General features: G+C 43.5%; 1 protein-coding gene across 1 annotated transcript; it reads right to left on the bottom strand.

Moving 5' to 3' along the window:
• Positions 1–14,012: 14,012 nt before the first annotated feature.
• On the bottom strand, positions 14,013–40,212 carry nkx3-1 (NK3 homeobox 1). Its single transcript, XM_034169554.1, has 3 exons — positions 39,964–40,212; positions 17,605–17,860; positions 14,013–15,366 (listed from the first exon to the last, which is right to left on the bottom strand). The coding sequence occupies exons 1-3, from the start codon at positions 40,210–40,212 to the stop codon at positions 14,966–14,968; spliced, it is 906 nt and encodes a 301-aa protein (XP_034025445.1). The 3' UTR covers positions 14,013–14,965.
• Between the last annotated feature and the right edge of the window lie 31,877 nt (positions 40,213–72,089).

Below are 72,089 nucleotides of genomic sequence, written 5' to 3'. Positions count from 1 at the left end.
ATTCACGTCGGCATTAATGACACTCGGTTACGCCAATCGGAGGTCACTAAAATTAACATTGAATCGGTGTGTAACTTTGCAAAAACAATGTCGGACTCTGTTGTTTTCTCTGGGCCCCTCCCCAATCAGACCGGGAGTGACATGTTTAGCCGCATGTTCTCCTTGAATTGCTGGCTGTCTGAGTGGTGTCCAAAAAATGAGGTGGGCTTCATTGATAATTGGCAAAGCTTCTGGGGAAAACCTGGTCTTGTTAGGAGAGACGGCATCCATCCCACTTTAGAGGGAGCAGCTCTCATTTCTAGAAATCTGGCCAATTTTTTGGGATCCTCCAAACTGTGACTGTCTAGCGTTGGGACCAGGAGGCAGAGCTGTGGTCTTATACACCTCTCTGCAGCTTCTCTCCCCCTGCCATCCCCTTATTACCCCATCCCCGTAGAGACGGTGCCTGCTCCCAGACCACCAATAACTAGCAAAAATCTATTTAAGCATAAAAATTCAAAAAGAAAAAATAATATAGCACCTTCAATTGCACCACAGACTAAAACAGTTAAATGTGGTCTATTAAACATTAGGTCTCTTTCTTCTAAGTCCCTGTTGGTAAATGATATAATAATTGATCAACGTATTGATTTATTCTGCCTAACAGAAACTTGGTTACAGCAGGATGAATATGTTAGTTTAAATGAGTCAACACCCCCGAGTCACACTAACTGTCAGAATGCTCGTAGCACGGGCCGGGGCGGAGGATTAGCAGCAATCTTCCATTCCAGCTTATTAATTAATCAAAAACCTAGACAGAGCTTTAATTCATTTGAAAGCTTGTCTCTTAGTCTTGTCCATCCAAATTGGAAGTCCCAAAAACCAGTTTTATTTGTTATTATCTATCATCCACCTGGTCGTTACTGTGAGTTTCTCTGTGAATTTTCAGACCTTTTGTCTGACTTAGTGCTTAGCTCAGATAAGATAATTATAGTGGGCGATTTTAACATCCACACAGATGCTGAGAATGACAGCCTCAACACTGCATTTAATCTATTATTAGACTCTATCGGCTTTGCTCAAAAAGTAAATGAGTCCACCCACCACTTTAATCATATTTTAGATCTTGTTCTGACTTATGGTATGGAAATAGAAGACTTAACAGTATTCCCTGAAAACTCCCTTTTGTCTGATCATTTTTTAATAACATTTACATTTACCCTGATGGACTACCCTGCAGTGGGGAATAAGTTTCATTACACTAGAAGTCTTTCAGAAAGCGCTGTAACTAGGTTTAAGGATATGATTCCTTCTTTATGTTCTCTAATGTCATATACCAACACAGAGCAGAGTAGCTACCTAAACTCTGTAAGGGAGTTAGAGTATCTTGTCAATAGTTTTACATCCTCATTGAAGACAACTTTGGATGCTGTAGCTCCTCTGAAAAAGAGAGCTTTAAATCAGAAGTGTCTGACTCCGTGGTATAACTCACAAACTCGTAGCTTAAAGCAGATAACCCGTAAGTTGGAGAGGAAATGGCGTCTCACTAATTTAGAAGATCTTCACTTAGCCTGGAAAAAAAGTTTGTTGCTCTATAAGAAAGCCCTTCGTGAAGCTAGGACATCTTTCTACTCATCACTAATTGAAGAAAATAAGAACAACCCAGGTTTCTTTTCAGCACTGTAGCCAGGCTGACAAAGAGTCAGAGCTCTATTGAGCTGAGTATTCCATTAACTTTAACTAGTAATGACTTCATGACTTTCTTTGCTAACAAAATTTTGACTATTAGAGAAAAAATTACTCATAACCATCCCAAAGATGTATCGTTATCTTTGGCTGCTTTCAGTGATGCCGGTATTTGGTTAGACTCTTTCTCTCCGATTGTTCTGTCTGAGTTATTTTCATTAGTTACTTCATCCAAACCATCAACATGCTTATTAGACCCCATTCCTGCCAGGCTGCTCAAGGAAGTCCTACCATTATTTAATGCTTCAATCTTAAATATGATCAATCTATCTTTGTTAGTTGGTTATGTACCACAGGCCTTTAAGGTGGCAGTAATTAAACCATTACTTAAAAAGCCATCACTTGACCCAGCTATCTTAGCTAATTATAGGCCAATCTCCAACCTTCCTTTTCTCTCAAAGATTCTTGAGAGGGTAGTTGTAAAACAGCTAACTGATCACCTGCAGAGGAATGGTCTATTTGAAGAGTTTCAGTCAGGTTTTAGAATTCATCATAGTACAGAAACAGCATTAGTGAAGGTTACAAATGATCTTCTTATGGCTTCGGACAGTGGACTTATCTCTGTGCTTGTTCTGTTGGACCTCAGTGCTGCTTTTGATACTGTTGACCATAAAATTTTATTACAGAGATTAGAGCATGTCATAGGTATTAAAGGCATTGCGCTGCGGTGGTTTGAATCATATTTGTCTAATAGATTACAGTTTGTTCATGTAAATGGGGAATCTTCTTCACAGACTAAAGTTAATTATGGAGTTCCACAAGGTTCTGTGCTAGGACCAATTTTATTCACTTTATACATGCTTCCCTTGGGCAGTATTATTAGACGGTATTGCTTAAATTTTCATTGTTACGCAGATGATACCCAGCTTTATCTATCCATGAAGCCAGAGGATACACACCAATTAGCTAAACTGCAGGATTGTCTTACAGACATAAAGACATGGATGACCTCTAATTTCCTGCTTTTAAACTCAGATAAAACTGAAGTTATTGTACTTGGCCCCACAAATCTTAGAAGCATGGTGTCTAACCAGATCGTTACTCTGGATGGCATTTCCCTGATCTCTAGTAATACTGTGAGAAATCTTGGAGTTATTTTGATCAGGATATGTCATTCAAAGCGCATATTAAACAATATGTAGGACTGCCTTTTTGCATTTACGCAATATCTCTAAAATCAGAAAGGTCTTGTCTCAGAGTGATGCTGAAAAACTAATTCATGCATTTATTTCCTCTAGGCTGGACTATTGTAATTCATTATTATCAGGTTGTCCTAAAAGTTCCCTAAAAAGCCTTCAGTTGGTTCAGAATGCTGCAGCTAGAGTACTGACGGGGACTAGCAGGAGAGAGCATATCTCACCCGTGTTGGCCTCCCTTCATTGGCTTCCTGTTAATGCTAGAATATAATTTAAAATTCTTCTTCTTACTTATAAGGTTTTGAATAATCAGGTCCCATCTTATCTTAGGGACCTCGTAGTACCATATTACCCCATTAGAGCGCTTCGCTCTCAGACTGCGGGCTTACTTGTAGTTCCTAGGGTTTGTAAGAGTAGAATGGGAGGCAGAGCCTTCAGCTTTCAGGCTCCTCTCCTGTGGAACCAGCTCCCAATTCAGATCAGGGAGACAGATACCCTCTCTACTTTTAAGATTAGGCTTAAAACTTTCCTTTTCGCTAAGGCTTATAGTTAGGGCTGGATCGGGTGACCCTGGACCATCCCTTGGTTATGTTGCTTTAGACGTAGACTGTGGGGGGGTTCCCATGATGCACTGTTTCTTTCTCTTTTTGCTCCGTATGCATCACTCTGCATTTAATCATTAGTGATCGATCTCTTTTTCCTGGTTCTTTCCCTCAGCCCCAACCAGTCTCAGCAGAAGACTGCCCCTCCCTGAGCCTGGTTCTGCTGGAGGTTTCTTCCTGTTAAAAGGGAGTTTTTCCTTCCCACTGTGGCCAAGTGCTTGCTCATAGGGGGTCGTTTTGACCGTTGGGGTTTTTCATAATTATTGTATGGCCTTGCCTTGCAATGTGGAGCGCCTTGGGGCAACTGTTTGTTGTGATTTGGCGCTATATAAGAAAAAAGTTGATTGATTGATTGATTGATGAGGTGAAAGAGGGAATGTTTCATTGAATGAGGTAGAGCAGAGTTCAATGGAACATTCCATCTTTCATTGAATGAGATATTCTTTTCATTGCATGAATAAAAAAACATTCATTATTTGTTTTATATCACACCTAAAAATATTGACGAGGTAGTCTGTACCTGATGCTGTGTATTGACGTCTTCGTGTATGGACTACAGTCTGCTTTCCTCAGTCCAGCGAAAAATTGTGACAGAAATTTGTAGAGCTCTTAATCTGACAGCACTTGTAATTCAGATATAGACGTCCCATTGAATACTGCAAATGCCTCCAGATGGCTTACGGCATGCTCCATTTGTTCTTTTGTGTTACAAGAATGAGCAGTGTTAATAAAACAGTCCCCGCTATGTTTGTTTTTAATCGGGAGGTGGTTGCGTAACAGCTTGCACCTTGGACTGGGATGCCAGTGACTCGAGTTTGCTTCCCAACCGCTGCCAGGCTCCAGACTGGCGCTCTTAACATCAGTGCTGGGGAGGAGGCGTGACACGTGCCGTGGGCCCTTCTGGAAACAAGCTTCATGCTTTTGTTGGCTACCCACATTAAATAAGAAACTCTTCTTCTTCTTAAGTTAAGCCCTGTCACCACTAGTGTGAGCGTGCGTGGTGGTGAGGAAGTGCAATGGTACTAAACACATGGAACCAAAATTTCACAGTAAATGGAACCAAATTTGCATGGTCAGTGGAAGACAGTGGCAAATGAGACGGATGATCCATATCACGTGACATACAAACCACCAATCAAATGACAAGGATCTATTCAAGCATTATATAATATAAAACAATGATGTGTAAATTTTAGAAGAACTTCCAGGTCAAGAAAGAAAGTCTTTGAGCATTTGAATTGTTTCTACACACCACAATATAAATGTACAAGTAAATATACATGTAATGTTGCCTTTTGGCAATGTATGACTTTGTCATATGACATCTGGGTGACTTCATTTTGAAATCATTCATACCAATCAATCACAGATAATTTGCTGATCAATATATGCTGTAGATCATCTAGCTAGGGTTATTGGTTGTTGAGATATACACAATAAAGGTTTTTGTTTTTTTTTTACCATGTTTTCCTTGACCTTTGACCAAATTACATCAAAATTTAATCACCTTTATATATATATATATATATATATATAAAATTCCCACCAACTTTAAAGGAAATTCATCCAGGCATTTTTGAGGGCTCTTGTGCACAGGCACACAGATACAGACACATACAGCAGTGAAAACAATACCCTGCTCGACTGCTTTGCCAGCATGCAGTGTAATTTCATGCATTAGAAACAGTGATGGAAATATAAAATGAGAAAAAGTAGAGACAAAACTCAGACAGTACAGCACATGACTGAAATACGTCTGTGACACTTGCTGCTCATTAAACAACTTTAATCCAAATTAGGTCAACACAGATGATTGTTGTGAACTTTCTCAGGTTTCCTATCAGTTCCATCAGTCGTCCGTGCACACTTTGGTTATGGTTCTACAAACTTCCCCTTTTTAAGTATGTAAAACCAAAATAATGAATGTCACCTTATCAGTAGACATGCAGATCTAACATGCCAACGTGAGTATCTATGGGAACTGGATTTTTAAAAAGGTTTGACAAGGAAGTTGTTCAGCAACTTTGGTGTCTTTGTTGGCAAGGAATGGTTTGCTGTCCTCTACTTGCTGTTATCGTGCTGGAAACAACAGATGTCCTGATTGCAACACGAGTGAGGAGTCAGAGTGCCTGAATTTGCAATTATTCTGAATCAAGACAGATCCAGTTTTCTTTTTTGAATGAATGAATGAATGAATTTATTCAGCACACACACACAAAACAACAACAAACAAAACTTACAACGAAAGAAGATGGATTGACACTGAAAAAGAAACTGGATTGACAATGAAAAGAAAATGGATTGATCAAGAAAATGGATTAACAATGAAAAGAAAATGGATTGATCAAGAAAATGGATGGAACTGAATCTCCCTCGATCTGGGGCTCCACGCAAGATGTCATCCCGTGGGGTCAAAATGATCATGAGAACGGTGAACAAAAATCCCAGAACTACACGGGGGGACCTGATGAATGACCTGCAGAGAGCTGGGACCAAAGTAACAAAGGCTACACACTACGCAGAGAGGGACTCAAATCCTGCAGTGCCAGGCGTGTCCCCCTGCTTAAGTCAGTACATGTCCAAGCCCGTCTGAAGTTTGCCAGAGAGCATATGGATGATCCAGAAGAGGATTGGGAGAATATCATGTGGTCAGATGAAACCAAAATAGAACATTATGGTAAAAACTCAACTCGTCGTGTTTGGAGGAAGACGAATGCTGAGTTGCATTCCAAGAACAGCATATCTACTGTGAAGCATGGGGGTGGAAATATCATGCTTTGGGGCTGTTTTTCTGCAAAGGGGGCAGGACGACTGATCTGTGTTAAGGGAAGAATGAACGTGGCCATATATCGTGAGATTTTAAGCCAAAACCTCCTTCCATCAGTGAGAGCACTGAAGATGCAACGTGGCTGGGTCTTCCAAGCATGACAATGGTCCCAAACACACTGCTCGGGCAACGAAGGAGTGGCTCCATTAAAAGCATTTCAAGGTCCTGGAGTGGCCAAGCCAGTCTCCAGTCTCTGTGTGTTGAGTGTGGACTCACATAATGATTCCTTCTTTCACAGACTCGGTTTGTCGCGGCCACCTGGGGGGTGTCGGCGGGGTCCTTGGGTCCGAACCAGTTCTGGCTCCGGACCGTTAGCACTGCTGGGAGCGCACCGCAATCCACCACGCCAGACCGCGCACTTTTATATTTTTCACAGCACTGTTATGTTCATTAAACTCTGTTATCCTTTGTACCGTGCTCTGCTTATTTTATACTGGGTCCTTCAAACGCTGGTCAGTTCTCCGGGCTGCGTCCGACACATAACAGTAGTCTCTGGCCAAACATCACGGACCCAGCGGTAGCAGAGACCGTAACGCGCCGGGAAGGCGGCAGCAGACGTTCAGAAGTTATCCGGATCAGTTGCGGGTGCCCTCCGCCCGGATGGTGCGCGTTGGAGAACCCATTACTGAATACTGACTTGAGCGCTCATGCAGCCGTGTTTCCTGTGTTTGTGCCTTATCCGTGGGTCGTGGTGGAGTGTGACTGGCGACGGCTTCGCGTCACACTTCGACCGGATAAGAGGTTTGAAGGGGAGCTGCAGGAGTGTGTCTGTAATGGGTGAACGCGCACGGCGGAGCTCTGTGGCACGGGTCGCGGTGCTTCCTGTGTTACAGTTGTAGCCCCGTTTCCCCGGGTAATGATAGCTACTGCGTCTGTTGTGTCAGCTCCGGTGTTATTTAGTTGAATCACATTTTTGGTTGTGTGTTGCTCACAGCTGCTCACAGGAAAAGCAGCATGAATTATTTTCTGTCACCAAAGGGGGTTTTTCATTTTTAGCACTCTGGCTCCCTCTGTTGGTGACTGAGTCACATTACCGTCAAGCTCTTAAGTTGGAACAGGTGTGTTCCATTTGTTTGAGCTTGACGGCATAAATCACTTATTTGTTTTGTGTTAGTTCATTTTGTGTGGGTGTTTTTTGAGTTGGTTTTTGTGTGGGATTTTTTTTTACACTATTAGTGTCTGGGGTCGTGTCCCTGCAGTTCTGTCTGGAAAAAAAGAAAAAGGACCCAAGCAACTTTATGTTAGTCTGTTAGTCTTTCTTTTTATTTCTTTCAGTTTCACCTCCCAGGGTTTGATGGGACGGTCCCCTGGGGGGTCATGGGGGGGTAATTGGGTTGTTTTTTCTTTTTTCTTTTTTTTTTTTGTTTTGTTTTTTGTTATGCCCTCTCTTCTCCTCTGACTCCAGCCGGGTGAGCCGTAGAGTCGGCGTTGCTGGAGTGGTGCAGTTTGGTTATGCTGGGCGTTTCCCAGGTAACCTCTGCGGGTTTGGGGTATTTTCTTTTTCTTCCCTCTCTTCTCCTCTGGCTCCAGCCGTGTGAGCCATAGTGTCGGCGTTGCTGGAGTGGTGCAGTTTGGTTATGCTGGGCGTTTCCCAGGTAACCTCTGCACCTGGGGGGGGGGGGGTGTGTTTTTGTTTGTTGTTTCCCTGTTCCACCTCCGGCTTCAGCACGCCTTTGAACCGTCTGCCATCGGCGTGGCTGAGGTTTGGGGCAGTGGGATATACCCGCAGCTGGTGGCTGGTTTAGAAGTCGGAGGAGTGGCGCCGTTTTGTGCCGTCTGCCATAACCGCTGTTCCACTCCTCCCGGTTGGCTTCTGGGGTATAGTCACGGTTGGTGACACTGGACGTGCTTCCAGTTTCCACTGCGCCAAGGGGGTGGGGTTGGGGTTGTTTTGTTTGTATGTTTTTTTGTTTTTTTCTCCTTTTGTTTTTCCCCCCAGTTTCCGCCCTCAGGGTTTGACTGTGGTGTCCTCTGGGGGGGAAAGGGCTGTGGGTCCATCTAGCCATAGACGGCCGGGGCTGGGTCCGTTGGTCATGAGGGGAGGCGTCTCCTGGGGTTGATGGAATGGTCCTCTGGGAGGCGCTGGGTGTCCCCGTGGGTGACGTTGGATCCCAGAGGGACCTCGGCTGTGGTTATTACTCCTGGAGCTGGCGGGATGTCCTCTGGGGGGTGTTGGTCCCTACATGTCGTTGGGGGGGGGGGGTGTTAGCATTTTTATTTGCAAGCTTAAGTTTGGGTTTTTCATTTCTCCCCTTCCCGGGGTTTGATGGAACGGGCCTCTGGGGAGGGGGGGGGGGGGTGTTTTGGTTGTTTGTGTTTGTCTTTTTTGTTTTATGACTAATCAGACTGTGAACATGGTTGGACAAAGGCTGACCGCACAGGTTCAAGAACTCCTGGCCACACCTGTGCTAATTGACTGATAGAAACAATGGCAAAGATGCAGCCAGAGGAGAAGACATCTACCATTCTGTTGGAAGATGAATGCGGATACGGTTTCCAGCCATGGTCCCTGGAGGGGGGTGTTTTTCCTGGGCCAGGTTTGTGTGGTCGCCGGGAGGCTTCCCGTGAGGGTGGGGTACTGTTGTATGGCTGGGGGGCCTGGCTGCCTTTTTGTTTCTGTCTTTTGTTTTTCCTTCCAGGTGGCTTGCATTTGGGACTGAGTGGCTGTGTAGCTGAGTTTATCAGGACCTCACCCTGATCACCTGCGGCTCGTCAGGACTCACAGCTGTGGTGCATCTACATGGATTGGAACATGGTGGCATTTAAGACTGGAGTACACAGTGTGTATTTGCCAGAGACTCGACCTTGTGACCAGACGGGTGAGATCGTCGTCTTGGGAGCCATCTCATCATCAGTGGATGCAGAGAACGTCCAGGTTTGATGCATGGTCTGTGAAAGAGGAGAGGGTGAGGTCTCACGCTCGTCGGCACACTTCCTGAGGTACGTTAGATTTTGTGACTAACATTTATACAGTCAGTAAATGTGGTGTCCCTCACACCTTATTATATTGAGCTGTATGTTGGTCGTTTAAATCAGCTTCCACTGCAGTGGAGTTTTGTGAACTGGATGTTCCATGCCTGCAGGGTGGGAAGCTGATTAGTAATTAAGCCAGGAAGTGTTTGCTGTTTGTGCACCTTTGAGCGTTCTCTCTGTGTGTTGAGTGTGGACTCACATAATGATTCCTTCTTTCACAGACTCGGTTTGTCGCGGCCACCTGGGGGGTGTCGGCGGGGTCCTTGGGTCCGAACCAGTTCTGGCTCCGGACCGTTAGCGCTGCTGGGAGCGCACCGCAATCCACCACGCCAGACCGCGCACTTTTATATTTTTCACAGCACTGTTATGTTCATTAAACTCTGTTATCCTTTGTACCGTGCTCTGCTTATTTTATACTGGGTCCTTCAAACGCTGGTCGGTTCTCCGGGCTGCGTCCGACACATAACACTTCTCTTCTATTAATGGCACCTGTTGGAACTCGTTATCTGTTTAAAAGACACCACAGCCTCAAACAGTCAGACTCCAAACTCAACCATGGCCAAGACTAAAGAGCTGTTAAAGGCCACCAGGAAGAAAATTGTAGAAGTGCACCAGGCTGGGAAGAGTGAGTCTGCAATAGTCAAGCAGGTTGGTGTGAGTAAATCAACTGTGGGAGCAATTGTAAGAAAATGCAAGGCATACAAGACCATTGATAATCTCCCTCGATCTGGGGCTCCACGCAAGATGTCATCCCATGGGGTCAAAATGATCATGAGAACGGTGAACAAAAATCCCAGAACTACACGGGGGGACCTGATGAATGACCTGCAGAGAGCTGGGACCAAAGTAACAAAGGCTACACACTACGCAGAGAGGGACTCAAATCCTGCAGTGCCAGGCGTGTCCCCCTGCTTAAGTCAGTACATGTCCAAGCCCGTCTGAAGTTTGCCAGAGAACATATGGATGATCCAGAAGAGGATTGGGAGAATATCATGTGGTCAGATGAAACCAAAATAGAACATTATGGTAAAAACTCAACTCGTCGTGTTTGGAGGAAGACGAATGCTGAGTTGCATTCCAAGAACAGCATATCTACTGTGAAGCATGGGGGTGGAAATATCATGCTTTGGGGCTGTTTTTCTGCAAAGGGGGCAGGACGACTGATCTGTGTTAAGGGAAGAATGAACGTGGCCATATATCGTGAGATTTTAAGCCAAAACCTCCTTCCATCAGTGAGAGCACTGAAGATGCAACGTGGCTGGGTCTTCCAAGCATGACAATGGTCCCAAACACACTGCTCGGGCAACGAAGGAGTGGCTCCATTAAAAGCATTTCAAGGTCCTGGAGTGGCCAAGCCAGTCTCCAGACCTCAACACCATTGAAAATTTGTTGAGGGAGTTGAAAGTCCATGTTGGCCAGCAACAGCCCCAAAACATCTCTGCTCTAGAGGAGATCTGCATGGAGGAATGGGCCAAAATACCAGCTACAGTGTGTGCAAACCTGGTGAAGTCTTACGGGAAATGTTTGACCTCTGTCATTGCCAACAAAGATTATGTTACAAAGTACTGAGTTGAACTTGTTATTGACCAAATACTTATTTTCCACCATAATTTACAAATAAATTCTTTAAAAATCCTACAATGTGATTTCCTGGATTTTTTTTTCTCATTTTGTCTCTCATAGTTGAAGTGTACCTATGTTGAAAATTCCAGAACCTCTCTCATCTTTCTACGTAGGAGAACTTGCACAGTCAGTGACTGACTAAGTACTTTTTGGCCCCACTGTAGATGAGGTTGTGACTACATTGTGAGAGAATACCAGCTATATATGTATAATGTGGCACATTTCTTTGATCATGAACCAGAGTGCAGGTGCTTCAGTTTTAAAGACCATCTCCAGCCACTGGGGTCACCTTGCTCCAGCAGATTGATAGTTACTTTCAGGAGGTAGAGATGGACTAATAGTCCTCCTGGGTGGCTAGCATCCAGGATCCAGGGGAGTTCTGTAGTTTGGTGGATGCATTGTTGTGCTGTCCTAGTACATGCTCTGAAACCTGACCCGTGATACTCATGTCAGTATGATTTTTTTTTCAAACACCTGTTACTCTGTGACTCAAAGCAGAAATTATGTTGGCAAACAAGTTTTGTTACGTTTTGTTGTCATTGCTGTTATCAGATTGCAGATCTGAGCCACATGACAGCTTCACTCATTCATGCTAAAGTACAAAGTGACTTGTCCCATCTATGACTTAACCCTTTAAAAAAAAACACCATTTTACATTTTACCATAATTACCACAATTTTACCATAATTCTACCACTGAAATGAATTCTACCACTCCATTCTCTTGTTTTGAAATGTCCTCCAGTGTATATCGTTAATTATTTTAACATCAGTATTTCCCTACATTAATGGCAATTTGTCAGATTTGGAAGACAAAAACCTTTTCAAAGTTAATTTAATATATTACCTCCATAGGAATAGTTACATGTGTTCTGATGGAATGTCGTCTCAGTATTTTCAGTCTCATTCCAAATGTAGTGTCTTTTATCTTCTCATGCAATTTCTCATTATTATTAGAGTTTAAATCCACACAAATAGTTTGAATGATTCCTCTGTAAAACCCTCAGATGGTTACAGGAAATAACTTTTAAGATGTACAGTAAAACCTGCCTAAACCGTCATTGTATAAACGGACATTCGCACTCACCGGACAAAAGGAAATGTCCCAATGCTTTTGTATGGTTTTTCCATGTAATAAACACTATATATAATGGATTTTGTATAACGGATTTTCGCTCACATCGGACAAAATGTCCCGTCCCATCATAATGTATTTCCATTAAAAACCCCTCACATATACTGGACAGAGCAGTCTGGACGGGCCCAGTAACAAAGGTATGAAATGAAGTTCAGCACTGAGACTCACTGATTCGAGGAAAGTGGGACCATATTTCCTTGATTAAAAATCCGGCCGTTGATTTTTTTTCAAACCGTGCTCACACTCGGGACCAAAACGAGGCAGGGCGTAATTCAAGGCCAGTGATTATTCACAAAATGCTGCTTGATGCCTGCACTGTAATATAGTGCTAAGTTTCACACATATCCCTGGGTGTGACGAACCAGACTGCTTTAGATCAGACCCCTCTGCGTGGCTGTGAACCCGCACACCTGCTAAATGACTCTGATTTGTCACTTTTCTGGTGTCACTCCTTCCTCTCCCATCATATTTTAATAGTTATTGCAGTGTGTATGCCAATTACATTTTGATCATGGATCAAATACGTTTGGCAGAAAAGTCCGCAAATATCAGCAACCTACAACACGTAGTCAGAAAAAAGCCGGTCAACTAACCTGAAATTCATAGAAGGAAATTGTACTTACCTTTTACTGTTGGTTTGGAGGGTGATGATTGTGTAAAGAATTGGAGCTCGTTAAAAAGTTTACATTTGGCCAAATCACTCGTTTTTCTAAGTCCACTGTGGAGTGGTACCTTAAAATGCTAAAGCCTGATTTATGCTTCTGCAACTCTGTGGCCGTGTGTGACCCTTTTAAAGTTCTCTGTTGTGTCTTTATGCAATTTACTGCAGGAATAGCTGCTTTTTCTGGATTAATTTGTCCCTTAATGCCCATAATGCCTGGCGCTTATTTCAGGCAGGAGTTTATTTTTTCAGATGAAGTTTTGACCTGGTCATTAAATGAGGCAGGTTCTGATTCAAGGTCAGGCCTGTAATCAAGGAAATGCATAAGCCTAATTGGTGCTGGGGATTCCCTGTAAACCGTTTGGCGTCTCCTGACTGTAACTAATTCTTTACATACATATAACGAATTTTGTCTGTTTTATACATATAATGGATTTCAATTATAACGGACAAAATTCACTGGTCCACCTGAATCCATTATATGCGGGTTTTACTGTATATACTGGAATAATACACAGAAGGCGTTGAAACTGTCACAGTTGATCATTTAAATCAGTTTTAAAGAATCGAGAAAAAAAAAACAAATCTTCAGTGTAAATGTTCTTAGAGTTTTCTTGTAATCACTTTTAAGACTGTGCCCCTTTTAAAAATCTTGATCTTTTATTGTATATTAACTGGATATTTGTATTTTTACTATTTTATGGTGGGGGCAGCACTGTGGCTTAGAGCAAGAAGGTTGTAGGATCGCTTCCCACATATAACGGATTTCGATTATAATGGACAAAGTGAGTTTGCATGTTCTCCCCGTGTTTGCATGTGCTCTGGCTTCCTCCCACATCCAAAGACATGTATGTTAATTGAACTGAAAACTTTAAATTGACTGTAGGTGTGTGTGCGGGTGTGAATGTGTGTGATAGACTGGCGTCCTGTCCAGGGTGTACCCCGCCTCACGCTCAGTGACTGCAGGGATAGGCTCCAGCCCCCCCCCCCCATGATCCATAATTGGAATTAGCATGTATAGAAAATGGATGGATGGATTCTTTTATGGTGTTTGTTTGTATTATGTGTGTTGTAATTATTGTTATGCTGCTTTCTTGGCCAAGTCTCTCATAAGAGATTTTACCTGGTTAAATAAAGGCTATATATACAGTGTTTGTGTGTGTGTGTGTGTGTGTGTGTGTATATATATATATATATATATATATATATATATATATATATATATATATATGTGTGTGTGTGTGTCTGTCTCTTTTTCTGTCTCAGCATTAGTGGTACACCATAAAATTTCAATATGTTCAGAAATAAAAGTAAATAACCCAATCTTGTCTCATTTGAATATTTAATAAAACAATCAAAGTTATTGCCCAACCCAACCACAACCATAGTAAAAATGCCTTTGTACATTCAAATAAATAAATAATAATAATAATACAAACACAAAATGTACATGACACTGTTCTTGCCTCTTTAGTATTCATCACTTTCACAATAAGCTTTCTTAGAAGAAGTCAGAGGATGGATGCATGAACATTTCTAAGTCACTTAATATGTCTTGGACTTAATTTACATCAATCATTAAGCACAACAAACAGCATGGTACTGTATAGTAAAACTGACTGTAGTAGGCACTTCTCAAATCCTGTGTGACCGTGCAAGGAGGTAAGTGAGGGAAACCATCAAGACACTCAAAGACAACTGCCTACTCCAGACAGATTTAGTGTACCATACCAGTTTGTATTTGTTGACATAAATGAAGTTGAAGACATAGTCAATGACTTGGAAATGTTCATGTAATCATCACCTGACTTGTTGCAAAAAAAACAAAAAACAAAAGTGATTAATCCAGAAATCATTTGCAATAAATTCATTGAAGGCTGCCACTGACTGTGTAGCCCATAGATTTAATATCTGTATTTTTTTTTTTCCACTACATGAAATCTTTTTCTCCTCAGTGACTGGGAACTCCATCAAATATTCTGATTGTACAAAATTGGTTTATTTGCATTTATCTCTGTACATATTTTAAATTGTGCTTATAAAATTTTGACCAGCACTATAACTGACTGCACATATTAAAAATGACAAATGGGTTTGTCCAGCTAGTTTTGGTGGCTTGATAAATGTGCAGGATTGTTGTTGCAGTTGTGTAAGTATATACTATATAAATACATTTATAAATAACAAAACATAAACCATTTTATAAGACAGAGTCATCAAACTAATATTTTAAAGATTCAACATGAGTTTAATGCGTTTAAACTCAAATCTTAGATCAATTTTACCAAAACACTGGCCCCCAGGGGCCACTGTAGTCCCACAGGTAGGGTCTGTATGGATAGGCTTCACAGATGGTGGTGAGCAGCGATGAGTGGAAAAAATGGTCTTTCAGGCCCAAACTCTCAGGTGTGGACAAGTCCTGACAGAAGTCCAGTGCTTGCTGCTTCCTTTTGGTTTTGTATCTCCTGTTCTGGAACCAGATTTTAATCTGGGTCTCCGTTAGCCTTAAGGTACTGGCCAGATGAGCCCTCTCTGCTGCAGACAGATACTTCTGATGATGAAATTTCTTCTCTAGCTCAAGCACTTGGACGTGTGTAAAAGCAGCACGGGAACGCTTCTGTTTCCCTGCAGAAGTAACGCTGCTGGATTCTGAGACGCTGGGAGAGGATGTGCCACTGGACTCTGTGAAGTGCAAACAAAAGCGTGCCATTAAAGGAGACAATTAACCCCCATTGAGCCGGGCAAGAGAATATTTCAATGGGAATCCTGCAAATGGTGATACAAGCATCAAATTCGGCACAAATACTCCTTAGACATAACTCTTGGAAAAAAAATGAGTGGCCACTTGGTAGGGGTCAATTGAAGAATTACACAGGGGTCAAAATTAAAAGATGCTCCAATCATATTGAAAAAAATATACCACATTATTTGTCTGATCATAAAGATTCCAAAAAGGTATAGTTTGGACTATCTGTGACTGAATTCTATGGAGTTACAGAGTAAAAACAGCAAGAATGGTGACAAAGGTAAGTTTCAGTTTGTACAGGGGTCAAAAATAAAGTTGCTCCAATTTTGGTAACAAGATTATGCAAATTATTAGTTGACGTAATAGAGTTCTAAAAAGGAATAGTTTGGACCATGTATCACGCTTAGTTATCATGTTACGGGATAGCATATGTAACATGTCATATACTCAACAAAAATATAAACGCAACACTTTTGGTTTTGCTCCCATTTTGTATGAGATGAACTCAAAGATCTAAAACTTTTTCCACATACACAATATCACCATTTCCCTCAAATATTGTTCACAAACCAGTCTAAATCTGTGATAGTGAGCACTTCTCCTTTGCTGTGATAATCCATCCCACCTCACAAGTGTGCCATATCAAGATGCTGATTAGACACCATGATTAGTGCACAGGTGTGCCTTAGACAGTCCACAATAAAAGGCCACTCTGAAAGGTGCAGTTTTGTTTTACTGGGGGGGATACCAGTCAGTATCTGGTGGGACCACCATTTGCCTCATGCAGTGCAACACATCTCCTTCGCATCATCCGTGAAGAGAACACCTCTCCAACGTGCCAAACACCAGCGAATGTGAGCATTTGCCCACTCAAGTCGGTCACGACGATGAACTGGAGTCAGGTCGAGACCCCGATGAGGACGACGAGCATGCAGATGAGCTTCCCTGAGACGGTTTCTGACAGTTTGTGCAGAAATTCTTTGGTTATGCAAACCGATTGTTTCAGCAGCTGTCCGAGTGGCTGGTCTCAGACGATCTTGGAGGTGAACATGCTGGATGTGGAGGTCCTGGGCTGGTGTGGTTACACGTGGTCTGCGGTTGTGAGGCTGGTTGGATGTACTGCCAAATTCTCTGAAACGACTTTGGAGACGGCTTATGGTAGAGACATGAACATTCAATACACGAGCAACAGCTCTGGTTGACATTCCTGCTGTCAGCATGCCAATTGCACGCTCCCTCAAATCTTGTGACATCTGTGGCATTGTGCTGTGTGATAAAACTGCACCTTTCAGAGTGGCCTTTTATTGTGGGCAGTCTAAGGCACACCTGTGCACTAATCATGGTGTCTAATCAGCATCTTGGTATGGCACACCTGTGAGGTGGGATGGATTATCACAGCAAAGGAGAAGTGCTCACTATCACAGATTTAGACTGGTTTGTGAACAATATTTGAGGGAAATGGTGATATTGTGTATGTGGAAAAAGTTTTAGATCTTTGAGTTCATCTCATACAAAATGGGAGCAAAACCAAATGTGTTGCGTTTATATTTTTGTTGAGTGACCTTGTTTGACCTTTACTTTGGAGACCAAACATTCACTATCACTATCAAAACTATTCCACTTATTAATCCTATTGGCTCAACCAATAATTTGCATCACTTTTTACCAAAATTGGAGCAACTTTAACTTTTGACCCCTGTACAAACTGAAATTGACCTTTGTCACCATTCTTGCTGTTTTTACCCCATAACTCCAGAACATTCTATCACAGATAGTCCAAACTATACATTTTTGGAATCTCTGTGATCCGACAATGTGTAGTTTTCAATTTGATTGGAGCATTTTTAAATATTGATCCCTGTGTAATTCGTCAATTGATCTCTACCTGGCTGTCTATTGAAAAATCAAGTGGCCAGTTGTTTTTTTCAATAGAGTAATGTCTAATGTGCATTTGTGCCAAATTTGGTGCTTGTATCACCACTTGAAGGATTGCTTCAGTTATCTGCTGCACTATGAGGTTGAGGTGAAAAACGACTTCTTAAAGCAACTATACTCCTCAAAATGATACCTGTACAAATCTATCTGTGCAAATTCAGGTGCGCCGCTCTCCGCTGGGTATACGCTCTACTACATTCCAATTATTATCATCTAAAGAGTGGATTGCAGAAGCTCACCTTTCTGTGATGACGTCTCGTGTGAGCAGAGTTGTTCTGATAACTTTTCTTCATTCCACTGCAAACATTGTTGCAATGACTTTCCGCAAAATCCACTGCTGTCCTTAGTGGACAGAATGTCTTCTATGAGGAAGGAAGTCAGAGGTTTGCCAGTGTCTGACATTTCAATGCTGAAATCCAAAGATCTGGGGCTTCTCTGTGTCTCACCCAGTGGATGACCTGGATGCTGGAGTGTGTCTCCTCTCACACACAAGGTCTGAATTTATACAAGTGCAGGGGCGGGTTCACCCTCATGCCACTGACGTGAAGGAGGTGGGCCGAGGCAACAACATCTTCTTATCTGTATCTCCGTAACTTTTAGCTATTTGTTTTGTCTGCGGCGAGAATTCTGCAGCAAATACTGCACAAATAAAAGCAGCAACACTGATGAACACTTATATTTAAAAAAAATTAATAATCAGAGAGTACCATTAGAGGTGGGCGATACCGGGAATTTTGGTATTGATCCGATACCAAGTAAATACAGGCCCAGTATCGCCAATACCGATACTGATACTTTTTCATATTTAAGCATCATAGATCCAAAGGGTCCAAAAGACCTAGGATAGAATTTCGCCAAACATTGTACGTGACAACAAAATACTTTATTATCACAATCAAATTTTTGTTTAAAAAAATATCACTCTACACAACTTAAAACAAAATCTCCTGAAGTAGAGGGCTGACAAACCACAATACAAAGGGTGCGCTGCTCCGTGCTGTGTGACACAGTGCAGCACTGCTCTTACAAAGAGTAGACTTTGATGAATCTGCGTGCGCAGCAGTCAGTGCGTGTGAGAGAGGAAAAAAAGCTTGAATATCGATCTTTTTACACAAGGCTTGTTCAATATCAATACCAGTGTTGGTATCAATATTATCGATAACAGGATTGATCCGCCCACCTCTAAGTACCATACTATTTGTGGGCAGTGTGGTGGCCACGGTTAGTGCATTTGCTTCCAAAGGAGACGGATCAAGACCACCTGTGTCATTTTCCATGTATGTTGAATGTTCATGTATTCATATCCTTATGTGTGTTAAGAAAAACTGGATGTAAAAGCACTGATTTAGTTGTGTTTTATTAATTATTTTTTTTGTTAATTAATTATTTATTTTTTGATTTAAGAAAAACCTCAAGCAGACCAGACTCAAAGGGGCGACCATCTACTCTGACCATACTACAAATAACAAATAAACAAACAACAAAACAAAACAATGAGAACTACAACAAAAAAAGAAGAAAACAAAGCACAACTGTTGTGTGTTGGGGGGTTTGGCTGGACATTTTTGTGTTGTTTTCTTTTCTTTGCTCTCCAGGTGGTATGCAAACTGGTTTTTGTCTGTGGAGAAGGTGCTGGCAGAAGAGTCCTTCACCCTCATCAACATTATTGGCTGCACTTGTGGAGGATGTTCACGTGCAGGCCTAATGACTTGCAGCACCTGTGGATGATGCTCATGTGCAAACTTAAAGACTTTCAGCTGAAGCAGATAATGAGATGGCGTTCTGCATTTAAGCCATGAGTGATTCAAGCAGAATTGCCGGGAACTCGACCTTGTGACGTTCGTTTGTGAGACGCTGAGGACCGCGCCAGGGTTTGACACATCGTGCCTGTGAAGGAGGACGGGTGAGGGACACATGCTGTCAGCACACACCAGAGGTGATTATTGTCTGAATGATCGTTAATAGTAATTTGGCATTTTGTTACGTAGTATATTTGAACATTGATGAGAATTGTGCAGTTTGCTTCTCACTGCCGTGGCGTGCGGACTGATGATCCTCCACCTGTTGTGAGAAGCTGCTCATTTACATAAAGCTTAAATTCAGACCTGAATGTGTTGCTGATAGTGTGTGCCTTTGAAGGATATTTGTTGTAGCTGTTGACTTACCTCACCTTTTCCATCCTTCACAGAGTCAGTTTGTCGTATCCACCAGGGGGGTGTTCGGCGGTGAGTCTGGGTCCAGAAGCGCCGAGGTTTGATCCTTTTGGGCGCTGGAGAGCGCGCCGTCCTTCACCTCGCCAGACAAACCGCACATTTATGTTGTACACAGTTATTGCACAGAAGGGAAAATAAATTTGTTTTGTTTTTGGAACCGCTTTCTGGTTATTTAGCGCGGGGTTCGGTCAGACGTTGGTCCGCTCCTCAACCCGCGTCTGCACATAACAGTAGTTCCCGGCCATTCTAAAATGGACCCAGCGGCAGAAGCGGTTCCTTTTGCTGAAAAAGTTCAAGAATACTTGGAGAAGATATGGGAGCAATTACGACCTCTCGTAAATCAAATTAAACAAACAGATGCCCGCGTTACGGAGCTTGCAGCGCAAGCCGTTCCACTTCCTGCTGCTTCAGCTGCGGCACCATCGATACCGGTGCAGATAACTCCGTCACCCAGAGAGTCGGCTTCCGAACCAATTATCGGTCATTCGGAGCCTTATGCGGGAGACATTGAAGCCCATGCAGCTCGGACGAGCTGAGACAGCCATATTGCTCCGGTCACATAAGCGTCAAGAAAGATAACGATGACGTATCTCCAGGTGTTCTTAGACAGGCATATTTTGGACACAAAAAAAAAAAAAAAAAAAAGGGCAGATCTTTGGTTGTTTAGTTATTTGGGCTGTTTTTGTTTTTATGTAAGGGGTTATGAATTGTTTAGGGACTTAGAGGCGGTTCTGGTGGAGTGAACGACTGGCAGTTCGGAGCTCGGCTGGACTCAGGTAATCATTATTTGAATTTAGGTAATTTTTGTTTGAGGATTGGGTCGTTTTGTTTTGTTGTTTATTTCCCTGCTTCCCTAACCCCAACCTCACATGCTCTAAGACCGTTTGTCTTTTGGGTTGTGGGGTGGTGCAGGTTGGTTACGCTGAGCGTTCCTCAGAAAACCTCTGCACCTAGGGGGGCGTTGTCAGGGGCGTGTTTTTTGGGTTTGGTTGATGCCCGGTTCCACTCCAGCCCCGGTGGGCCTTTGACCATTCGTCATTGGTGTTACCGGGGTGTGGTGCAGCAGGAACGTACCTCAGTCGGAGTGGTGGGCCGATCTGTGCCGTTCGCCATTTCGATAGTTCCACCCCTCCCGATGGGCTGATGGTATGGTCGGTTTGGGGCACCGGACGTATTTCCGGTTTTCCGCTGCGCTTAGGGGATGGGACTGGGTTCTTTTTTCCTGTTTCCTTCCCCAGCTTGGTTGTTTTGTGCCGTTCGCCAAAATTGTAGCTGACGATAGGTTCTGGGAGTGATCTGGGGTCTTTCGGGGTGCTGGGGGGGGGGGGGTAACAGGGTTTTCCGGTTGTTTTATTTGCCCCCGGGGTGGTTTAATGGAGTCCGCCGGGGGTTGGATTTTTGTGTTTTTTGTGTTTCCTTCCAGGTTCCACCTCCAGGGTTGATGTGACGGTCCTCTGGGGGGGAATTGGCTTGTGGGGCCGACTAGCCAAGTGTGGCCGGGTCTGGGGTTCCTGGGTTGTGGGGAGGGTGCCTCCTGGGGTTGATGGTACTGTCCTCTGGGGGGCGCTGTTGCTCCATTTATACCTGGGGACCTCTGTGGGATTCCGGCTTTGGCTGTTACTCCTGGAACTGGCGGTAAAGGTCTTCTGGGGGGTGTTGGGCTCTGCAAGTCGTTCTGGGGGGGTTGTTTGTTATTTTTCTTTGTGAATTTATGTTGTATTGTGTTGTTGGGGCTATGTTGGGTTATTGCATTTCGGAGTTTTTCTTTTCTTCCCGGGGTTGGATGGGACGGTCCCCTGGGGAGGGTTTGGGTGGGTTTTGTGTTTTTTCTTGTATGTTGGGTTGTATATGGGACTCTTTTGGGGTTTTGTTGATGCCAGCCGGCCTTCCAGCCGCGGTGCCCTGTCCTGCTGTCTGCTGTGGACCTTGGGAGCGTTACGCCGTCTGCTTCCTGTCGTGGACCCCGGAGGGAGGTGCTGTTCTCGGGCCTGGTCTGTTCGGTCGCCGGGAGGCTTCCCGTTGATGGGGGGGTACTGTTGTGTGTTGGGGGGTTTGGCTGGACATTTTTGTGTTGTTTTCTTTTCTTTGCTCTCTGGTATGCAAACTGGTTTTTGTCTGTGGAGAAGGTGCTGGCAGAAGAGTCCTTCACCCTCATCAACATTATTGGCTGCACTTGTGGAGGATGTTCACGTGCAGGCCTAATGACTTGCAGCACCTGTGGATGATGCTCATGTGCAAACTTAAAGACTTTCAGCTGAAGCAGATAATGAGATGGCGTTCTGCATTTAAGCCATGAGTGATTCAAGCAGAATTGCCGGTAACTCGACCTTGTGACATTCGTTTGTGAGACGCTGAGGACCGCGCCAGGGTTTGACACATCGTGCCTGTGAAGGAGGACGGGTGAGGGACACATGCTGTCAGCACACATCAGAGGTGATTATTGTCTGAATGATCGTTAATAGTAATTTGGCATTTTGTTACGCAGTATATTTGAACATTGATGAGAATTGTGCAGTTTGCTTCTCACTGTCGTGGCGTACGGACTGATGATCCTCCACCTGTTGTGAGAAGCTGCTCATTTACATAAAGCTTAAATTCAGACCTGAATGTGTTGCTGATAGTGTGTGCCTTTGAAGGATATTTGTTGTAGCTGTTGACTTACCTCACCTTTTCCATCTTTCACAGAGTCAGTTTGTCGTATCCACCTGGGGGGTGTTCGGCGGTGAGTCTGGGTCCAGAAGCGCCGAGCTTTGATCCTTTTGGGCGCTGGAGAGCGCGCCATCCTTCACCTCGCCAGACAAACCGCACATTTATGTTGTACACAATTATTGCACAGAAGGGAAAATAAATTTGTTTTGTTTTTGGAACCGCTTTCTGGTTATTTAGCGCTGGGTTCGGTCAGACGTTGGTCCGCTCCTCAACCCGCGTCTGCACATAACAACAACAAAGAGATGTCACACATGCAAGACTGATATGATGGAACTAAGCATCCAGGCACTTGTACAGTCCTTTAGTCATAGTAACCAGTTCGTTCCAATAATGAAGCAGTAAAGATCATGGACCCATTATGTGGACCCTTCGGCCAACTGACCATTTCAAAATTTCTCAGAGTTCACATCAGTGCGCATTATGCCCTGGCCCTCAACCATTCTGCTGATCAGTCACAATTGTTTTCCGCCTTCCCACAATCCCCATCAGACTTGTGGAGGAGACCTTGTGGAGCTGCTTTTCCATGTTACTCCTCATGGCCGTCACTGATGCTTCTCAAGCAACCTCTTCAAGCACAGCTCCTTAGAACAAGAAGACTGAACAGAAATCCATCATCAAAATGAACAACACACAGCAACAGTATTTCTCAACAGCAAAATGACGGACAGGATGTTGGTGTAATCACCAGCAACTTAGCCGTACATACCTCGAACAATCCCAGAATTTACATACAGTGAGATGGCGTCCAGCTCCATAAGTAGTAACACAAATTTAGGATGGACGAGGAAAGGTATTTCAATACAACACAACTATATCAGTTGTACCACAGAGAACATATGGGTCTTTGGATGTGAAAGACTCCACAAAATCAGAATGTTTTATTTCAGTAGGCAGACGGTTCCACACAACAGGCCGGTACATAAAACATAGTTAGATCAGCCAGATAGGGAGGTGCAAGATCATGAAGGATTTTCATTCATTTTGTGCTGTTTATCTGTGTTGCGGTGACAGTAGACCACACAGCTCATCCTACACTTCTTATCCGTGGCTAAGTCCTCTAACTCTTCTTGGAGGATCCAGAGGCGTTCCCAGGACAGCTGGGAAATATAATCCCTTCAGCATGTCCTGGGTCATCCCCGGGGGCCTCCTCCCATTTACACGTGCCTGGAAGACCTCCCTAGGGAGATGACCAAGGGGCATCCTCACCAGATGCCCAAACCACCTCACATGGCTCTTTTTTGGTGTGAAAAAGCATAAAGGATTTTGTATGTTAATAACAAAACCTCAAAGTCTGAACTCAGACAGAAAAGAAAGCAGTGGAGGGAGGCCAAAATCTGGGTAATATGATCAAACGTTCTTTTCCTAGTCAGAACTCTAGCAGCAGCATTCTGAACCATTTGAAGACCTCTTATATTTGTCTGTGGTGAGCCTGAAAATAAGACAGTATGACAGTAGTCTATTCTAGAAGAGACAAAGGCATGAATCAATGTCTCTGAATCTGCCATAGACAGAACAGGATGAATCTTTACAATATTATGGATGTAAAAGAAAGCTCACTCACTCATCTTCAACCACTTACTCCAATTAAGGGTCACGGGGGACTGGAGCCTGTCCCAGCAGTCATAGAGCGTGAGGTGGGGTACACCCTGGACAGGACACCAGAACACAAAATTGTTTATTTTTTATTTGTTTTTTTCACTCATGGTTAGTGGTTGGGTGAAGCCATTTATTGTCAAACAACTGTGCTTACTCTTTTTAAATCATAATGACAACACAAACTACCCAAATGACCCTCATCATAAGTTTACATACCCCTGTTCTTAATACAGTGTATTGCCGCCTTTAACATCAGTGACAGCTTAGAGTTTTCTGGTATTTGTGGATGAGACTCTCTGATGGTGAAGCTGCCACTGAATATATCTTGGACTTTATTTACATCAATTATGAAGAAATACAAACAATATGGCACTCTGTGGTAAATCTGCATGGAGTAGACAGTTCTGAAAAACTGAGTGACTGTGCAAGGAGAAGAGTGAGGAAAGCCACCAAGACACCCAGAAGAGCTTACAGGCTTATGTGGCTGTGATTGGAGAACCTTTGCACAGTGCATGCTTTGCATTTTGTATCCCCAGTTATACAGCTTCATGATGAAGTGGTATAGAGGAGGATTTTCTTAAAAGACCTGAGAGTTTAGCTACAAATTATGGTACATCTGAGATGCAAGCCTGGATTTGATCTGTTTTGGTGAAAGAAAATCCTTCTCTGCTGAACTTCACTATGAAGCTAAGAGTGGACGATCAGCCATCTCCCGCTGGAATGTCCCTGTTACCGGGACGCCCAGTGTGGTCAACACCTGTGTGGGCACAGACAAACCCTGGCTCTTCACTATATAGCGCAACTTCAGTAACAGTGGCCTTGGTAATTGAAATCGGATTATGAGCCAATTATCATCATTTTCATGTAAATCCTTGTCATCTCTGAATACATGCACATGTGCGATTGCACTATTTGCACGGTCCTCTAACAGCGCTAACGCAGCTGTTGTTAATGTCAAGTGTGTCTCTGGTGTGCACATCACTCTGATGACTTCATGTTTCACGTGTCATGTTTTACGTGTCAGCAGTGGAACAATAGCTGTAGAAACATGCGTGTGCCAGCAAGGATTTTTGCATGACGCACTGCACATTTCCACAGTCATTTCACTTTTGATTTATCAGAACATTAGCGTGGAGACGGACGGACGCTCGCTTTGTACATGAGGCCCCTGGTGCTTCCTGTCTTACTGTATGGTTGTGAGACTTGGACTCTAACTAGGACCTAATGCAATGATTGGATGTTTATGGTACTAGGTCTCTTTGGAGGATCCTTGGAATGACTTTGTGTCAGACATGCAGTTAAGCACTTAGGGAGGCTCAGATGAAAAGTATTAGCATCATGAGGGTGCATCAAGTACATCATGTGACACACTTCTCTGTGCATGATCCAACACGTAGGTCCCTTAGTGCTGAGAGGACCACAGTGGATGGAGAAGGTCAAGGGGATGTCGACATTTCACCTTGCTGCAGCACACTGATGGTTATTTTGGATGCCTCTGTTGCTGCTGTCCGGGATACAAAGTGTTTCTGTGGTGATGTTGATGCAGTGACATGACACTAGTACATGCTCCCAGACTCGATTTGACTCATTTTCAAACAATCTGTGCTTCCATTAGGCAACAGCTTTTTAAAATCACACTGCTAGTTAACAGTCTGTCTTATTTTGCACATAGTTGTTGCTTCTTTCTTGTCAACCTGGAGTAAGTGAAACATGAGCAAAGTCTCAAAGATTACTTTGTTGCACATACATGTATTAGTATATCTCAAAGTACATTTTTAATTTATTTAAAACATTAAATGATAAATAAATATAATTGCAGGAAAACTAGTAAATGTGGGTATAACAAATTAGTTAGTTTCATTTTCTGCACTGTAATGTAATACCAACAAGACAGATACAATGAGAAAAGAGTTGAGAAAAACACAAATGGTCTTACTACAGTGTGTGTGTGTGTGTGTGTATATATATATATATATATATATATATATATATATATATATATATATATATATATATACTGTAGTGCAGTATACAGTAGTGTTCAGAATAATAGTAGTGCTATGTGACTAAAAAGATTAATCCAGGTTTTGAGTATATTTCTTATTGTTACATAGGAAACAAGGTACCAGCAGATTCAGTAGATTCTCACAAATCCAACAAGACCAAGCATTCATGATATGCACACTCTTAAGGCTATGAAATTGGGCTATTAGTAAAAAAAAAAGTAGAAAAGGGGGTGTTCACAATAATAGTAGTGTGGCATTCAGTCAGTGAGTTCGTCAATTTTGTGGAACAAACAGGTGTGAATCAGGTGTCCCCTATTTAAGGATGAAGCCAGCACCTGTTGAACATGCTTTTCTCTTTGAAAGCCTGAGGAAAATGGGACGTTCAAGACATTGTTCAGAAGAACAGCGTAGTTTGATTAAAAAGTTGATTGGAGAGGGGAAAACGTATACGCAGGTGCAAAAAATTATAGGCTGTTCATCTACAATGATCTCCAATGCTTTAAAATGGACAAAAAAAACCAGAGACGCGTGGAAGAAAATGGAAAACAACCATCAAAATGGATAGAAGAATAACCAGAATGGCAAAGGCTCACCCATTGATCAGCTCCAGGATGATCAAGTCTGGAGTTACCTGTAAGTGCTGTGACAGTTAGAAGACGCCTGCGTGAAGCTAATTTATTTACAAGAATCCCCGCAAAGTCCCTGTGTTAAATAAAAGACATGCAGAAGAGGTTACAATTTGCCAAAGAACACATCAACTGGCCTAAAGAGGAATGGAGGAATATTTTGTGGACTGATGAGAGTAAAATTGTTCTTTTTGGGTCCAAGGGCCGCAGACAGTTTGTGAGACGACCCCCAAACTCTGAATTCAAGCCACAGTTCACAGTGAAGACAGTGAAGCATGGTGGTGCAAGCATCATGATATGGGCATGTTTCTCCTACTATGGTGTTGGGCCTATATATCGCATACCAGGTATCATGGATCAGTTTGGATATGTCACAATACTTGAAGAGGTCATGTTGCCTTATGCTGAAGAGGACATGCCCTTGAAATGGGTGTTTCAACAAGACAATGACCCCAAGCACACTAGTAAACGAGCAAAACCTTGGTTCCAAACCAACAAAATTAATGCCTCGCAGATGTGAAGAAATCATGAAAAACTGTAGTTATACAACTAAATACTAGTTTAGTGATTCACAGGATTGCTAAAAAAGCAGTTTGAACATAACAGTTTTGAGTTTGTAGCGTCAACAGCAGATGCTACTATTATTGTGAACACCCCCTTTTCTATTTTTTTTTTTTTTTTTTACTAATAACCCAATTTCATAGCCTTAAGAGTGTGCATATCATGAATGCTTGGTCTTGTTGGATTTGTGAGAATCTACTGGTACCTTGTTTCCCATGTAACAATAAGAAATATACTCAAAACCTGGATTAATCTTTTTAGTCACATAGCACTACTATTATTCTGAACACTACTGTATATATATATATATATATATATATATATATATATATATATATATATATATATATATATATATATATATATACACACACATATGAAGAGTTCAGATGCAAAACCATGTAAGTATTTTTTTTAAATGGAGAAAAACACAGTTGAAAATGGAGATTTAAAGGAAACCATATTCGGAAATGCACAGACTTTCATCAATAAAGTTAAAACAGTTTGTTCAAATTCTTTCATATTTTGCACACTGATGGTCCCCCTGACAGCCAAGTACATGTTGGCCTCAACTAAAAATGTATGGTTTTGGAGGTACTGGGTTTTGCATCTGAACTCTTCATATATATATACATTGCTTTAGCTTTGTTTTATTTTCTATTGTGTCCTTGTTTTAATATGCACTTTTGTCTCTGAAACAGAGCAAAATGACTGCTGGACTCAGGGCAGTAAATCTTTTGTCTGTTGGGGGCTGTTGTCTCTACCTTTGGGGATCCATGGGGTCAGACTGGGTGGTCACACCCAGCGGAGGGCTAATGAGTTGGACACATTTAGACCGGCTCCTCATCGGACACAGTCGTTGTCCGGTGGCTGTTTATTTGTTGTTCTCTGTGGTTCAGCCTGACCTTTCCCCAGTGAATGAGACATTTACTAGCAGTGTCTGTATTCCTCAGGGAATTCATGCTTCATTTGGGATAATGTGGGCTGAGGATTGATAAACATGGTCCTGTGCATGCCCCCTGCCCTGCTGACTTGACCAGCTTCCCTCCATCAGTCACACTGCTCAGTAAGTGCAACAGTTAAGGTATCTATCAAGATGTTTCCACTGCTGTTTTACTAGAGCTCACTAAGGTTTGATTGGGATAAATCTCATCAGTGTAAGGTAGCATTAACTTTAAGTAGTGTCAAAATTCTAAACTGCAGTCGTCTTGAATGAAGCAAATGTAGAAATGGAGAATCTTGCAGTTGAGCATGGCTTCAAAAGGGAATCACTTCCCACAGAAGCCCATGTTAAAATGTCCAACTGTAGAGGAGAAACAGACATGTGTACCACCTGGGACAAAAAGCAGCATTGGTCTCGATAGCTGGTTTCCCTCTTTTTGATGACTGGAAATCTATAAATAATTAGGGGTGTGTTGCTTTGACTGACAGGTAGTGTGTGCCAATGAGCTGTTTCCAGAGCCCCACTAGCGGTTGCTAGCAGTCGCTGCTAGCAGTCGCTGCTAGCAGTCGCTGCTAGCAGTTGTGGACTGATTGTGCCTGTCATTTCTGAGTACTTTATTACACATATCTGCATTAAGTATGTTAAGTATTTGGTACGTATGTTACCACCATTAGCAATGTTACCAGGTATCTGTAGCTTAATCAGATTAGTGCCACTGTTACTCCATGTCTACTGAGGTAGTAAACCAAATCACAATTTTTAATATTCACACCTAAACCACTTGTTATGAAAATCACCATCCAGTGTGCAAAAATTTGTTAAAACCCCTGAACCTGAAGTTAACGTTCACTTTTAGTAGACTTAGTAGAAGTAAGCACTACCAAGATGGCATTCATGTTATGTGTCGGACGCAGCTCGGAGAACCGACCAGCGTTTGAAGGACCCAGTATGAAATAAGCAGAGCACGGTACAAAGGCTAACTGAATTTAATACATAACAGTGATGTGATACAAAACAACAAAAGAGTGTGCGGTCTGGCGTGGTGGTGATACGGTGCGCTCCCAGCAGCGCTCCCAGCAGCGCTAACGGTCCGGAGCCAGAAGCCGTTCGGACCCAAGGACCCCGCCGACACCCCCCAGGTGGGTCTGGTGGGACAAACCGAGTCTGTGAAAGAAGGAACCATTATGTGAGTCCACACTCTACACACAGAGAGACCACTCAAAGGTGTACATAAACAGCAAACACTTCCTGGCTTAATTACTAATCAGCTTCCCAACTTGCAGGCATGGAACATCCAGTTCACAAAACTCCACTGCAGTGGAAGCCGATACATGACTAACGTACAGCTCAATATAATAAGGTGTGAGGGACACCACATTTACTGACTGTATAAACGTTAATCACAAAATCTAACGTACCTCAGGAAGTGTGCTGACGAGCGTGAGACCTCACCCCCTCCTCTTTCACAGACCGTGCATCAAACCCTGGACGTTCTCTGCATCCACTGATGATGAGATGGCTCCCGAGACGACGATCTCACCCGTCTGGTCACAAGGTCGAATCTCTGGCAAATACACACTGTGTACTCCAGTCTTAAATGCCACCATGTTCCAAATGCAAGCCACCTGGAAGGAAAACCAAAAGACAGAAACAAAAAGGCAGCCAGGCCCCCCAGCCATACAACAATTCATTCAGGAATGAAGGCATTTTTTGTGAATTGCTATAAAGAATTGAAAGTGCTTCTTTTGACAATAAAATGCACTGTCGACCTTGAAGTATTTAGCTGTAGTTGAGTTCACCCAGTTTGAATATGTGTTTAATTTATTCATTTTCTGCTCATTTGTATGGCCAGAAAATTTAAAGAAAACACAACTTTGACAGCATTCATTAAATGATCGACTTCAAAATATCATGGTTTGTATTCCGGCAATGATAATCAGTTCATCACTTTGAATAATCAGTTTTTGACCTTCTGTCGTTGTTAGCAGCTGTCTTGTCAACACAGCATTAAGATGAACTGTATGATATGAGTCACCTTGAATTCTTTGTCTGGGATTGTCTCACTATGAAAATATGCTGAACTGCAAAAACAGAGTCCGTTTTCATTCCATTTTTACAAGTGTGTTATTGGATCATACACACTGAGCAGAGCAAAACATTTTATATGTATTCTCTTGAGACTTTTTCCTCAAATGTTCAGATTTTCTGTTACAATGGAATATGAATTCTTATTTCCAACCATGCTTAATTCGGTACTCATAGATCTCTTTTTTTTTTTTTTTTTTTTTTTTTTTTTTTTGAGCAAATGAATGCGACTGTAAGACTGCAGGCATTGTGTTCTCAGTGTGGAAGTCATCATCAAACCAGTAAAGTTAGATAAGGCAAAAAGGAAGATAAACATGAACACCCCCCACCCCTATGTATGTCCACATTTTTCCACATTTTGTTATGTTACAGCCTTATTTTGAAATGGAGTAAATTCATTTTTTTCACTTAAAATTCTACACACAATATCCCATAATGACAATGTGAAAAAGATTTTTTTCTTTTTTTCTTTTTAGGTTTTTGCAAATTTATTGAAAACAAGAGCAATCAGAGATTTCTGACAGCCGCCAAGGGTTGACGAGGACTCAAAATAAAAGATATGTGATTCACACCGTGATCTGGACTTTACCTGGATCCAGATTCCACAACACAATACAATAATTGCATACTGATCCAGAAGGCTCCGACTGATCAAGATGTTGCAATGTGATATTTAATTCACAAGCTGAAACAAAATAGTATCTTCCTGATCTTGGTTTTACATTGTGATGTCGTGTCTTTCTGCTGCAGAACCTGCATACAGATGCAGATCGCTCCCAACAAATCCAGAGCCAGAATATGGATCCAGATCTGGATCATCTCCAAAATTCAGTGGAGTCTTCAATGCCATAATATCTATCTGTGTTGCAAATGTGGTGAGAACCTGTAAAGTAGTTTTGAAGTAATCCTTCAAAGCCTAAAAGCCTGGCCACTCTGTCAGAGCTCCAGTATTCCTCTGTGGAAAGAGGAGAACCTGCCAGAAAGACAACCATCTCTGCAGCAATCCACCAATCAGGCGTGTATGGTAGCGTGGCCAGACAGAAGCCACTCCTTAGTAATAGGCACATGGCAGCCTCCCTGGAGTGTCCCAAATGGCACCTGGAGGACTCTCAGACCATGAGAAACAAAATTCTCTGGTCTGATGAGACAAAGACTGAACCCTTTGGTGTGAATGCCAGAAGTCATGTTTGGAGGAAACCAGGCACCATCCCTACAGTGAAGCATGGTGGTGGCAGCATCATGCTGTGGGGATGTTTTTCAGTGGCAGGAACTGGGAGACTAGTCAGGATTGAGGGAAAGATGAATGCAGCAATGTACAGAGACATCCTGAATGAATACCTGCTCCAAAGCACTCTTGACCTCAGACTGGGCGACGGTTCATCTTTCAGCAGGACAATGACCCTAAACACACAGCCAAGATATCAAAGGAGTGGCTTCAGGACAACTCTGTGAATGTCCTTGAGTGGCCCAGCCAGAGCCCAGACCTGAATCCGACTGAACATCTCTGGAGAGATCTGAAAATGGCTGTGCACCAGCGCTCCCCATCCAACCTGATGGAGCTTGAGAGGTGCTGCAAAGAGGAATGGGCAAAACTTCTAAAAGAGAGGTGCACCAAGCTTGTGGCATCATATTCAAGAAGACTTGAGGCTGTAATTGCTACCATTAGCCAAAACATGTGAATACTTATGTACATGAGATTTCTTAGTTTTGTATCTAAAAAAAAACAACCCTTTTTTCATATTGTCATTATGGGGTGTTGTGAGTAGATTTTGAGGGGAAAAATGAATTTATTCCATTTTGGAATAAGGCTGTAACCTAACAAATTGTGGAAAAAGTGCAGCCCTGTAAATACTTTCCAGATGCACTGCATATGCATAATATGAACAGAAATAAATCATTAAGCAGTGTGTGTCAGTTTTGAGGATCACAATATTCATTCTTTTGGTTTTTGTCTACTGTTATTATACATTTTATTCAATGAGTAATTTTGTAATTTTTTTCACTGTTGTTTGAATAGATTTGAAGCAGCCGATTTGCTCTGTGTCAGCCTGATCCTGTCAGATCTCAGAAGCTAAGCAGTGTGGGACCTGGTTAGTACTTGGATGGGAGACCTCTTTGGAACACCAGCGGCTGTGTGTGTTTCTCCAGGTAACACTGGAGTTGCATCAAAAAATAATTTTTGTTTTCTTGGACACTTGGGTGAAGAGACGGGCAGAGCCATCAACTGATCACCACGTGGGTGATGACCAGGGTCAGATGGTAGGGTAAGTCACTGAACCAACCTGGAAAACTAACATGGTGACGGACTGCAGCCTCATTGCTTACTGAGGCAAAAACTCAGTTTGGAGGGGCCATGGAGAATGACGTTCATTCGACTTCAAAGTAGTTATTGCTAACCCTGTGACTACTCAGGAAAGACAGGCAGTTCTTAGCCCAAGCTATTCAGTAAGAGTGGAGAACCGCTTACCTAGACTGGGGATATCATCTGGTGGTGGAAGGAACACTTTGAAGAACTCAACCTTTCTGATGTGCCCTACTCAGCGGAGGCAGTGATGGAAGGCTCCAGCAAATCTGTTGCCATGTCCCTGTCAGATGTTACTGAGATAGTTAAGGAACTCCAATTCAATTCAATTCAATTCAATTTTATTAATTTATATAGCGCCATCTCACGACAGAGTCTCCTCAAGGTGCTTCACACAACACACAATTCATAGCAGCACAAAGTGAATTAAAATTGAAAAGGGCACAGTAAAAAAGGTAAAACATAGTAGAATAAAAATAAATTACAAAGCAAACATAAAAACATAATAAATTAACGATAAGACAGTCTAAAAAAGTGGATATTCAATCTTGATTTAAAAGTCTCCACCATGTGGATGCAGGAAGATCGTTCCAGAGAGCAGGGCCACGGTAAGAAAAGGCTCTATACTCCACAGACTTTTTATTCACCCTTGAGATAATGTCATTGTGCAGCCAGAATCGGTGGTAAATGAGATGTTAAGGCGCTGTGACTTTTTCAACTTGTAGTGCAAAGACAGAGACATGGTGGGGGGGGGGGGGGCTGGTGACTGATCTGATGGAGGCGCAACTGTAACGCAAAGTGCCAGAGGTCTTTTCTTCAGCCATGACAAGGATTTAAATGTTTTCAGACGTTTTCTTCAGGACGTGTTGATGAATCCACTAAAACTAACAGGTAAGACTTTATATTTAGTTTGTGTGTGAATTTACACTGCATGAGGACCGCAGCTTTCAGCCAATTAATGGACAGCATCAATTCACATATTTCGACTTGTGAGAAAGCCTGTAAAAATCCATAAATGAGCCGCATCATTGTTTAAGCTGCAGTGTTCAAAGTGTGTGAAAAAAGTAGCGGCTTATAGTCCGGAAATTACAGTAATTCATTCAATATGAAATTTAGTCATCAACTAATCGATGACTAATCGACTCATGATTTTTATTAGTCATCCCAGCCCTATAGTCAATCCAGTGGTGGTTGTCTTTCGGTTGCCCCGTTTTTCAGGGTCACCACAGTGGAGCCACTACACATCCACATTGGGATCTGGCACAAGTTTGATGCAACTCTAGTTTTTCCCTGAGAAACACACCCCCTGATCTTCTTAAGAGGACTGCCATCCAAATACTGACCAGGACTTACCCTGCTTAACAAATCTGATATCTGACTAGATCAGAGCGGCTGCATAAACAGTCAATCCAATGAAAAGTGTAAATGCTGAACATGGGAGGTGATGGTCTAGTGGTTAAGGTGTTGGCTTGAGTCCAGAAGATCATGGGTTCAAATCCCCGCCTGACTGGAAAATCACTCAGGGCCCTTGGGCAAGGCCTTTAATCCCCTATTGCTCCCGGTGTGTAGTGAGCGCCTTGTATGGCAGCACCCTGACATCGGGGTGAATGTGAGGCATAATTGTAAAGCGCTTTGAGCGTCTGATGCTTTGAGCGTCTGATGCAGATGGAAAAGTCCATTTACCATTTAACATTCCGACTGGGGACTCCATTGTTCTCCTGGGGGATTTCAATGCCCACGTGGGCGGCGACAGTGAGACCTGGAGGGGTGTGATCGGGAAGCATGGCCTCCCTGATCTGAACCTGAGTGGTGTTCAGTTGTTGGACTTATGTGCTAGTCACAGTTTGTCCATCACGAACACCATGTTCGAGCACAAGGGTGTCCATAAGTGCACGTGGCACCAGGACACCCTGAGCCGGAGGTCGATGATCGACTTTGTAGTCATATCATCTGACCTTCGGCCACGTGTCTTGGACACTCGAGTAAAGAGAGGGGCAGAGCTGTCAACCGATCACCACCTGGTGGTGAGTTGGATCTGCTGGGAGGGGAGGAAGCCGGTCAGACCTGGCAGGCCCAAACGTATCGTGAGGGTCTGCTGGGAACGACTGGCGGAACCCTCTGTCAGGGAGGTCTTCAACTCCCACCTCCGGGAGAGCTTCTCCCAGATCCCGGGGGAGGTTGGAGACATGGAGTCTGAGTGGACCATGTTCTCCACCTCCATTGTTGATGCGGCCGCTCGTAGCTGTGGTCGCAAGGTCTCTGGTGCCTGTCACGGCGGTAATCCCTGAACCTGGTGGTGGTGGACACCGGAATTAAGGGATGCCATCAAGCTGAAGAAGGAGTCCTACTCATTTTTTTTGGTAGGTAGGACCCCAGAGGCAGCTGACAGGTACCGGCAGGCCAAGCGTGCCGCAGCCCGTGTGGTCGCAGAGGCAAAAACTCGGGTCTGGGAGGAGTTCGGGGAGGCTATGGAGGAGGACTATCGGTCGGCCTCGAAGAGATTCTGGCAAACCGTCTGACGCCTCAGGAGGCGGAAGCAGCTCTCCACCGGCATTGTTTACGGTGCAGGTGGGGAGCTGTTGACCCTGACTGGGGATGTTGTTGGGCGGTAGAAGGAGTACTTCGAGGATCTCCTCAATCCCATCGTCACGTCTTCCAAAGAGGAGGCAGAGACTGGGGACCCAGAGGTGGACTCATCCATTACCCAGGCAGAAGTCACCGAGGTGGTTAGAAAGCACCTCGGTGGCAAGGCTCCTGGGGTGGATGAAATCCGTCCTGAGTACCTTAAGTCTCTGGATGTTGTGGGACTGTCTTGGTTGACATGCCTCTGCAGCATCGCGTGGCGATCGGGGACAGTGCCTCTGGATTGGCAGACCGGGGTGGTGGTCCCTCTGTTTAAGAAGGGGGACCGGAGGGTGTGTTCCAACTATAGGGGGATCACACTCCTCAGCCTCCCCAGTAAGGTCTATTCCAGAGTACTGGAGAGGAGAATTCGACCGATGGTCGAACCTCGGATACAGGAGGAGCAGTGTGGTTTTCATCCTGGTCGCAGCACACTGGACCAGCTCTACACGCACCATCGGGTGCATGTGTTTTGTGGATCTGGAGAAGGCGTTCGACCGTGTCCCTCAGGGCACCGTATGGGGAGTGCTCCGGGAGCACGGGGTCTGGGGTCCTTTGCTAAGGGCTATCCGGTCCCTGTACGACCGCAGCAGGAGCTTGGTTCGCATTGCCGGTAGTAAGTCAAACCTGTTTCCAGTGCACGTTGGCCTCCGCCAGGGCTGCCCTTTGTCACCGGTTCTGTTAATTATTTTTATGGACAGAATTTCTAGGTGCAGCCAGGGTGTAGAGGGGGTCTGGTTTGGGAACCACAGAATCTCGTCTCCGCTGTTTGCGGACGATGTGGTTCTGTTGGCTTCGTCAAATCAGGACCTTCAGCGTGCACTGGGGCGGTTTGCAGCCGAGTGTGAGGCATCCGGGATGAAAATCAGCACCTCCAAATCCGAGGCCATGGTTCTCGACCGGATAAAAGTGCTTTGCCCTCTTCAGGTTGATGGAGTGTCCTTGCCTCAAGTGGAGGAGTTTAAGTATCTCGGGGTCTTGTTCACGGGTGAGGGACGGATGGAGCGTGAGATCGATAGACGGATCGGTGCAGCGTCTGCAGTGATGCGGTCGCTGTATCGGACCGTCGTGGTGAAGAGATAGCTGAGTAGGGGGGCAAAGCTCTCGATTTACCGAACGATCTACGTTCCGATCCTCACGTATGTTCATGAGATTTGGCTCATGACCGAAAGAACGAGATCACGGGTACAAACGGCCGAAATGAGTTTCCTCCGCAGGGTGGCTGGGCGCTCCCTTAGAGATAGGGTGAGGAGCTCGGTCACTCGGGAGGAGCTCGGAGTCGAGCCGCTGCTCCTCCACGTCGAAAGGAGTCAGTTGAGGTGGCTCGGGCATCTTTTTCGGATGCCCCCTGGACGCCTCGCTGGAGAAGTGTTCCGGGCACATCCCATTGGGAGGAGGCCCCGGGGAAGACCCAGGACACGCTGGAAGGATTACATCTCTCGGCTGGCTTGGGAACGCCTTGGGGTTCCCCCCGGAGGAGCTGGGAGAGGTGTGTGTGGATCGGGAGGTCTGGGCGGCTTTGCTTGAGCTTCTGCCCCCGCGACCCGACTCCGGATAAAGCGGAAGAAAATGGATGGATGGATGGATGAAAACTGACTGTGATATGCTGGATGTGTTCATCGTTCTTTTCAAATGTCTTACTAATCTCTATGTTCCTGTTAGAAAATAGCAGTTTATCACAAATGCTGGCATCATTTGCCTTGATTGTTACACAATCTGTGTGATTGCTCATTGAAAACTGTAACAATACTTTACAGCACTGATGATTAGCTGAAATTTATGTGACATCATAGAACCTGTGACTTCTTAGCCTGGGAATGTATTTTTGTTTCCCTGTAATTTGTGCTGGCAAGGGTTGATTTTATATTATTTCTTTATTTTAAAAAAAAACTTTATCTGAGATGACACTGGCTGGCTGTGTCCTAGTTCAGCGGCCACATGCTTCTAAAGCTGTAATTGTTGGCCATTTACACCATAGCTGGCGCAATAAAGCTGTCCCATTTGAAATGGCCAAGGTTCGCAGCCTTCTCTGCCACAAATTAAGGACACAACAGACGGATCTTGTGCAGCCACACAATTCCAGGAGTCATTGCAATTTTTTTTTAAGACAAAACTGTGTTTAAATTAAAAAAAACAACAAAAAGGACACTTTTGGGGTCCATATGTACACTTGTAATAAGAAATATTTGTAAGTAAAGCATACATAAGTACTGAGAAATGATTACTAAACTACTGACTACACCTACAGCACTAGTTTGGGGCATGCAGCTGTCCAGGCTGCCAGGCGGCAGGAGGTAGGGGTGGGGAAACAATTCAAAATCATTCAGTTCATTGTATTTATTAAACTACAAGGAACAAAAATATAAATGCAAAACTTTTGTTTTTGCTCCCATTTTTCACAAGATGAACTCAAAGATCTAAAACATTTTCTATATACACAAAAAACCTCTCTCTCTCTCTCTCTCTCTCTCTCTCTCCTCTCTCTCTCTCTCTCTCACACTCACACACACACACACACACACACACACACACACACACACACACACACACACACACACACACACACACACACACACACACACACACACACACACACACACACTCCAACTGCTTAGTCCAATTAAGGGTTGCGGGGGGCTGGAGCCTATCCTAGCAGTCATAGAGCGCGAGGTGAGGTACACCCAGGACAGGACACCAGTCTGTTGCAGGGCCACAAACAGACAAACAGTTTCACACCCACTCACATACCTATGGACAATTTAAAGATTCCAATCCACCTAACCCGCATGTCTTTGGATGTGGGAGGAAACCGGAGCACCCGGAGAAAACCCACGCAAACACGGGGAGAACATGCAAACTCCACACAGAAAGGCCACAGGCGGGAATTGAACCCATGACCTTCTCACTGTGAGGCAACCGTCCTGCCCACAAAAAACCTCTTTCTCTGAAATATTGTTCACAAATCTGTCTAAATCTGTTAGTGGGCACTTTGCCGAGATAATCCATCCCACCTTACAGGTGTGGAATATCAAGATGCTGATCAGACAGAATGATTATTGCACAGGTGTGCCTTAGGCTGGCCACAATAAAAGGCCACTCTGAAATGTTCAGTTTATCACCCCTCATGTTGGCTTCCATATTGCACCACCATGTTGATACAGGCGCTTTAATGGGACATTACACTTAGGCGGTCTGCTATTACTGATTTAAGATGCCTAGCTGCCAACATTTTTGGTGCAAAACATAATCAGATAGCCATTGGGGGCCTGAATTTTTGAACATGTTGGAAAAAAAAAAATGTTACATTGGGTGACATCATGATCCAAAACAGTGTACAATTTGATGCAGTTTGTGCAGAGCCAGGGTAATTTTTCCAAAAATAGGTGACAATGGAAATTCGGGTACAACTTGCAGTGAGAGGGACCTGCCATGAGCAGAAGCCTCCTCCTGGTTCTCCTCTCCAACATAAATCCCATGAAACAGCGCTTCAACAGAAGACACCTGTGAGATGTAAACAACTGCATTTTGTCGAAAAGCTGGGTAATATCCAGAACGCGGGAGTAGCTCAAAGACTGAATGAAGTAGTGTTGTGCACATGCACATAAAGCTTCAAGTAATGGGACTCGTTCATATAGTGGGTAAAATTAGTATTGAACATGTCACCATTTTTCTCAGTAAAAAGGTGCTATTGATATGCAATTTTCATCAGATGTCTGTAACAACCCAAGTAAACCACATACATAAAGAAATCAAACCATAGATATCCATAAATTAATTTCATTCATTCATTTTCAGCCGCTTATCCGGGTTTGGGTCATGGTGACAGTAGAGCAAGCAGCTCATCACAACATTCCCAAGCCAGCTGGGAAAAATAATCTTCCTGAGGCTTCCTCCCAGTCGGACATGCCTGGAAGGTATCCTTAGGGAGATGACCAGGGAGCATCCTCACCACATGCCTGGTCCGAACGGTCCGCCCTGCCTCCACTGCACGTGTCATTTCGGAGTCCAATTTACTCTCACTCATGAACAAGACCCCGAGATACTTAAACTCTTCCACTTGGGGCACTAACTGTCCTCTGACCCAAAGGGGACAATCCACCATCTTCCGACAACGGACCATGGTCTCAGATTTGGAGGTTCTGATTCTCATCCCAGTCGTTTCACACTAGGCCTGAAACATGCTCAGTGTGCAACATAGGTCACTGCCTGATGAAGCCAACACAACCACATCATCTGCAAAAAGAGAGATGCAACTCTGAGGTCACCAATCTAGATATCCTCCGGTTCCTGGCTGCACCTTGAAATCCTGTCCATGAATGACCTGAACAAGATAGGTGACAAGGGGCAGTGCTGATGGAGTCCAGTACCCACTGGAAACAGGCCTGTTGTAATGTAGACACAGCTCCTACTTTGATCATATAGAGACTGGATCGCGCATTGCAGCGAATCTGGTACCCCATATTCCCACAGCACCCTTCACAGGATACCTCGAGTGACCCGGTCATATGCCTTTTCCAGTTCCACAAAACACATGTAGACTGGTTAGTCATATTTCGAAGACCCCTCCAGTATTCTTGCAAGGGTAAAATGCTGGTCCATTGTTCCATGACAAGGAAGGAACCCACATTGCTCCTTCTGAATCTAAGGTTTCAGTAATGGTCTAAGTCTCCTCTCTAGTACGCTGGCATAGACTTTCCCAGGAAGGCTGAAAAGTCTGATTCCTCTATAGTGTGTGATTCCTCTATAACACATTCTCCCGTCCCCTTTTTAAGGATGGGGACTGCCACTCCAGTTTGCCCATCCAGAGGTACTGTCCCCGACTTCCATGCAATGTTGCATAAGATTGTCAACCATGACAGCCCAACAACATCTAGACTTCAGCAACTCAGGACAAATCTCATCTGTCCCCTTGCCACAGAGGAGTTTTTTGACTACCCCTGTGACTTCTGTGAGGGTGATGGCACCAGATTCGCCCGAGTCTTCCATCCCTGCCTCCTTGATGGCAGGCATATCAGTAGGGTTGAGGAGATCCTGTTCTTTCCACTGCCTGATGATATCCTCAGTCCAGTTTAGCAGCTCTCCTCCCCTGCTGAACACAGCCTGGGCTAAGAACTGCTTTCCTTTCCAGAGGCGCCTGACAGTTTCCCAGAACTGCTTTGAGCATGACCGAAAGTCACTTTCCATGGCTTCTCCAAACTCCTCCCCCCCCGCATTTTTGCCTCAGGCACCACTGAGGCGACAGTCCTTCTGGCCTGCCAATACCCATTTACTGATTCTGTGGACCTCTGTGCCAACCAAACTTCAGTCTGGTGGCTTCTCTTACCACTGGAGTCCACCAACAAGTTCTTGGGTTGCCACCATGACAATCACTGACAACCTTCTGGCCACAGCTCAAAGCAGCCGCCTCAGCAATGGAGGCCTTGAACATGGATCACCCTGTTTCTATGCCGCTGATCTCACTCGGGATCTGGGAGAAGTTTCTTCGAAAGTGTGAGTTGAAGGCCGTTTGGACAGGCTCTTCCACCAAACATTCTCAGAAAACCCTCACAACATGTTTAAGTCTTCCAGGTCGGCTCAGTGGCTTACCCCGCCATCTGAGCCTACTCATCACCAGGTGGTGATCAGTAGACAGCTACCTGCCCCTCTCTTCACCCGAGTGTCCAAGGCACTCAGCCACAGGTCTGATGACACAATTACAGAATTGATCATTGACCTTTGACCTAGAGCATTCTGGCACCTTGTGCAGTTCTGAACATCCTTGTGCTCGAACAAGGTGTTATGGATAATCCATGCCTAGCACAGAAGTCCAACAACAAAACACCACTCATGTTCAGATCAGGGGGGCACTCATCCCAGTCTCTCCCCTCCAGGTTTCTCCATTGTTGCCCACGTGAGCATTGAAGTCCCCCAGTAGAACTAAGTAGTCTCCGCCAGGAACCTTTTTCAGGATCCCACTAAGCATCTCCAAGAAGGCTGGGTACTCTGAACTGCTGTTTGGTGCATAAGCGCAAATAAGAGTCAGATTCCTTTCTGTGACACGAAGTTGCATAGAGGCAACCTTCTGGTTGACCGGAAAAACTCCAAAATAATAGCACTTAGCCGGGGACTTGTGAGTATCCCCATAACCACACCCGGCGCCTCTCACCCTGGACAACTCTGGAAAAAGAGAAAGCCCAGCTCCCTTCCAGGAGTATGGTTGCAGAACCTGTGCTATGTGTGGAGGTGAGCCTAGCTATTTCTACTTGGTATCGCTCAACCTCTGGCACAAGCTCAGGCTCCTTCCCCACCAGAGACGTGATATTCCACATTCCCAGAGTCAAGTTCCATAACCGAGTGTCAGTCTTTTTGCGATTTGAAGCGATCACATGTACCCGTAAAAGAAAAGTAATGGGCATCAGTCTTCTCCCGTTAGGGTGACGTTGCCTTGCCAGCGGAGGGAGAGGAAAATGTGTCACTCTGGGGGACCTTTAAATCTTATATGATTATGTTCAAATTTGGTCTGCACCTATAAAACCCCAAGTGGAACAAAAACAACATGCAGCCCAAAGTCTCTACAACTTTTATTTTTCACTATATAACATGAACAGCCCTAGTGTGTGTGTGTGTGTGTGTGTGTGTGGTGGGCAGATTTTATTCATTTGCTTTGGATTGCTTGAATCATCTTTGCCATTAACTATGCACATGGGCTGACAACACGGAACACACATGTGCACATTCATGACTGCATATGGAACTTAACATTCCCACCACATCACCATGAGATTCTTCTCTTCAGCCATTCATCTGGCAAAAACAGGCAAATACTGGATGTAGATGGAAGAATAAACAATACAGCCACATTCCTGCTGATGGGAGGGGCCCATGTAGGTCTCAAATTTGCAAGTGATGCATTTTCTCATCACTCTTTGGTGCCAAATTCCTGAGAAGCAGACACAAAGTATCCCAATAAGATGCAGAATATTATGTTTGTACGTGGTTACTGCAAGGCTTTGCAAGGATGCAGGAGAGACCATCATATATCAAAAACTTACCATGTTGGGGTACAAATAAATCTAAGGTGGAGAAAAGCAAGTTTGAAATACGAGGTCTGTTAGAAAAGTATCCGACCTTTTTATTTTTTTCAAAAACCATATGGATTTGAATCACGTGTGATTGCATCAGCCAAGCTTGAACCTTCGTGCGCATGCGTGAGTTTTTTCACGCCTGTCGTTTGCATCATTTGCCTGTGAGCAGGCTTTGTGTGAGCACTGGTCCACCCCTCTCGTCGTTTTTTTATTGCGAATAAATGTCTGAACGATTTGGAGCTTTGCTGCATCAATTTTTTTCCAGAAACTGTGAGAGACCTCCAGGTGGACACCATTCAGAAAATTAATATGGCTTTCAGGGACGATTTTATGGGGATTACACAGATTAAGGAGTGATCCAGACGGTTTAAAGACCGCCACAACGCTGAGAGCGCGGAGTTTTTTTCATGGAAAGAAAAGCGGAGGGAGCGCCACGGAACAGTGGAATGTGCCGAAAAAGTGCTGATGTCCACGCCTTCTGCCTTTTTGTGAAAGTCAGACGACGTCCCGGATCAACAAAGCCTTCACGTTGGAAATGATCTGGTTGTTTCAGCGGGGTTTGAGCCTGTCGATCGGCGCTCGGAGCGCGGCGCGCTCTCAGCAGTTGTGGGTGGTCTTTAAACCGTCTGGATCACTCCTTAATCTGGGTAATCCCCATAAAATTGTCCCTGAAAGCTATATTAATTTTCCGAATGGTGTCCACCTGGAGGTCTCTCACAGTTTCTGGAAAAAAATTGATGCAGCAAAGCTCCAAATCGTTCAGACATTTATTCGCAATAAAAAAACGACGAGAGGGGGTGGACCACTGCTCACACAAAGCCTGCTCACAGGCGAATGACGCAATCGACAGGCGTGAAAAAACTCATGCATGCGCACGAAGGTTCAAGCTTGGCTGATGCAATCACATGTGATTCAAATCCATATGGTTTTTGAAAAAAATAAAAAGGTCGGATACTTTTCTAACAGACCTCGTAGATTCACCTGGGGCACATCAATTACTCCTAAAAAAATAAAATAAAAAAATCACTCATGTCACTTCCTTTTACTGAGGGATTATTCCAAGTGTTTCTGCAGGATGTTTTTGCCTTGGTCCATTTGAGACTTTTTAAAACAGCAGATATAGTTGCTGTCTATTGAAATAAATCAGGTGTTATTTCTCACCAATTATTCCCTTTCCTTTCAAGCTCTCCTGCTGGTAAACTGTGTATGTGTGATCCCAGTGTAACATTATATCCCCCCCCCCCGACACCCTGGAAATCTTCCCCCCACCCAAGAAAGGCAACATTCCTACAGGTCAGCACTAACTAAAGTTTACCCAAACTTTGACAAGGCTCAGGATCGAGCAACCTTTAAACTCTATTTCTTGTGGATGTCTTATGGTCCCAGATGAAGCACAGTTTGATTGACAGTATAGAAAAAAATGAATGTTTATGAGTTCAAAGGTAACAATATTCATGAGGTGAAAGATGGAACATTCCATCTTTCACCAAATTAAATTAAACATTCATTATTTGTTTTACATAACAGCTAAAATAGATCCTTGTCATTTGATAGTTTACTAATTTATAAACAACAGAAAAGGGACTTACATTTTGGTGTGCGTCACTGGTGCTTTGACATCAAGAGTCCAACACTAACTTTAATCTTTCCCAGTCAACTTGGAAAAACAGAAAGTTCACAAATAATTCTGACGGTGTAGTCCGTGATGCCATGCACTGACTTTGTGTACCCCCCCCCAAAAAAGACTTCAGTCCAGTGAAAATCATATCAGAAATTAGTCCAGCTCTTTATCCTAACTTCATCCTATTCATTCTAAGAGCTCTTCATGCCTCCAGATGGCTTACGGTGTAGTGGATTAGTTTTTTGTGTTAGAAGAATTAGCACCGTCAGTTAGCTCCTTCAAATCATCCGTCAGCAAAACAAACTCCGCCATGTTTAGCTAAACACCACCCCCACTAGTAGGCAGTGGTCGCAGCGTGCAATGGTGCAAAATATCCATCTATCCATCCATTTTCTTCCGCTTTTTCCGGAGACGGGTCGCGGGGGCAGCAGCTCAAGCAAAGCCACCCAGACCTCCTGATCCACACACACCTCCCCCAGCTTCTCTGGGGGAACCCCGAGGTGTTCCCAAGCCAGCCAAGAGACGTAGTCAAAATGGAACTTGCCCGGAACACCTCTCCAGCAAGGCATCCAGGGGGCATCCGGAAAAGACACCCGAGCCACCTCAGCTGGCTCTTTTCGACGTGGAGGAGCAGTGGCTCAACTCCGAGCTCCTCCAGAGTGACTGAGCTCCTCACCCTATCTCTAAGGGAGCGCCCAGCCACCCTGCGGAGGAAATTCATCTCGGGTGCTTGTACTCGCGATCTCGTTCTTTTGGTCATGAGCCAAATCTCGTGACCATAGGTGAGGGTCGGAACGTAGATTGATCGGTAAATTGAGAGCTTTGCCCCCCTGCTCAGCTCTCTCTTCACCACGATGGTCCGATACAGTGACCGCATCACTGCAGACGCTGCACCAATCTGTCTGTCGATCACACGCTCCATCCATCCCTCACTTGTGAACAAGACCCCGAGATACTTAAACTCCTCCACTTGAGGCAAGGACACTCCACCGACCTGAAGAGGACAAGGCACCTTTTTCTGGTCGAGAACCATGGCCTCGGATTTGGAGGTGCTGATTTTCATCCCGGATGCTTCACACTCGGTTGCAAACCACCCCAGTGCATGCTGAACGTCCTGATTTGACGAAGCCAACAGAACCACATCGTCCGCAGACAGCAGAGATGAGATTCTGTGGTTCCCAAACCGGACCCCCTCTACACCCTGGCTGCGCCTAGAAAATTCTGTCCATAAAGGTAATGAAACAGAACCGGTGACAAAGAGCAGCCCTGGCGGAGGCCCAACGTGCAGTGGACACAGGTTTGACTTACTACCGGCAATGCGAACCAAGCTCCTGCTGCGGTCGTACAGGGATCGGATAGCCCTTAGCAAAGGCCCCCGGACCCGTACCCCCGGAGCACCCCCCACAGGGTGCCCCGAGGGACACAGTCGAACTCCTTGACTGATGCTGGGATTGAGGAGATCCTTGAAGTATTCCTTCCACCGCCCGACAACATCCCCAGTCAGGGTCAACAGCTCTCCACCCCACCAATATACTGTACCGGTGGAGAGCTGCTGCCGCCTCTTGAGGCGTTGGACAGTTTGCCAGAATTTCTTTGAGGCCGACCGATAGTCCTCCTCCATGGCCTCCCCGAACTCCTCCCAGACCCGAGGTTTTGCCTCTGCGAACACACGGACTGCAGCACGCTTGGCCTGCCGGTACCTGTCAGCTGCCTCCGGGGTCCCACTTACCAACAAAGACAGTAGCACTTCCTTCTGTCAGCTTGACGGCATCCCTTACTTCCGGCGTACTTCTGGGTTCAGGGATTGCCGCCGCAACAGGCACCAGAGACCTTGCAACCACAGCTACGAGCGGCCGCATCGACAATGGAGGTGGAGAACATGGTCCACTCGGACTCCATGTCTCTAACCTGCCCCGGGATCTGGGAGAAGCTCTCCCGGAGGTGGAGTTGAAGACCTCGCTGACACAAGGTTCCGCCAGTCATTCCAGCGGACCCTCATGATACGTTGGGCCTGCCAGGTCAGACCGGCTTCCTCCCCTCCCAGCGGATCCAACTCACCACCAGGTGGTGATCGTTGACAGCTCAGCCCCTCTCTTCACCCGAGTGTCCAAGACACGTGATAGGCAAACTGTGACAGAAGTCCAACAACTGAACACCACTCGGGTTCAGATCATGGAGGCAGTGCTTCCAGATCACCCCCCTCTAGGTCTCACTGTCGCCACCTATGTGGGCATTGAAATCCCCCAGGAGAACAATGGAGTCCCCAGTCGGAGTACTCTGCACTGCCGTTTGGCCCATAGGCCGAGACAACAGTCCCCGACCTGAAGGCGTAGGGACGCTACCCTCTCATTCACTGGGGTGAACTCCAAGACATGGCGACTGAGCTGGGGAGCAATAAGCCATGATACCCCGCTCTCCGCCTCTCCCCGTGGGCAACGCCAAGAAAAGTGGAGCGTCCAGCCCCTCTCCAGGAGTTGGGTACCAGAGCCCAAGCTGTGCGTGGAGGTGAGCCCGACTATCTCTAGTTGGTATCTCTCAACCTCCCGCACAAGCTCAGGCTCCTTCCCCCCCAGCGAGGTGACGTTCCACGTCCCAACAGCCAGGGATGTAAGCATGGACCGGGCCACCGGGCCACCCGCCCTCGACTGCCAACCTATCCTCTCTGCACCAAACCCCCATGGCCCCCTCTGCAGGTGGTGAACCCACAGGACGGCGGGCCCACGTCGCTCTTTCGGGCTGAGCCTGTCCGGGCCCCGTGGGTTAAGGCCTGACCACCAGGCGCTCGCGCACGAGCCCCAACCCCAGGCCTGGCTCCAGGGTGGGGCCCTGGTGCCGCCATACCCGGTGACGTCTTGGTCCTTGATTTTGTACTGGTCATGGGAGCTTCTGAACTGCCCTTACTCTGACCTGTCAGCTTGGACCTGTTTGCCTTAGAAGACCCTACCAGGGGCACAAAGCCCCTGACAACATAGCTCCTAGGATCATCCAGGTACGCAAACTCCCCCACCACGATAAGGTGGCAGTTCGAGGGGGAGGGTGAAAAATATATGGAACCAAATTTGCGTGGTAAATGGAACCAAAATGCATGCTAAATACAATGCAACACAAATGGGACAATAATCCATGTCACGTGACATACAAAGCACCAATCAAATGACAAGCCATTATATAATGAACAATATTGCTATTCTTTCTGTATCTATCTATAGCTATCTACAACAGTAATATTTCCTAGTATTTCCAAGTAACACTAATATTGAAGTATATTATCCCCTTCCAAATATACTCTACAAATATCTGGACCTGATTGACACCCTGAAAATATTATAGAGCATCTGTCCATAATGGGGTGGGGGGTAAGATATCATTACTTGGATATCATCCCCACCCACCCACCCACCCCAACATCAAGAATTCTGTACATTATAAGTGGGATGAAATGGGTGATAATATGACAGTAGATTTGCTTTGCAGGGGTGTGGTGGTGGTGGTGGTGGTGGTGGAGGGGGGGGTATCCAGGTCAGGATATCTTACCTTACGTAGGAAGGTAGAATGATACAGGACCAAGGAAGAAACAAATTTAATGTGTGTGTGAGTGTGTGTGTCTGTAAATATGTATGTCTTTTTAGTTATACTGGAGTGTTTAATAAAAGTGTTTTTTCTCATTTCAAATAAGGATCAAAGACGTGTTTTTCTTTATTTGCCATATGACAAAAAAGATCAAAGTAAGCATTAAGCATGATTTACTGTGTGATGAGATTCATCACTAAAATTCAATTTTTGCACATTTTTCCAAACTGAGTGCTGTAGTATAACCCTCAGCATCCTACAGAACCCGCTTTCTTTTAATTGAGTCCTCAAATTAATAAAAGGTGAGCACATTACAGGCCTAAACTGAGCTCTCAAAATATGTATTTTGTGCTCACATTAAGTCTGAGATTTTCTCGCCATTCGCTGTTGCAAGCTATTGTACGGAGATTTGGGCTATGAGTAGTTAAGTAAAATTGGAAAGATAATCAAGGATCCAGTTCTCCGGAATCAATAACTTCAAAGTGAATTGTCGTTTTAAATCAAATGAGGCCTCTTTCCAAATGTAATACAGACAACAAACTGCAACCAACCAACACCGTTTTTCCCCAAAATGAGATGTGCTCCATTCTTTATGAATTTGAATGAACCTGATGGGCAGCCAGCTGCGAGACCGGAGCTCGTGGACAGGCGACAAATTACCACAGCAAAAGAAAATGCTTTGATAAAAACTCAGTAACGTACATATATGGTTTGTAGTGCCACCAAACTGACATCACACATCAGTGAGCTCTTTCTGGTTGTACTACAGCACTTAGATTGAAAAAAATATACGAGGTCTGTTAGAAAAGTATCGGACCTTTTTATTTTTTGCAATAACCTTATGGATTTGAATCACGTGTGATTGCATCAGCCAAGCTTGAACCTTCGTGTGCATGCGTGAGTTTTTTCACGCCTGTCGGTTGCATCATCGCTTTGAGCAGGGCTTTGTGAGAGGAGTGTCCAGCCCCTTTGGCAGATTTTCATTGTCAGGAAATGGCTGAGCAACTGCCGCTTTGCTGCATCAAAATTTTTTCAGAAACTGGAGAGACAGCCAGGTGGAAACCATTCTGAAACTTTCAGATGGCTTTCGGTGAAGATCTTATGGGCATCACACAGATTAAGGAGCATTACAACTGGATTAAAGACGGCCCACAGCGGCTGAGGGCGCACCGCGCTTCGAGCGGCCATCGACAGGCTGAAACGACCAGATCATTTCCAAAGTGAAGGCTGTGTTGATCCGGGACGTCATCTGACTACCAGAGAAATGGCAAGAGAGGTGGACATAGCACTTTTTCGGCACATTACACTGTTACAGGAGATTTTGTAATGAAAGACGTGCGGTGGAATTCGCGTGTCAGGACGGAGCCTCTAATTGCGCAGAACAAAAAGCACCTCCGTGTTGGGAGTCTCACGGGACATGCCCAGCTCTTCCACCATTCGGAAAAGATTTCAGACGGCTTTGGGTGGCTTTCAGTCGAGTGAGTATCCGAGAAATTGTCGAAGAGCTGAGCATGTCACAACATGTCCTGTGAGACCAACACGGAGATGCTTTCATTCCGCGCCATTAGCGGCTCCATGGCGAATTCCTCCGCTCCTGTTTTCATGACAAAATCTCCTTTAACAGTGGAATGTGCTGGGAAAGTGCTATGTCCACCTTTTGTGCCATTTCTCTGGTAGTCAGACGACGTCCCGGATCAACACAGCCTTCACTTTGGAAATGATCTGGTCGTTTCAGCCTGTCGATCGCCGCTCGGAGCGCGGCGCGCCCTCCGCCATTGTGCGCCGTCTTTAAACCGGTTGTAACACTCCTTAATCTATGTGATGCCCATAAAATCGGCCCTGAAAGCCATCTGAATTTTCCGAATGGTGTCCACCTGGCTGTCTCTCACAGTTTCTGGAAAAATTTGATGCAGCGCTGCTCCAGCCGTTCAGACATTTTCCTCACAATGAAAATCTGACGAGGGGGGAGGACCAGTGCTCACTCAAAGCCTGCTCACAGGCAAATGACGCAACTGACAGGCGTGAAAAAACTCACGTATGCGCACGAAGGTTCAAGCTTGGCTGATGCAAGCGCACATGATTCAAATCCATAAGGTTATTGCAAAAAATAAAAAGGTCCAATACTTTTCTAACAGACCTCGTACGATTATACAATTTTGAAGATTTTTTATTGAAATAAATTTGAATAAAATCTTAATAACTTTTTATTTATAGCTTGTAGTGCCACCAAACTCACATTACACATCAATAAACTCCAGCTGTTGGTCGGTTGTAGTTTGTTGTCTGTATTACAACGTTTGGAAAGACAAACTGTACGTTGTCACACTGCAGACAGGCCTGTGCTGCAGGAACCAGCAGACCGACTAGGAACATCAGAAAAATTTGAAAGTCTGCCGGATTTTGAATCCAGATGTGTGCTGTCTGTGCTAGAGCATGATGCTGGATCTCCATGATGCTGTTTTAACACGGGTGTTTGAACGTGCCGCTGAAACTCCCCATGACGCTGTTTTTTTAGGCTGCCTGAACACATAGCTGCATTTCTTTCACTCAGACTTTTCACCATTACTGCATTGATGACAGACACTTATGAGCGTGCACCAAGCTGTCTATCTATTTTTAACGGGGTGTGTTCATGATTGATTGACGTGCACGGGCAGCAGCAGCCCCTCTTCTCACAGTGAACAGGGGCTGCTCTTTCACCATTACTGCATCGATGACAGTCACTTAGAGCGTGCACCAAGCTGTCTGTCTAGCCGTTTTTAACAGGCTGCATTCATGACTGACTGACGTGCATGCACAACAGCAGCAGTGCCTCTTCTCACATAGTCCATGAGCCAGTCATGAATTTTAACCTAATCACTACCACTTAAGGGGTAAAAATGAAACTTAGAATCCAGCCTCAGTGTACCATGGCCTACACAAAAATGTATGATAGCCATCCAAGGGTGGTAGCTGTAGCCAGGTAGGTATCAATGAAGAGTTACACAGAGGTCAAACTTTAAAAATGCTCCAATCATGTTGAAACCTATATCACATTATTTGTCTGATCGTAACAATTACAAAAAGGTATAGTTTGGACTATCTATGATGGAATGTTCTGGAGTTATGGGGTAAAAACAGCAAAAATGGTGACAAAGGTCAATTCAGTTTGTACAGGGGTCAAAATTAAAGTTGCTCCAATTTCAGCAAAAAATTATCGAAATTATTGGTTGAAATAAAGGATCAATAAATGGAATAGTTTTGACTGTTGAATGCTTTGTCTCCAAAGTAAAACAAGGTCAACATCCATTGAATTTACCCTCTAACATGAAAACTAAGTATGACAGATGGTGCAAACTATTCCTTTTTAGAACCCTATTAACCCAAACAATAATTTGCATACTTTTTTTACTGAAATTGAAGCAACTTTAATATTTGACCCCTGTACAAACGGAAATTGACCTTTGTCACCATTTTTGTTGTTTTGACCCCATAACTCCAGAACATTCCATCATAGATAGTCCAAACTATACCTTTTTTGGAATCGTTATGATCAGACAAGCAATATGATATAGTTTTCAACATGATAGGAGCATTTTTAAAGTTTGACGTCTGTGTAATTCTTCATTGATCCCTACCTGGCTACAGCTACCACCCTTGGATGGCTATCATACTTTTTTGTGTAGGCCATGATACACTGAGGCTGGATTCTAAGTGTCGTTTTTTTCCCCTTAAGTGATACCGAAAACATGCTTGGCCCATGGACTAACAGTGAAGAGGAGCTGCTCTGTTCCAGTGACTGCATCGAAATGAACACAGTTATCATTTTAAAACAAGTCATCATGACTTATGTAAACTTTGCAATTAATCTACGGCGCTGTTACAGCAGCACTAATCATCATAAGTAAGCGACTGTATTATTACAATGGTATACAAATATTTAGAAGTTGTCTGCTTCAGAAATACAATGTGCTATTTATTATGTATTTTGGCATGTTGAATTCAAATATGACAATAACAATGGCTAATTGGCTACTGTTTCCAAGATATACAAGCTTTTACATTTTGCATCTATATAATTATTTCTCATGAAAAATCATAAACATAGGTCTTTTTTATGTTTCTCTGACTGTTTGTATAATATTTCACCTGTTCTCTTTTTGTAACACTTTAAAAATCAGCAAAAGGGTTATATATTAATCCTTAGTAGCACAGTAGTAGCATTTATTAAAACTACAGCTAATCAACAATTTCAAACAACAGTTACATTCTCCGTGGCCCAAAATTAGTAAAGTTTGAGTATCTTTATTTCAGAGGCATTTTGGCTGTAGACCAGTGTTATAAATATACATAACAAATGGCTGCTCTTTTGGCAGCAGAGAATCGTTGTTGAGGTTGTCACAGCCTCTTACAACGCATCATGTAATCATTATAGTAAAGCCCTTCAGCATTTTCCTTGTTTTTTCAGGATTGCCACAGCAGACCCAAGGTGGACCTGCAAGTTTTACCCTCGATGCTCTTCTGACGCAACTCCATATTGGAGATTGGGCAAGGGTGATGTTGAACCAGGAACCTTCTGCACTGGAAACAAATGCACTTACCAGCTGGGTCACCACCCCTACTTCCTCGTGTCATTATGAATGCGTATAAACTGATTTAAATGTGGGAAATATCAGGATTTTGTTCTTACGTTAGCAGCAGTTTATCTACATTCCATTCGAAAGCACGTGCTGAGATGTTTGCTCAGAGTGATGTAGGCACACTGTCGGAAGCAGTTGGGAAAATTAGTGTATTGCTTTTCAGCAGCTGTATGTTTTGGTTGGTATATGCTTAGAGATGGGTCACAGAAGTGCACAAATTAATACCAGTGTATCATCACATAGCTTCTAACAGCCAAAATCCGAAATATTAATTATGTGAGACACATCCTTTAATGAATGACCGTCTTATGCTGAAATAAAAAAAAAAAAACTGATTTTTTTTTTATCCAATATCTATTTTTTAATTCACTGTGACAGCAGTCAGGATAAATGAAATAACCAGTGTTCAAAACAGTAATATTGTTCTAGACTTGAGACACTTCAAAAGTGAGAGTTGAGTGCATGAGGTCCGAGTTGTGCAGCTTATTTTCAGCCACTAGATGTCGACATCACCTTGTGTTAAAATGAGCCCAGTCCAGAAAAGGTTGATGATCATGAGGTATCTAATATTATAACTTACATTTGTTGGGTGGCTTTTTTTTTTTACATTTGTTATTCATAAAAGGATGACAGAGTGTGGCTACAGTTGTGTAACATTTTCAACAGGAATGTAGGCTTCTATTCAAAATGATAGTAAAAGGAGGCACACATTCTTTTCTAATTTATTCTAGAGTCTTCATTTATGTTAATGGGGATTCAACCTCACATTATAACTAAATTGCATTTTTTCACATAATGTGACTTGAGGGTGAAACAAATTACACTTTAAGAACTACAGCATCAATCCCAAATGTAGTGGAATTGCAAACTGTATTTGATTATGTGAAAAATCTTGAGATGCTTTTGCAGAAATGGGAAAAGCTCTTCTCTTTCCCCTGGCACTTTTCTTCAATAAAGTTTGATCTAATTTTCTTTCGCATCTTTTGGTATTTCCCCACAGAAATGAAGGGATAGTGATTGCTTGTAAGACTGGAGTGGATTTAATCTTTCCTTGCTCTCAGTCATACTCTATTTCACTGCACATTGAATTTTTCTACATTGCCAATGAATCGTATAATCAGTGAATATCATTGCTCAGCTCTGTCCCAGTGTTCAGCGCCGACTGCCTGTTTTGTTTGTATCCAATATGGCAGATCGCCATGGTGATAACTGGTGCCTTATGTAGTAATGCCGTCTCCCATTATTGAAGTGTAATCATGCTAACATTAGCACAGTGTTGCCAACTTGGCGACTTTCTGGCTAAATCTGGCGACTTTCCAAACCCGCTTGGCGACTTATTTTCTCAAAAGCAATTAGCGACAAATCTAGCTACTTTCCTGGCGTCACTGCAGACTTTTCTGGTGTTTGGCGACTCACATGTAGTCTCTGTTCTCACCGAGTTGCAGCGGGTCTCCCCACCTTCGTTGCTGCTGCAAAGCCACAGAGCCCTATTGCAAATCACTGAGCGGACGGATATCTACAGTCCTCCGCGTTCAAACACGCATGCGCGATGCCTCCGCGGCTGTTCCCGCATTGAATGGCAAACCCGACTCGGACTCGCTCAGCCTACTCACCTCGTTTGCTGCGCTGTGAGTAATTAGTCTCCAGACTTTGAGGATCCCTGGCCTTGAGAAATTATGTTATTTTTAGAAGTGATAGCCAATTTTAATGGCAAAATAAACAAACAACAATCAAGTTTATTTGGTGTTTTTACTCACTTTTTTGTCTGTCACGCTTTTTTTTTTAAAACAAATACATTAACAGTAAAACGAACAGCAAATGAAGAAAGGACAAGGCCACAAAGAGACAGAAAAATAAACTGTACAATAACAAAAGTAAAGCCATTCTTTAACATTAATTCCCTTCAAAAAATTCCTTATAGAGCGCGGCAGTTTTATGACATTTGGGAGAGTCTATAAGCTTAATAATGCTTATACGAGCGAAGCGTCGTGAAGCTTGCTCTTATGGTAGACGAAGGAACAAACCGGAAATGTCTCGAAATGATTCAATCCACCCACATCAATAGCTTTTTTTGTTTAACGATTCCCTTATCGGTCCTTTAGAGCGGCTGTCGTTTTTGAGGGTGTTTGTCGGGAAAATTATAATTTCTCCACGTTGATTGCAGACCCTGCAGTGGGTCTGTAATCAACCGCTTCTGCAATGGCTCCACTACTTTGAAGCTTGAACCAACAAAGCAGTGCTCCGACCCGCTGCTTCATTGGTTCTCTGCTTCAATGCTTTTCATAAGCTCACTTCATAATCCCTCTCAAAGCCATTTAAAGATGTCAATCATGAGTCACTTTTGTGTAGATTAAAGTCACTAACTGGGACTCTTGTCTTGTTGCAGGCAAGAAACGAGAATCGCCCTCCGCCCACTCCAAACGCTGCGCCACTCTGCCAAGTCAAGTTTGAGTCCGGTCAATAATTTCAAAGCGAATCACCGTTTTAAATCAAATAACACCTCTTTCCAAATGTTGTAATGCAAACAATAAACTACATTCGACTAAAACATTTTTTTCTCCCAAAATGAGACGTCCTGCATTCTTTATGAATTACACTGATGCTGACGTGCAGCCGGCTGAGTTCAGCTCAGAGGTATGGAGGAACATTCATGTCATTAATGTCTGAAAGGAAATGCTTTTGACAAAAACAACAGATTTTGTTTATTTCTATTTATGTCCAAAGATCAAGGATCCACCATGTAGATTTTATTTAAGTCCAGAGATCAAGGATTCAGTGACCAATTTCATATTTATTTAATTTAAGACTCAGTAAAATGTTGTTGACATAGAAAACCTGTAAAGCCTACTTTTAGTACACAGAAAATTCACAAGAGGTATTGATAAAGGAACTGATAAGGAATCAGATCAATAGGCACAATCAATAATGGCACTGATATTGATAAAATCTTATCAATCCTCATCCCTAGACCGAAATGACCTAGAGATGTGCCTAGAACGAACCTTTAATGTTTTCAACATTTTTTAAAAATCATTTAACCACATACAGCAACACATCCAGGTACAGGTACTATCAAAATAAGTATAAAAATTGTTAAGCTATCAAATTTACATAAATTTACAATTCATGCTGATTTATTTAATTAATTTAAAGCCTGATTTAAAGCCTGCAGATGCAGCTCTGTAACTCAATGTCATGCAATGACGTGCGTGACAGTTTTGTCTCTGGATGATACTTTATTCTGGAATAATTTGACCCTGAACAAGCTTTTCTTTCTACAATCATCACCTCCAAATCAAAGGTCAGCTGAGCATGTTCCTCTTTTACGGACTTCATGCTGTAAATGTGTGGACTTTTCTGATCCATTTATCAGCGTGCGCACTGAAAAAAACTGTTATAATATGATGGGAGACGAAGGATTGAAAGCGGAAAAGTGTCAAATCACAGGTGTTTGTGTCTGATTTAACAGGTGCACCTCAGGCTTCAGGTCCCAGACTGAACACGGTTTGAAAAAATAAACACTAAATAAAATAAAATAAATGGACTGCATTTATATAGCGCTTTTCCATCTGCATCAGATGCTCAAAGTGCTCAAACGGTCTGGCTTTTAATCAGGGAAATGACTCCGGTCCCACTTTCCTCAAATCAGCGAGTGTCAGAGCGCTGAACTTTAATTTGTACCTCTGCATGTCCAGACTGCTCAGGGTTTTTAATGGAAATACACTGCGATCGGATGGGACAGTTTATCTGATGTGAGCGATATGTATGTAATGGATTAGTTATAGTCAGGAGGCACTGAACATCTGGGGAATCCTGAATTGGGACCTGCATGTCATTTAATGACTGGGTCAAAATTTCCTCTGAAAATATTTTCTGCCAAATGTATTTGATCCATTATCAAAATGTAATCAGCATGCACACTGCAAAAGACTATTATAATATGATGGCAGACGAAGCAGTGAAAGCAGCAAAGTGTCAAATCACAGCCTTTGTGTCTGTTTGTGTGTGTGTCTGTTTTAACAGGTGCATGTCCAGGGTGCAAGCAGGGTGTCAGCATGATGTGGAAAAAAAAACAAACAAAAAAAACGGTCGGGCTTTTAATCACGGAAATGACTCCGGTCCCACTTGCGAGGCATTTAATGGAAATACATTGCATTCGGATGGGACATTTTATCCGATGTGAGTGAAAATCCATTGTACAAAATGAGTTATAGACTGTGGTTATTACATGGAAAACAATACAAAAACTTTGGGACTTTTTTTGTCCGGTGACTGCGAATATCTGGTTTATACAATGACGGTTTAGGTGAGTTTTACTGTACATGGGACTGAACAATAAATTTACCTCTCAAAGCTTTGATGATGAAGTCGCTTCCATCCCACACGGCTGACGTTATTTTCCCAAATTTTTCTTCTGTTCGGATCTGAAGGGAATCGGCTCATCTTGAAGCCCTTGTTGTGTCTATTTGTGCATCCAAATGAACAGCAACCTGGCATTTTCAGCGAATAAATAAATAAAATAGCTGGATTTACATGTAGACAGATTAAAAGCGAACGCTATTTTAAACCCAAAATGGCACCATGAGTCACGTGACTGATTTTTGTTTTGACTCCTCATGTCACCGCTGTCTCTATCAAGGCACACTAGGGGTTGGAGCCTATCCCACCAGTCATAGAGTCGGGGGTGGGGGTTGTAGCCTATCCCAGCAGTCACTTAGGGCGTGAGGTGGGGTACACTTTGGATAGGACGCCAGTCTGTCATAGAGCCTGGTAAGGAATGTTTATCTTGTAAAACCTGTTCAGTATTTTTTTTATATGAAGTTGTCTGAACCAATAAAATGTAAGACGTTTTAGCAAGTGAACAATGTAATATTATATATTTTGTGTAATACTAATATCGAAAACTGCTGATAAAAGGATGTTATCATGCTGACATATTTGTGACTGTCCCTTTTCGAGCTCAGCATGTATCCAGTCAAGTACTAACAGGCACTTGAATGAGACAGTCCAAAAATGGTTCTTAATGTGCACTGACACGAGCATGCCTTTGCTTCACGACACATCACGACCTGTGTCGTGATGTGTCGTGCTGGAGAGTAAACTCGTCTTTAAGGGGTGCAGACAGGACACCAGAGGGGCGCCGGGGCGCGCTATTGCGCACATAGAATTTTGAAATGTTCAAAAAAATCTTTCACCCACAAATGTCGTGCTATGTGACGCGATCTAATCTCCAACATGATGTGCAGCTAATCAAGTGGAGTAAACAAGTGAACAGAGCGAGTGGTGACGTCAGCGGATCGCATCAGAGCGCAGCTTGTCTGAAGGATTATAACAAGAAGTTAAATCTGTTATAAACATACTTTAACAGCTGCAGACAAGAAGGAAAGAACACGCAACTGTTTTATCAAGCCATGACAATGTAAACAAGACAAATAATTACCTTTTTAGATGGCTCAAAATGCTTTCTGCAGATTGTTAGGCGCGCGCGCGTTCACACGAATGGCTCCGGCAGTCCGCATCGCTTCTCTAATTATGTGTTTTTGGACACCCAGTCAACAAATAGCAATGACAGTGCTGGGGAGTGAGCTTTATTCTTTGCACAGCATTATATCTAGACATCCGTTTCTTCTCAAAACAGGAAGCGGAAAGCAGCTGGGCAGAGATGGCTCTGCTTCCGCCCAGCAGGCAAGCCGCCAACACACTGCTAACCTGAGCAAGAGCCACTGAGGACCCAAGCGGAGTGTGCCGGGGTTCACATCAATATCAGATCTGTACCACCTGCCAGATTAGTTCTGCAAATGTACAGATCTCTAATTGGAAGGCATGGTTCACCTCAATGTTTAGGGAGGTGAATCATTTTTTCTTTGGACCCCTGGTTTTGTGTTTGAATCTGGTTCAATGCACAAAAGGAAAAATAATTCTCTGAGAGTTTAGTAACATGATAAGGTGTGGGCCTACTGAACCATTTGTCTTGACCAGCCCTCGAGACCCCAGTTTGAGACACATTGAGACTGTTGTTATAAAAATAATGAATGTTTTTGAGTGCAATGGTACAAATCTTTCACCAAATTAAATGTTCTATCCATTGAATGAATGAAAAACATTCATTATTTGTTTTATATAATGGCTAAAATACATAGATCCTTGTCATTTGATATTTTACGCATTTAAAAACAAGAGAAAGGGACTTACATTTGGTGTGCGTCACTGGTCCATGAATTGTAAATAGCAGTTCAGTTCAAAATTGTTCTCAGTCAACTTCAAACAGTCAGATAGTTCAAAAACAATCCTGATGACGATGCGGTGCATCGTGTACAGACTGTCATCTGCTTTTCTCAGTCCAGCAAAAATCGTGACTGAAATCTGTCGAGCTTGTCATCCGACAGTAGCTCCAGTTCATGTAGAGACATCCCAGTGAATACTGCAAATGCCTCCAGATGGCTTACGGCATACTGGATTTGTTTATTGTGTTAGAATCATCCCCAATCCCAAAAAACAAAGAACCTCAGGACTTAATGACTACAGACCCGTCGCCCTGACCTCTGTGGTGATGAAGACCTTTGAGCGCCTTGTCTTCACACACCTCAAGGCCATCTCTGACCCTCACATTGATCCCCTGCAGTTGGCCTACAGAGCCAAGAGGTCTGCAGACGACGTTGTCAACACGGCCCTCCACCTCATCGTCCAGCATCTGGACTCCCCAGGAACCTACGCCAGGATTCTGTTGGTGGACTTTAGCTCTGCTTTCAATATGATCATCCTGGCCCTGCTGTAGGACAAGCTCTCTCAGTTTGGTGTGCTTGACTCCACCTGCAGGTGGATCACTGACTTCCTGTTCAACAGGAGGCAGCATGTGGAACTAGGAGGGCACGTCTCCAATGCACAGTCCAGCAGTACCGGCTCCTCTTAAGGCTGTGTTCTTTCCCCTCTACTCTTCTCCCTGTACACCAGCAGCTGCACCTCCTGTCAACAGTCTGTGAAGCTCCTGATGGTCACAGATGATATGACCCTCATTGAACTCATCTCTGATTGGGACAAGTCTGCCTACAGAAGGGAGATCGACCACCTGGTGTCCTGGTGCAGACAGAACAATCTGGAGCATCTCAAGACAGTGGAGATGGTTGTTGACTTCAGAAAGAACCCAGTCCTGGCTAACCCCATCCCCCTGTGTGGCTCTCCAGTCACCATTGTGAAGTCCTTCCACTACCTGGGGATCATCATCACCCAGGACCTCAAGTGGGAGCTGAACGTCAGCTCTCTCATCAAGAGAGCACAACAGAGGATGTACTTCCTGAGGTAGATGAGGAAGTTCAACCTGCCAAAAGCAATAATGGTGAACCTTTACACTGCCATCATTGAGTCCATCACCTCCTGCTCCATCACTGTCTGGTACACTGCTGCCACTGCTAAGGACCTCAGCAGACTGCAGCATATCATCCATGCAACAGAGAAGGTAATCAACTGCAGTCTGCCATCCCTACAGGACCTGTATGCCTCCAGGGCCATGAGGTGTTCAAGGAAGATTGTGACTGATCCCCAGTGTTGCCACAGTTACTTTGAAAAAGTAATCCAATTACTGATTACTGATTACTCCTTGAAAAAGTAAATTAGTTACTTTACTGATTGCTCAATTGTAAAAGTAACTAAGTTAGATTGGTAGTTACTTTTTTAGTTACTTTCCCCAGCTGCCAACAACCCTCTGCCACCTCAACATGACAATGATACTTGTTTTGCCAAAACTCGCTTTATAGTCACCCTGTCTTGACTTCAATGAAAATAAATACTTGTTTTATAAAAAGTAAAATAAAGACCTCTTTCTTGACCTCATATTTAACTGTTGACAGCACTGTAACAGTAAAACTTTCAATTTCTAACCTACATTGTTTATAAATGTAACTATTAAATTCTTTCTAACATTTTTCCAACATTTAAATTCTCTCTAAACATTTTACTTGTTGAAATTATTATTATTATAAGTAGTATTAGTAGTTGTGGTAAAAAAAAGGCTTCAAAGCTGGACCTTTAATCTAGGGGTGTTGTGGGCGGGGGACACATCCTTGCCCCACGCCCCCATTCCATCTGGATTCGCCCTGCTTTGGCGTTTGAGCATAAAGAATGGATAACATTTATTTATGCAGAAAACATGACCAGATTGACAGGTAAGAAAGTTTTATTGCGTTTTCACATCATGTGGTTTTCAGAGAGTTTAGGTGCATTTGAGTGGAAAATAGTGTTAGTTGTTGACGCGTCACGGAGGATCAGCTGTTTTTAATGAGCAGATATGGAGCGGCTCAGCTCAGAATTCTAAATAAAGGAGAAAAAAAGCATAAAAATGTCTTTGTAAAGCTCAGTGCAGGTGTGCTGTTGTCACTGTGCTTTAAGAGATGAGGACGAGTTGTAGCTGCTGCAGAAAACCGCGGATGAAAAGCTCACAGCTCGCTTAAAGTGGGCAGTGCAGTCAAACCCCGACCTCCTGCCTACGTGCCAAGTTTAATGCTGCTATCGACCCACAGTGCAAAAATAATAGTAACGCACAGTGACTTGGAGAAGTAACTTTAATCTGATTACTGATTTGGAAAGATTAACACGTTAGATTACTTGTTACTAAAAAAAGTGGTTATATTAGAATAACACGTTACTAAGTATTGCATTTCCGGCATCACTGGTGATCCCTCCCATCCAGGTCACAAACTTTTTGTCACCCTCCCCTCTGGCAAGAGGCTGAGGTCCATCAGGACCAAAAACTCAAGACACACAAACAGCTTCTACAGCTAGGCTAATAAATGATGCTTTTATTATTGTTTATGCATCAGTAACACCAGTTCAAACTCCTTGTATGTGCAAACTTACTTGGCAATAAATTTGATTCTGATTCAGAAGAATGAGCAGCATCAATAAGCTCCTGCCATGTTTGTTTTTAAGCTAAGCGCCGTTGCTGCTAGGTGAGCGCGCACAGTGGTCAGGGCATGCAATAGCACGAATCATATAGTATCAAAATTGCACGCTAAATACCACTAAAATTGCACGGTAAACGGAACACAATGGCAAATGGTATGAACAATCCATGTCACATGACATACAGACCACCAATCAGGTGTTATATAAACAGCACTACCTCCAGTTAGGTGAACTGAACCAGTTGGAAATTGCTGTGACAGTCATGTGATAAAGATACACATGAACAGATTAGTATATAGGTATTTGGGTGACCACTGTATAAGTCTTTGCAGGTGGATGTATTTCACCAATTTGTAGATGTTACTTTTTAGTAAATTGCTCTGACAGCTCTGTGGAGCACTGTTTCCTCTGCAGTCTTACAGCGGCGACACTGAACACAAACAGATGGTGTGCATTGCATCTGCATAATGATATTCTAATTTTGGCATTATTCATTATTACTCTGCTTGTGATTGTCAGGGTGCTGACACACTACAGGCAGCAGTCCAAGCAACAGGCAACAAAAAGTGACAATGCAGGGTGAAAAATCTGTTCAAATGTTTCCTGGCAACAAGATGCTTCTCTGTGTTAAAAGAACCAATTTGGTCCCAATCATTTTTAATATTTCATAACTGCAGCTAGACTGTGGGAAGAAAGACGGATTTTTAAAATGTCACAGCACATCAAGCTTGTGCTAAATTCACTGGAGAGTTCAGGGTGAAAGTCTCTTTAAAGAGGAAGATGATAGAATATGTGTGCAGTGCTGCTGCATCACCTATCCATGAGACTGAAGAGCGGCTGATGAAAAAGCCCTTGAGGACTCTTCTCCAAATAGGCATGAAATTATATCTCTGTCTGAGTAAGATTAGTGTCCATGGAGCCTTTTGCATTCTGCCCACTCTTCTCCTCAGGCTTTCCAACCAAACAGACACTTTGCAGTTTCAGCTTGTTTGTGCTGAAATTTAAGAAAGTTCATTTTCATCAGGAGGTCCTTCTTCATGTCCTTGATCTTACTTTGTGGGTCCAATTTTCACCTAAACTGAAACTACTGTATTTTGTGTGCTGAAGATTTTTGCTTATTAGACTAGTTGGCTTTTTATTCACTAGTTAGATATTAACTTGGACACTATTGCTAGTTTTGGGGATATATTATTACACCTGAATGCAGCATCATGATGGTAACATATCAGTTCTGTCCATCTATGTGTGTACACACTACAGTGTAACTCAGTTTTGCATATGATTTGAATCAACTTGGTGAAATAGTTGAAAGTCCAACATGGACAAGGTGATTCAGTTTTGAGAAGACTTGATCAAAGCAAAGGTCAAGGAAATAGTTTAATGCCAAACCTTCTGCCTCATACTACAATAAGGGGCATCAGTCCTGATTTTAAGAATACAACCAGCTCTGAAATCTGTTAAAAGTTAAGGGTAATCAAGAGGACTCCTAATTTACTAAGGCTAAATCACATATCTTCCAAAAGTGACTGCTACTGGCAATCCGCCTCCATAAGATTTTGGAAACATATGGTATTAAGCTTGTTAAAAGGTAATGCTTTAATCACGAAGGGTTTAAATCATAGCTGATCTACTCAGGTATGCAGCCACTTCACCAACAGAAATAAACCAGTAACCCCAGAGATCACACTGGTGGACAGAAGTGTAGAATTATGCCACATCTTTTTTTTTTTTTTTTTGGTTTTTAAAATGTCACACTGTCAACTTTCCTTTAATGATGTGCTTCCTTTCATGTACAAGTTGGGCAAGAAGTAAGAGCTGCTCTTGGGTCCAGTGTGGTTTTGTTTTGGTTTGTACACCATAATGTCATGTGTCTTACTATCACTGCCACACAAGTCAGATGATGAGAATTAACTGGACACATACTTGAGTCATCAGTATTTTGTTCTTTGATTCATAATAAATCAGTGACACCTGGCTTACATTTTAATGTTAAGGGCCCCTTCACACATAACACGATTTAAGCCGACTAGCACACGAAAGAGGAATTGCATGCCATTTGTGAAAAATCGGAGCTGCCTCCAATGCCTCGTACACGTGTCGCTACAACTATTCCCACCAGCAGCTGAAAGACAGACAGTGCCCTGTGAGAGCACATTCGATCCCTCTCCTGGCAGAGAGGGATCGAATGTGGCGTGGGTGTGTGTGTGTGTGGGGGGCGCACACATGTGGTGTGTGGGAGGGAGGGGGCACACTTGCATAAAATGCTTACATGTATGTACAGACATGAACACATGCGGTGCCAGACAGCCAGGTCAGGGCACACAAAGCACAGGGAGGTACATCCCAGCTGCTGACCAGAGACACAAATGATGGCTCAGTACACAGAACGTGTCACATTACAAACACAGAGACCACAGCCAGGACAGGTATATTAATAAGTACTCCATTACCTACATACACAATTACATAACAAATGGCTAATAAATAATGATCATATAACAGAGAGTAACATGTTGGTGTGCGCGCTGAACTGATGGGGCGTGTCCGCTGGCAGCAGCTACTGTTGAGATCTGTGGTTCTGGACATTCTTGCTGGGAAATGCGTACCGTGTTTTGAAGGACATGAACTTACAACTGTCCACTGTCATGTGCATGTGTCTGCTTGCTGGCCTCAAGTGGACATACATAAAAACATATATCACTGTTGTGACGGGCTACAGCGAGCGAGCTCACGGCGTGCACATTGACAGGCTGCCCCAGGTGAAATGGACCGTCAGATCATAACACGCAGCGGGCGATCTGAATGTCACGTCACCCATGTGAGCTCTGTTCCACATGACGAGTGGCTGTCCTGCGGCGCGCCGTCCACAGGACACGCATGTAGGGCCAGACACGCACGTGGTGCTGGCTGGACACACTGGGCCAGCAGATATGGACATGATAAGAGTGCATTGCGTCATTCATGTCATTTCATGACTGTACGTCTGTGACCATGGGTCATCTACAGAGGAACAGACGGTTCATACTTGTATTGTCCGCTCAATAAGAGCGATTCAATAAAATGCAGTATTTTTTCATGGTGTGTGGTATTATTATTTTTTTAATTAATAATGTAAAATTAAAAATGAATAATTATATCCTTGTTGATTTCAGGCATTTTATGCACCTTTTATAGGACAGCGATGGTAGCGCAGTGGTAAAGTTTCTGGCTGGTAATCAGAGCTTTTGTAAATTGCAGGTTCGAATCCTGTGGGTGGCATGATTTTCCACAGCAGCTGTGCAATGTGGTTACACATGCTCCAGCAGGATCATTCATGCCTGCCCGACCACGTGTGCCTACCAACGTCAGTTCGATGTTTTCGTGGTTCACTCACATGAGCTGTTTCGCTGTGATTCGCCCTGATTTGTACTTATTCGTACTATGTGTTAAGGGGCCCTAAAATACTTATTTGAATATAGCAACATGATACTTTTTCATTCATTCATTTTCAGCCACTTATCTAGGTTCTGCTTGCAATGGCAGCAGCGCAAGCAGCACAGCCCACACTTCCTTATCTTTGGCCAAGTCTTGCAACTCCCCAAAGGAAATATAATCTCTCCAGCGTATCCTGGGTCTTCCTCCCAGTTGGACATTCCTAGAAGACCTCCTTAGGGAGAAGACCAGGCAGCATCCTTACCAGATGCCCGAACCACGTCAACTGGCTCAATGGGAAGAAGTTGCTCCTGGATAACCAAGCTTCTAACCCTGTCCAGGAGTGTAACCACTGGTGTAGTCTACGTGGAACGCAGGTAGATGCCGTCTACTCACCTAAATGACCGGGAATTTCCGTCTACCCACTTCAAATTGCCCTGGGGAACGTGATGGTGTAAATAAAATAACCGCTTATTGACTGTAATTTTATTTTCTCCCTTTAAAAGACAGCGATCAGGCGTCCATCACTGCAGAGTGCACCGTATGTCCCACCCCCGCTCGCTCTGCTAGATAAGAGTTTTAATTGGCTCATAGAGAGATGGGGCGGGGCTACCAGCTAATCAGCGCGAAAGCCGCACACAAACAAGAAGAATGCTGGAAGTATCGATGGTGATTATTACCCAAAAAAATGAAAAGAAAACAGGCCTCGGTTTTAGATTTTTTTTTTTTTTTTCCCAAAACGTCTACCTGCTGCTTCAGGGCCGATTGATGAAGTTTGCACCCTGAGTGGAGGAGATAAACCTGGCCCTGTTTGCATTTCGGGTAAGTGGGCTAGCCTACGACAGCTAGTTTTTTATTTGTTCACTAAGCTAATGGGCCTTTCACACTGAATACGTCAGACGCGTCAAAAAACGGTCTAAAAAGTATTATTTTCAAAGACGTGTTTCTTTTTAGATGCTGACGGGAGCGCGCATTGCCGCTTTTCGGCAGGCTGACATAGACAAAGTTCAAGCCAATCCAACTTTCTGAGTTGTGACGTACCTTTGCGTTGTCCAATAGGAACGACGCGTCGGGCCAAAACACGGAAGACTAGTGGCAGAAACAGAAACCACTGATCTGTACAAAATGGATCGGTGTAGAAATAAACCATTGATCTGTACAAAACAAACGTGTCACAGGACTGCTTATTTATGGAGCAGTTTTATGAAGAAAAATCCTTGGTAATGTTTTTTGTTGTTGTTTGTTACTTCAGAATTTCTGATTACTGTTAAAAAAGTTTAAAACACTTGTAATTAAAATAGCTAAATAAATCAATAAATGGTTCTTTAGAAACCTTTCATCTGTAAATTAAAACCAACTGTTATTTCAGATTAGATAATTTATTGTTTAACATAAGGAACTTCGGACATTTATTTTTAGACAAAATAACATGGAAATTTGTACATTTTTTTTAAAGTCTGGTAGATTATTTATATCTCATTTCAACCAGAAAAACAGACACTGTAAATAAATACAAATGTTTATTATAAATGCAACAGGAAATCATTTAACAATGACTGCAGTGATTGTAAAGTAGGATTTCTGACATAAACCTCTTGATGATTTTTTTTTAATGCTCATTTCAACTTGTAATTTTGGCAAAATATGTAATTGCCTTTAATGTTGTTATCAGGACAGTCATTTCTAAAATATGAATTTGAGCACAATAAGTGGAGAGCTTCTACTTGTACAAATGTCTTTTGACTTTGATTCGTGGACATTTTTAATGATCCGTTCATTTATTGTTAAAATATCAAATGAAACAGCTTTTTAAAAAATAATAGAGTTTTGCCAGTAATCTACAGATGTCTCTTGAGCTTGAGTCCCGTTGGCTATTGGATAGTGTAGTTTTAAAATGACTGGAAGTGGTAAGTGGCATACTCCCAGTAGTTGCATGGTTGTCTTAGTTAGTTAGTTAGTTGGTTGTAGGGCTGAAACGATTAGTCGAGTAACTCGAATAATTCGATTACAAAAAATGTTCGAGGCAAATTCTGTGCCTCGAAGCTTCGTTTAACGTTGTAGTACATATGCCAGGCCTGTGTGTGGTGCTGCAACGTCCACAGAAAAAAAAACAGAAGAAGACTGGAGCATAACAGCTAATGAAATTAGCAACGATAGCTACTGCTTTCCAGTGTGACACACAGAGTAAAATAAAGCCTTTTAAGAGATAGATGGTCCACGCCGATCATCTGAAATAGACTTACTGTGCATCTAAAGCGAAGCAGTGTGTTTGTCTAGTTTTAAAAAACACACGGCCTGCTCTACGTGGGGAAGGACGGTGGCCGGCTGCTCTCTGCACGGTGTGAGGGGCTCTCAGACCGGGCGAGTCACAGCTCAGGCCCCGGCTACATTGACAAACAGCAGAAGTCCACTCTTTCTTCTGTGTTTCCCTCAGACTCACACTGTTTGACTTTTTAATTTTTTGCTTTTTTGGACAACACACAACACTTTACAAACACGGTGACTTAAATAAAATAATAATAATAACTAGGACTGCAAGCAGTCATATACGGGCCCTCGTTCCGCGCAACCGCCTACCCAGGCCAGTGGGTGCCCTTGTGACCACATGTGGGCATGTGCATGCAGGGGCAACCACTCTTCACACAGTTAAAATTTTAAACAAATCACACAATGCATCAAGGAGCTATGACATGTTGATTGTTCATCCACTAGGGGGCGCTCAGTGTACAAACAGAGGGGCTGGGTGTGTTCAGGGGCCAACCGTCATCATACATGTGAAGTTTCAAGTCAATCAGGCAAAGCATGAAGGAGTTATCATGACTTGATGTTCCATGGCAAAGGGTCAAAATGGCGGCACCATAGCGGCCACACCCTTCAACATAGAGAAAAGCTTTCGATAACTTTTGGTCAGTATCATCTTTGGATGTTGTCAAAGAAATTTGAAGTGCATTGGACAAAATCCCTAGGAGGAGTTCGTTCAAATACAACATGTGGAAATCACGCCAAAATGAGAAGAAAATTCAAAATGTCTGACTTCCTGTTTGGAGTAGACTCATGGTGCAAGAGACTTTTTTGTACGTCTATGAAAGTCACACATGTGTACCAATTTTCATCTCCCTACTCCAAAAAAAACCCCTATGGGGAGGGGTTTTTGAAAGTTTCAAGGGGGCGCTATTGAGGCATTTTGCCCCACCCATGGGCAACGCCCCTATGAATTATAAGAGGTTGTCGTGCTCGACCTGTGTATCAATTTTCATGATGATATGACAAAATTAAAGCCGTCAAAATGAAGAACGTAATTTCATGGCGAATGGGCAATATTCGGCAAGCCGCCACACAGACGCCGTTACTCATAACTTCACGGCGTTCATCGCCTACGTTCACCAACTTGTTCTGCATGTTTTAGAAGTGGAATGAAGTTGATTGGGTTAAGTATGTGACATCAGGACCTCTTAAAGTAAAAATAGGACATTTCCCGCCACCACCGGGGGCGCTATGGCGCAGGTGGGAACTTAAGATATGTAGACGTTCAGGGCGGAGCCCTCATCATGTCCAGCAAGTTTGAAGGATCTACGATGATGTATGTGGGCGTGACAGCCGTTCGAAGTGAAATGGCGTGCTCCGAAAAGCTCGACAAAGTTTGACAACCCCTAGCAACCATGCCTTTTGACTTAATTAGAATCTTTTGATAACTTTTGATCACCATTGTGTTGTGATGATTTTGACCAAATTTGAAGACGATCGGATAAAATCCCTAGGACGAGTTCCTTCAAATGTAAGTAGTGGAAATGGCCAAAAATGGCAAAAATTTGCTCAAAATCGAAACTTAAAATCAAAATGGCCGACTTCCTGTCGATATTTCACCATGACAGTAAGAGACTTTTTTGTGCGTCCTGGCATGGTAAATATGTGTACCGAATTTCGTGAGGCTACTACGAAAAAAGCCCAATGTGGAGGGGTTTTTGAAAATTTCTAGGGGGCGCTATTTCGCGATTTTTCTGCGACCATGTGCGACGCCCCCAAAATAGTGAATTTCGGATCCGGCCGGACGACTTTGGAAAGTTTGGTGAGTTTTTGAGCATGGGAAGAGGCCGAAATTTCGATTTCAAGAGTGAGAATAATAATAATAATAGTAATAATAATAATAAACAGCGCAATTACAATAGGGTCCTCGTAGGACGTTGCCTACTCGGGCCCTAACTAGGACTGCATGCAGTCATATACGGGCCCTCGTTCCGCGCAACCGCCTACCCAGGCCAGTGGGTGCCCTTGTGACCACATGTGGGCATGTGCATGCAGGGGCAACCACTCTTCACACAGTTAAAATTTTAAACAAATCACACAATGCATCAAGGAGTTATGACATGTTGATTGTTCATCCACTAGGGGGCGCTCAGTGTACAAACAGAGGGGCTGGGTGTGTTCAGGGGCCAACCGTCATCATACATGTGAAGATTCAAGTCAATTTGGCAAAGCATGAAGGAGTTATCATGACTTGATGTTCCATGGCAAAGGGTCAAAATGGCGGCACCATAGCGGCCACACCCTTCAACATAGAGAAAAGCTTTCGATAACTTTTGGTCAGTATCATATTTGGATGCTGTCAAAGAAATTTGAATTGCATTGGACAAAATCCCTAGGAGGAGTTGGTTCAAATACAACATGTGGAAATCATTTCAAAATGAGAAGAAAATTCAAAATGGCTGACTTCCTGTTTGGAGTAGACTCATGGTGCAAGAGACTTTTTTGTACGTCTATGCAAGTCACACGTGTACCAATTTTCATCTCCCTACTCCAAAAAACCCCTATGGGGAGGGGTTTTGGAAAGTTTCAAGGGGGCGCTATTGAGGCATTTTGTCCCGCCCACGGGCGATGCCCCTATGAATTGTAAGAGGTTGTCGTGCTTGACCTGTGTTTCAATTTTCATGATGATATGACAAAATTAAAGCCGTCAAAAGGAAGAACGTAATTTCATGGCGAATGGGCAATATTCAGCACGCCGCCACACGGATGCCGTTACTCGTAACTTCACAGCGATCATCGCCTACGTTCACCAAGTTGATCTGCATGTTTTAGAAGTGGAAGGAAGTTGATGGGGTTAAATATGTGACTTCAGTACCTGTTTAAGTATAATGTTCATATGGCGAAGGGTCAAAATGGTGGCACCATAGCGGCCACACCCTTCGACATACAGAAAAGCTTTCGATAACTTTTGGTCAGTATCGTCTCTGGGTGATCTGTAAGAAATTTGAAGTGCATTGGACAAAATCCCTAGGAGGAGTTCGTTCAAATACAACCTGTGGAAATCACGCCAAAATGAGAAGAAAATTAAAAATGGCCGACTTCCTGTTTGGAGTAGACCCATGGTGCAAGAGACTTTTTTGTACGCCTCCACACAGAAGCTGTTACTCGTAAGTTATATATATATATATATATATACAAGTTGGAGAAAACAAAACAGAAAGCCACATCCCATCGCCATTTCAGCAAAATGCCAACACTTTGGCGCAGTGACATTGTGCCATTGCTTAAGGAGAGCCTTGGACTATCGATGTTTAAAAACGCAAAAGTACTTTTTATCCGATTACTCGATTAATCGCCAGAATAATCGATAGAATACTCGATTACTAAAATAATCGATAGCTGCAGCCCTAGTTGGTTGTCTTCATACTATACTTTTGTGCCACTGATTTGGCCTACAATGTTTTTGTCATGGGTTGAAAAGGTTTCTGCAAAGTAAAGCATCTACAACCCCTGGCAATAATTATGGAATCACCGGCCTCGGTGGATGTTCATTCAGTTGTTTAATTTTGTAGAAAAAAGCAGATCACAGACATGACACAAAACTAAAGTCATTTCAAATGGCAACTTTCTGGCTTTAAGAAACACTATAAGAAATCAGGAAAAAAAATTGTGGCAGTCAGTAATGGTTACTTTTTTAGACCAAGCAGAGGGAAAAAAATATGGAATCACTCAATTCTGAGGAAAAAATTATGGAATCATGAAAAACAAAAGAACGCTCCAACACATCACTAGTATTTTGTTGCACCACCTCTGGCTTTTATAACAGCTTGCATTCTCTGAGGCATGGACTTAAAGAGTGACAAACAGTACTCTTCATCAATCTCCAACTTTCTCTGATTGCTGTTGCCAGATCAGCTTTGCAGGTTGGAGCCTTGTCATGGACCATTTTCTTCAACTTCCACCAAAGATTTTCAATTGGATTAAGATCCGGACTATTTGCAGGCCATGACATTGACCCTATGTGTCTTTTTGCAAGGAATGTTTTCACAGTTTTTGCTCTATGGCAAGATGCATTATCATCTTGAAAAATGATTTCATCATCCCCAAACATCCTTTCAATTGATGGGATAAGAAAAGTGTCCAAAATATCAACGTAAACTTGTGCATTTATTGATGATGTAATGACAGCCATCTCCCCAGTGCCTTTACCTGACATGCAGCCCCATATCATCAATGACTGTGGAAATTTACATGTTCTCTTCAGGCAGTCATCTTTATAAATCTCATTGGAATGGCACCAAACAAAAGTTCCAGCATCATCACCTTGCCCAATGCAGATTTGAGATTCATCACTGAATATGACTTTCATCCAGTCATCCACAGTCCACGATTGCTTTTCCTTAGCCCATTTTAACCTTGTTTTTTTCTGTTTAGGTGTTAATGATGGCTTTCGTTTAGCTTTTCTGTATGTAAATCCCATTTCCTTTAGGCGGTTTCTTACAGTTCGGTCACAGACGTTGACTCCAGTTTCCTCCCATTCGTTCCTCATTTGTTTTGTTGTGCATTTTCGATTTTTGAGACATATTGCTTTAAGTTTTCTGTCTTGACGCTTTGACGTCTTCCTTGGTCTACCAGTATGTTTGCCTTTAACAACCTTCCCATGTTGTTTGTATTTGGTCCAGAGTTTAGACACAGCTAACTGTGAACAACCAACATCTTTTGCAACATTGCGTGATGATTTACCCTCTTTTAAGAGTTTGATAATCCTCTCCTTTGTTCCAATTGACATCTCTCGTGTTGGAGCCATGATTCATGTCAGTCCACTTGGTGCAACAGCTCTCCAAGGTGTGATCACTCCTTTTTAGATGCAGACTAACGAGCAGATCTGATTTGATGCAGGTGTTAGTTTTGGGGATGAAAATTTACAGGGTGATTCCATAATTTATTCCTCAGAATTGAGTGAGTCCATATTTTTTTCCCTCTGCTTTGTCTAAAAAAGTAACCGTTACTGACTGCCACAATTATTTTTCTTGATTTCTTATAGTGTTTCTTAAAGCCAGAAAGTTGCCATTTGAAATGACTTTAGTTTTGTGTCATGTCTGTGATCTACTTTTTTCTACAGAATTAAACAACTGAATGAACATCGTCTGAGGCCGGTGGTTCCATAATTTTTGCCAGGGGTTGTACCATATTTTCATTGTATGTGAATTTTCTGGGAGCTAGCGTCTGTCCTTCAGCCTAGCTGCTGTTTTAATGGAACTTAACGTATACTAATACTAGCTTGTTTATACTGGGTAGGTTTCTTTATGGACCACAAAGCCTACAGGTTCCAGTCCCCCGTCTGGACCTGATGATGGACTGTCAATTTCAACAGAGATTGTGGTAGGAGGCGTGAGGCTCTGCAGCCAGTGCATGCTCATGTAGACCGGTGTGCTCTGTTTTGTTTTTGTTTATGCGTCTAAACTGTCCACAAACAACGTGGGGGCATGCGGATTATATGAAGGGTGAATCTTGCAGCTGCTGAATTTGACAGTACAGGCTCATATCCCGTACTAAATAGAGGGAGGAAAAGTGAACTCTTGCAATATAGTTAGTTGGGAGGCAATAATCTGCTCCTTATTATTGTTAAGAGAA

The sequence above is a fragment of the Thalassophryne amazonica genome, chromosome 5 (genome assembly GCF_902500255.1).
Source record: "Thalassophryne amazonica chromosome 5, fThaAma1.1, whole genome shotgun sequence".
NCBI lineage: Eukaryota > Metazoa > Chordata > Actinopteri > Batrachoidiformes > Batrachoididae > Thalassophryne > Thalassophryne amazonica.
Note: the sequence above shows the minus strand (reverse complement) of the source record. Positions and strands in the feature narration are given on the sequence as shown.

What these genes read in the sequence shown, in the direction of transcription:
- nkx3-1 (XM_034169554.1), bottom strand. Translation starts at nt 40,212, where the DNA reads ATGGAAAGTGACTTTCGGTCATGCTCAAAGCAGTTCTGGGAAACTGTC. An exon ending in CCCTCACAGAAGTCACAGGG is followed by an intron (nt 17,861 to 39,963) that starts GTAGTCAAAAAA and finishes GTATAAATTCAG; the next exon opens with ACCTTGTGTGTGAGAGGAGA. An exon ending in CGAGACGTCATCACAGAAAG is followed by an intron (nt 15,367 to 17,604) that starts GTGAGCTTCTGC and finishes TGCACTTCACAG; the next exon opens with AGTCCAGTGGCACATCCTCT.